We start from the raw sequence: 72,089 nt of genomic DNA, 5'->3' as shown, positions 1-72,089 counted from the left end.
TTAAGAGTCAATCAAATGTGCCCTCATCTTCATACCTGTACCACCCATACCAATACACCTATCTTTCTGAGCAAGAACACTAACATTTGAAAATAACAGAAATTAATCTTTTCTCCATCCAAGAGGTATTTTGGTTTAATTCATCCTGACAATAAAAGAGAATCCAGTAAATAGTGTTTTCTACTCTGCTTGTTCAATTAAAACATGTTGAACTGTGAGTTTGTTTTCTTTTTATTATTGGGAGCAGGGTATTGGAATATTTGCCCTTGACATCTGTAAAACATTCCAAAATGTTTTTGTACTATCATGCAAAACCCATAAGCATAATAACTACTGATAAGAAATAAAACTATTAATGTTGCAATCAAAAGACACCACACATTTTCCAAAACCCAGCTGGAAACCTGTTTATTTTATAAACACTCTGCTTGTTAGCTAGATGTATCCAACACCCCAGCATGAAGTATCAAAGCAGAAACAGTCTTTGTCATTAGAATCAGACACTTCCTTAGCAGAAACATCAACCTTGCATCTTTGTTCCATAAACAGGCAGCTTCAAAAAGTGAGTGCAACATTACTGATTCTGATGATAGAAAACCATTGTGTTTACCATCCACTGTATCTTTATTGAAGAGTTAGTTTACTGCTTAACAGACATCTTTCTACCATATTTATTTTTACAGTGGTAAACAGAGGGCCAATTTTCTGCATCACCTTATAACCAAAATAGTTCAAGTAGAAAAACAGCATTTTGCATTTATTCATTTTTTTTAGTTGAAATGATACATTTATCTCAATCCTTTTTGTACTGGTTATTTCACAGTCTGCTGACTTTGCTAACATTCCTGGTACTTGTGCATGAAAGCCAGGTCCTGCAGAGTTCCTGAATAGGGATTTTGCCTCAAAACATACAGCTTACTAGCTCAATTATTCAAGTTTTATCCATCAAAACCTCAAAATATATCCTAACCAGGTTGTTTGGACCATATGCTTGGACATTTTTGGCCCATAAAAAATTCTGACGATGTCGTCTCCCTGCAGTAGCAGTTTACAAAACCTTTGTACAAAACCTTTGTACGGGATAGACATTGCTCGTCTTGTTATCAGCTATTCAGACATCACCCAAATATCATTCCTAAAGTGCAAGATAGCTATAAGTTATGCATCACATCACTTCTGAGCTTAATGGCTGTGTGTGTGCTACATATGACCTACAGAGTTTGTGCTAAAACTGCAGCAAATTCATGTCTTTACATTCAGCGAGTCAATGACAAAGAGCAATCACCCAGAAAGTCGCACAAGAAATCATTTGATTGGGAACTGTAATAAGCTGTGACAATCCACAAATTCCCAAACTACCAGAAAGCATATGAATGCAGAGGAGAAAAAAAACCCAGAAACAGTGCAATGCCGTCTCCCATTTCTGTCTCCTCTTACCTCAAAGGCATAGTTTTCCACTAGGGGTATGTCCTGTTCATCAATCAGAGTGTATTTTGTCTGAAAAAGAGAGGAAGCGGAACAGAATCAACAACCTGCGTAGGAACCAAATCATCAGAATGTACTATAAATTGAAAACACGTGGCACAGCAGATCCACACAGTTAAGTAGCCAAACACTTACAACGCAACACACGTAAGATGCCACTAGTTCTCATCATGCAGTCTATTTTAACTTATCTAGCTAGCTCGTCTACGTCGTCGTGAACAAAACCGATTGTTGTTTTGGCCTTGGACACCTTCACAACGTGAGATTTAAACACAGAACCGTATACATGAGGAGAAACGCCATCAATTACTGCACCTAGGTAACCTAATTGCAGTTACATTAACAGTAAGGATAGCTAGTTAGCTACCACTACCCACTTGTCCGATTTTGGCTCATTTTGCGACCGCCCTCTTGCGTTACTTTCGCGGCAATCGCAAACGCTACCTACCTAGCCAGCAACGGATCATTACCTAGCTCACTGACCAACGTTGCCCTACATAACGTTATCTAGTTAGGTAGCCTGTTTTACCTCACGCAATCCTATTTATCGTATTCTAACTACCACGCTCAAATTGCGAAGAGGCGGTAGACTGTTATAGACTGATATAGAAAACACTATAAGCAAATATGCTTTTGTAGGATCTAGCTGTTTATTCTTATTCACATTCACCCCCTGCCTGTCGCCAACAATGTCTGCCGAGGAGAGAGCTAGCTAGCTAAGTAGTCAAGACAACATGCCGGGTTCTGTCACGTTGCGAGAGGTTCCTGGTTTGACGGCTTATGCAAGGTTTTGATCGTATTTAGTCCCAGAGAAAACGTTTGGCACATCTTACTCCATCTCGTACTAACTGCCCGATTATGTGGCAATATGGATGTTTCACTCGTTCTTAAAAACAGTCGCGCCGGTGAAAGGCTAGCCAGCTACATCGCTTTCTGGCTAGCTGCACTTCAGCTCGAACCCGGTGTCTTGCTAGCTAGGCTTCGCTAGCTAATTGGTAGCTAGCTATCCATTAGTTGTAGATAACTAACGAGCTTCCGAGAGCTGACTACGATCGTACAGATGGAAGCTTGCTCATCCAAAATTAAGATATTTTAATGTTTTGTTCAGGTTTTTTTTTCCGCTGACCCCCCTCACACACACACTTCATGCGCACATGGCAGCACCAGGATCCAACTCACCTTCCCGGCCACACGGCCCAGACGAACAATTCCTAGCTTGAAATCCGACATTTGGAGGATTTCTGGGGAATGGCGAGCGGCAAGGGAAAGCAAATAACACGATCAGAAACTCGCGTCTCGTCAGGGCGACCCCCTAAATCCTATCCCTCTCTCTGCTCCCGGTTTCTCTCCTCTTGGCTTGGCCGTAGCCAGACTCCCTCCCGCTACAGCTGCCGTGACATAACGCGGGACTAGCCCTAGCGGCCAAGTTAGAGGAGGGGCCCTGAGGGTAAAAAAAAAAAAAACCGAAGAGGCCTCAGCCAATCAACACGGAATATGCGTAAAGGATGGTCCAATCAGTGACGCCGCATCCCGACTCTGACTGTTTTTGAGAGTTGACCACCGAAGACCACGTTCCAAACAGTTCAACAGGAAGTGATGTGACATTGACCACGACGTCAAAATAATTTTTTAGGTAAGCCGTTAGTGCCATTCTGCACCGGGGTGATTATTTCATTTATCTAACAACTTTTATTTTTATCGTTGGGTTCTCTTGTTCTTAACGCCATTTACACACGTCATGTGTGTGTACACACAATGTGACCACTGTTATAGAAAGGAAGGGAGATCTTGTTCGAAATTACAAATTAGGTTTTGTTGTGCATGTCAAACATTCTGAACCATGTGCTGTAAACCAAGGAACAGGCTGGCCATATCATTAAGTAGTTTTTCTTTAGCGTGAGCACAGGAGAAAACTACAAATCTGATCGCATCATGAAAAGCTTGCTGTGCGTGTATCTGTATTCATAGATTCTTAAAGGGACTCGAAGAGATATAGGTAACAGAATTACAACGCAGAACAACTGTAAAGTGGTCACAGACACACCTTTCTTTTTATTCCCCAGCTGGAACAAACACACTTCCAGAAACGTGTTCGTAAAAGCGAGCTAACAGCGGATACTATTCAATGAACGGAGCAGTCAAACCTAATTTCTTGCACACTCATATTAAATGAACCAACATAAGCATCTGGAGACACTGCAGTGACCTAAAATCTTACCCATTACCACTGGAATGCAGTAATCCTGGGTGGAGTGTTCAGACCAGTCACGTACAAGCAATGAAGTTGTGGAAGTTATTGGCAGAGTTCAGTCTACTAAGGACTGAGATGGTGCTTCATTTAAAATAGATTAAAGGTGCACTCCAGTGAAAATTGTGCATATTAATTTGGCCCACTGTTTGGGTATTTGGATATGCCATTGTAAATAGGCATAGTTAGTATTCCTTTATTATGAAAAAATACATAAAATGAAATCTATCTCAGAGGGCAGTTGAAATGAAATGAAAATGGTTAGGCATTGAGGATGCTCTCAAAGTGAGAAGGACCTCCCTTTGAGGGGATGGCACACCCCTATTTATATTGTATACAAACAGGGCAACATGACAACGTGCTGCTGTTGTTGTAGAACACTAATGATAGGTAGATAAGAAAATGTTTGAAATAAGCATGTCATGCTTCACCGTTGTGTTGGCTAAGGAGCCATTAGATGGGAAATTAGAAGGGATAATTACCACAGTGTTAATGAAAAGAAATACTGCCTGCTGATTCCTCCTCCCAGGTGCACAAACCAATAAACTACAGTATTATTACAGAGAATATAATACATCAAACCAAATTTCACTGGTAAAGGGAAAACACTCATCAGTGGTTTTGTGCCTACTTGCCTGTTTTTGTCTGTCACTTGCACATTCTGTTTCTTTCACTTTGGTCCTTCTGAGTCTTCTGAATCAGAAAACACCCTCATACCTGCCTTCATCGTCGACATCATCATCATCATCATCCTTTGATTGCATCCAAGATCGAAGTCACTTGAAGTCTCCAGGCATCCCTGTTCACCATCAGTCTTGCCAGATCTTCCGTTGACAGCTGAAGGTCTCTGGCAATGGTATTGGTGTAATTGAGAGGTCTCCTACTCCTGTTAGGGCAGGGGAGCCTCAATAATAGATGGTCTGAGACAACTTATTCTTTAGCACACAAGCAGTGTCCAGCAAATTCAGCTCTGTATTGTGCTATGAGTGATACAATGACCTGGTGTCCCTCCTCTTCGTAAATTGTCATATATTCAGTCTTCTTCGCATTAAGAAAAAGACCTACTTTGGCTTCTGCATCTACAAGAGGTGTTAAAAGATCCCATGCTGCTTGGAGTTGATCAGCTGTAAGTGCTATATCATCAGCAAAATTAAGATCTGTGAGGTGCTTACTCTTGTGTCTTCGGGACTTACGAGGTTCGATAGTGAGACCTTTGGTGTGGCTAGGGTCCATGGACTGTCTTAAGTTGTAATTGACAGCAATAACAAAGAGATGGGTTGCCAATGTATGTCAGTGTAAAGAGCATTTAGTGGAGCTTTAGTTTCTTCAAGCTTTCTTTTGGAGGCCCTTGTTGATTTTGCATTATTTTTGGCTGCGTATCTTTTCAGTTCATTCCTGGCTCCAGTAACTTTGGCACAGGTCGCAAAGTTGGTGTTCCTCCTTCGTGTTGGGGGTAATCCCAGTGCAATCTCTCTGTAAGCAGTGATTAGGGTGTCATAAATGGTACTGCAGATATTTTGGTCTTCAAGTTCATCACAAAGAAGGGTATATCTGTTTTCTACTGCAACTTTGTATTCCTCACTGAGTTTTCGGTCTGAAATAACTCTCTTCCAATCAAGTCTTCTCATATCTCTGGAAGGGGCTTTGCTGTGCCTGTAGCTGATCTGATGTTTACAGGAAACAATTCTGTGGTCTGAGTCAGCACTTTCAAATGAATTACATGCTTGAGAGTTCTTGATGCTGTTGATCCATTTTTTCTTTGCCAGTATGTAGTCTAGCTGTACAAGGCCACCATGTGGGTAACGATGCCTCCGTGATTTACTTGGGCGATTCTGAAACCTTGTGTTTGTAGAGACAAGGTTAAACTGGTCCATGAAATCTTTCATGGGCTTTCCATTTCTAATAGTTTCTCTGTTGTAGGTGAATAGTGCATCTGTTGGACCAAGTTGAGCATTGAAATCACCAGCAAGTAAAATTTGTGGGCAGGTATTGATGAAACAGAAGGATCATTATAGAAACAAGCAATTTCTTCCTCTTTAGAAGTATTAGTTGGACTGTAGCAACATAGAACTGATGTTTCAGGATTGCCTACGAGTATTAACTTGATGATACGTTGACTGCACTTGACAATGCTGTGGCACAACTTAAGGGCCCTTGTTGACAGTAGAACACCAAGTTGTGGCATTTTTACTATTTTCCCGTGTTGATGATGTTGTCAAAGTAAAACAATTGAAACTTTCTTGTAAGACAGCGTTGTCCAAACCTCTCCTGGAGGGCTGCTTGTCCTGCATGTTTTAGATCTCTCCCTGCTCCAACACAGCTGATTCAAATGATCAGTCTGTTATTAGGCAGCTTCAGGAGTTCATAAGGAGTTGATCATTCGAATGGACAAGCGGCCCTCCAAGAGAGGTTTGGACAACGCTGTTGTAAGAGATCTTCACTATGAAACCAGCGATGTTCTTAGATGCAACTGTCTGATCCACTACTTAACCCATAGCTGGGGTAGGGATTGGTATAGGGCCAAGGCATGTCCACACACCTTTGGGCCATGTGCCAAATACCTATTGTGGGGTCCCTACTCCTCCGCCATACCTTAACTAATGAAAATTTAAATGTCTTAAGGACCCTTTGATTTCTGACTCCATAGCCTCAAAGGCTAATGTTTTAAGTTGGAAGCATCTACTTTTTTCTTGCCTTTGCTCAGTGGGTGTCTCAGATGTGTGATCATTTCTTCTGAGGTGTGGATTAGTGCTACCATGGAGTGCAGTAATACTTAAATACTCCCAGAAATCCACCAGATAACAGGTAATTTTGATATAAATACAATTGCCTGTAATACCAGAACATTTTTGAATCAATTATCAGAAAAATAGAGATGTACTGAATTGGCCTTTTACAGTACTATAATAATAATCAGGGGCATTGAAAGGAAGGGGACAGGGAGGAAGGAATGTCCCATGAATTTGGAACTTAGTGAAACATAAATATAAAACATAACAAACATAAAAAAGTAAAAAAAAATTTGACTTGCTTTTTAAATTTTTTGAAATACCAAACATAAATCATTTTTTTTTGTATTTTTCACTATTAATATCTTTTGATTAATGTAAATAATTATTTGCATATATACTTGCATATATCCTTGCAATACTTTAAGCAAAGGTAAAAAAAAAAAAATAGCTGATCTTTACAGCATTTGTTTATGAATTTGACAAATGGCATTGTCTTACAAACAATGCAAAATCATGAACTTTTTAAATATGCAAATCTGCCAAGATTTTCATTTGTGTTACATGTAAAATTAATTTCATCTATGTGTAACATGAGGTAATTTCATAACAGCCAAAAAGGCATTGGAATCAATTATCATAGAGTAGCATAGTATATGGTCATTGACAGTTTTAAAAAGAAGCCTTTTGCCATTTTTTTTGTACTTTGAAGAAAGTCAGATTTGTTAATTCCTTTGGACTCTGTAGTTAGCAAGCTAGTTTGCATTGGGAGTAGTTCAAGCTAGTTTGGCAACATGTGTGAGTTTATACTGACATATCCCCACTATTGCTAGAGGAGACAGTACCATTGCAGACATTTTATTTATGTCCAGAGAGGGTAGATCTGAGCAGGAGTAATTATTAATTATTAATTATTATGACGGAGCTTTTTGTCATGTCCCTTTAAATTTATCTCAGTTTTGTTTGTAAATACAGACCAGTGTGTTTTGTTGACTGGAAAAAGTAACATTTATTTTTAGGGTTTCTTTTTTTCATCTTGTGGGAAGATGTGTGAGGGATACGGCCACATACACACTCCTTACACACACACTTTTTGTTTTGGTTTTTATTTGGCATAAAAAGGTAAACCTCTGACCAGAAAAGGAAGAGAGAAAACTTTGAACTCTTGAGCAGTTGGTGACTATGAATTGGATGCAGTCTATATGGGGAGAATAGTAAGCAGTAGTTTGTGTGGGCATTTATAATGATTTACTGTCATTCACAAACACTTTTTTTTTTTAGCCGGGGAGCAAGTATACAATGATTTGTCTGAGGTCTAGCACAACCAAAGCACTGGTTGTCGTACTGGATGGGATGGCAGGGACTCACAAGACAGGATTCTGGGAGTCACTTGTCACCCATTGTTTCTGTAAAACAGTGGTTTGGACTGTTGCCACTGTGACAACGTTTTTAAATAAAAAATAACCTAAACTGAACATTCCACTGCTGTGGCTTAGGTGACTGTGGAACCCAGAGGACAGAGCTGACCTGTTAGGCAATCCCAGGTGTCATTGAGTTCACCATGTGGATTGGGAGGTCTGCCTCATGCCATTTGGCATTTATTTGCTTGTTTTTTCCCTGTACTCACACAACAAACATTTAAGTTACACTTTTCCTCTTAAAGCCATTGACATCATTTGTATTTGAGCCAAAGTGTAGCTGGTTGTAACAAAGTTATTCAGCTCCTTAAGCCTCTTTTATTGCTGTTATGTTTCTGTGGTAATTTGCCTTTCACAGGGTTCTGTGGTAATTTGCCTTTCACATGCAGAGACCAATGCATGTTCAGATAAAGATACAGTTGTTACTGAATTGCAGGTCAGAACAGATATTTTCCTTTAAGAAAGGAATGAAAAAAACTGTTTCAGATTTTGAAATGGGTCAGATGATTCATGTGAGGCTGAAAAGATTTAACCACCCTCACCTTGTGGAACACTTCTGATTCTCATTTGTGCTCTGAATTAACCATATAATTATGTATAAGCACCAGAATACAATCATCCACTTCCCCCTTCCTCTTTAAAAGACCCATACAGCAAGTCATACTCGTAATTGAGCACATAAAAGCATAATCGTTAAAGTTTTCATTTTCAAGGTGATTCAACAGCATAACATACTAACAATGGAAGTCTCTCTCACTCCCTCTCTCTCTCTCTCTCTCTTTCTCTCTGTCTCTCTCAGCAGTCAGTCTAATACTCTAGACCTATTCTCTAAGGATGACTGCATTATATGGGGGTTTATCAGTCTCTCCAGTAATACTTGGCTCCACTCCTGTGTGGCATATCGGGATTACGTGTAATTATAGTTTCCCTTACAGTTAGTATCCATCTTGTATCTCCAATGAACATAACTATAATAATCCAGTATATTTTACAGTTGGAGTTAGGGCTGTACCTTGACTCTCCAGTAGGGTGAGACACAGACCTGTATGCTGCTATGGTGATGACAAAAGAAAATCTGTCCAAATTAAATTAAATTCAATTCAATTCAATTCATTTTTATTTGTATAGCGCTTTTTACAACACAAGTTGTCACAAAGCAGCTTTACATTGTTCCCAGGCCTGAGACCCCCTGAGAGCAAGCCAACAAGGCAACAGTGGCAAGGAAAAACTCCCTATCAGGAAGAAACCTTGAGCAGAACCGGGCTCATGGGGGGGCCCATCTGCTTCTGGCCGGCACTGGGCAGATAGAGTTAGACACAAAATTATGCAATGTACATTTGTTATTGACAAACAATAGCAGTTAACAGTAGAGTGATTATAAGAATGTCTCCTAGGATGTCCGGGTCTTGGAATGCAGTTGGCTTTGATGGGCAGGGCAGCGAGGTAGCAGGACTGGAAAACGAGATGAGACGCTTGGGCTACAGCTCCGGACAGGAGCCCGGAGCAGGGAATAGGAAGCAAACAGAAAACAGTGGTTAGTGGATGATAAGAATGGCAGGGATGTAGAACAGAGAGGCAGGAGAGGAGGGGCAGAGAAAAAGGTGTGCAACAAGGAAAGACCCCGGCAGGCTAACATTATGGCAGCATAACCTAGGGGACGGGAGGCAAGGGACCGGCATGGTCATGAGGGCGACCCTAAGACAGTCAACACCAAATCACGGCACAGGGTCCATGAAAGCAATGACCACTTAGTCCACCAGAGACTCTATGATCCACGCCAGCACCAGGCCATGTCCCTCAGCTGAAGGATTTACTATATAGATATGTTTTGAGCCTAGACTTAAAGGTGGAGAGAGAGTCTGTTCCCCGAATCTCAGAGGGTAAACTGTTCCACAGGAGAGGGGCTTGATAGGAAAAGGCTCTACCGCCTACAGTAGTTTTGCCCACTCTTGGAATGGTGAGAAGCCCGGCATTTTGGGAGCGAAGGGCTCTCTGCGGAAGATATGGATGAAGAAGGTCCTTAAGATAGGGGGGGGCAAGCCCATTTAAAGCCTTAAATGTGAGTAAGAGTATTTTAAAAATGATCCGGTATTTAATAGGTAGCCAATGGAGAGAGGCCAGAACTGGGGTGATGTGCTCAAAGCGTTTAGTTTTAGTTAAGATTCGAGCAGCTGCATTTTGCACCAGCTGAAGGGGTTTTAATGAGACGTTTGCACATCCTGACAAGAGGGCATTACAGTAGTCTAATCTGGATGTTACAAAGGCATGGATTAGTTTTTCAGCGTCGTTAATTGATACGATTTTCCTGATTTTAGCAATATTTCTCAGATGGAAGAAGGCAGTCCTAGAGGTGTTAGTTATGTGAGTTTCAAAGGAGAGCTCAGGATCAATAACAACACCAAGGTCTTTGATGGCTGCACTCGGGGCAAGGGAGACACCATCAAGGTCCAATGTAAAATGAGTGAGTTTGCTCCTGATTGAATTTTGGCCTATGACCAATATTTCGGTTTTGTCCGGGTTGAGGAGGAGAAAGTTTCGGGCCATCCAATTCTTTACATCTGTTAGGCAGGCCTCCACGTTTGAAATATTCAGAGGGACATCGGGTTTGACTGATATGTATAACTGAGTGTCATCCGCGTAACAGTGGAAATTAATGTCATGTTTACGGATGATATCGCCAAGAGGCAACATGTATAACGAGAAGAGCAGAGGTCCAAGCACAGATCCTTGAGGTATACCATATTTTACTCTGGAACGAGCGGAGGATTCATTGTTGATGGAGACAAACTGATATCGTTCTGATAGATAAGATCTAAACCAAGATAGGGCATGTCCACTTATGCCAACCAGGTTTTCGAGGCGGTCAAGGAGGATACAATGATCGATGGTATCAAAGGCTGCACTTAGGTCTAGTAGCACAAGAAGAGAGATACAGCCATTGTCACAGGAGAGTAGAAGGTCGTTGAGCACTTTCAGGAGAGCGGTTTCCGTACTGTGGTGAGGTCTAAATCCGGACTGGAAAACTTCCAAAATGTTGTTAGAGTGTAAAAAGGCACAGAGTTGCTTTGATACTGCTTTTTCCAGAATTTTGGAGAGGAATGGAAGGTTCGAGATGGGCCTATAGTTTGACAGGTCATTGGGATCAAGATTAGGCTTTTTCAGAATAGGCTTGATAACTGCTACTTTAAAGGGCTGAGGTACGTGTCCAGACATAAGAGAGGCATTGATAAGATTTAATAGTGGTGTGCCAATTGCAGGCAATAGCTGTTTTAGGAAGCCAGTTGGTATGGGGTCAAGTTGGCTGGTAGAGTTATTAGATGAATTGAGAAGAGAAGAAAAGTCGCCAAATTCAATGGGTATAAAAGAGTCGAAGCGCGAGGCGGGCCTAATAGACATGTCTACATAATCTGGAACGGGACTGGCCAGGCAGGAACCAGAAGTTGATGAGAATTTTTGTATTGTGTCTCTTATCTTTAAGATTTTGCTGTCAAAGAAGTTCATGAAGTCACTGCTACTATAGATTGCTGGTATGGTAGGGTTAACTGATGCAGGACTCTTGGTTAATCTGGCAATAGTGCTAAGCAGGTACCTAGGATTGTCCTTGTTTCTCTCAATAAGAGTAGAGAAATATTTGGATCTGGTAGCTGTGAGGGCATGCTTGTAATTTAGGAGACTTTCCTTCCACGCCAGGAGAAAAACCTGTAGTTTGGTGGAGCGCCATTTTCTTTCGAGTTTTCGTGTGGCTTGTTTGAGAGCACGAGTATGGTCGTTATACCAAGGTGCTAGCTTCTTGTCTGTGATTTTCTTCCTTTTGAGGGGAGCAACGGCATCTAGAGTTTTACGCAAAGTAGAGTCGATTCTGTCCGCGAGTAGATTAATTTCAGTTGAGCTGGGGTTTGAACATAAACTAGAGGAGATTTCGTTGTGCAGGTAGTATGATGTAGGGAGCTCGTCGATAAAGGCATTTGCTGTAAGAGAGCAAAACGTGCGCCTGGAAGAAAATCTAGGCTCCGAGTATGTGAAGCACGTTAGTGGTAAATTGAAAGAGATGAGATAGTGGTCGGATAACACAGGATTGTGTGGCATGATTTCCACCTGGTTAATGTCTGCTCCATATGTGAGGACCAAATCAAGAGTATGGTTGCGGTAATGTGTGGGTTTGTCCACAGCTTGATAGAGTCCAATGGATTCGATGATGGACAAAAATGCTGTTCTGAACGGGTCATGTTCATTATCCATATGGACATTAAAGTCGCCTACTATTACAGCTTTTTCTATATTGACAACCAGGTCAGATAGAAAATTGGCAAATTCCGATAAGAAAACACTGTAAGGGCCAGGTGGCCTGTAAACTATAACAAGGGTAAATAGCTGAAATGCAGTCTTGTCAGGATGTGCAAAGCTAAGTACTAATAGTTCAAATGAATGGAAGTTATAGCCAGGTTTAAGGGTGGCACAGAGTTTGGAGCTGTGTACAGCAGCAACGCCGCCACCTCTACCAGTAGGTCGAGGGACCTGGTGATTACAATAACTGGGAGGAGTTGATTCGTTGAGAGCAACAAAGTCATTAGGTTTAAGCCATGTTTCAGTCAGGCATAAGATATCAAAATGGTGATCAGTAATCAATTCGTTTATTAATAAAGCTTTAGGTTGTAGCGATCTGATATTTATTAACCCAATCTTAAGGACCATTTGTCTAGAGGTAGTACTTTCAGGTTTGGCAGACTTAATTTTTATCAAATTATCAGCACAAATGCCCCTACTGGATGTTTTTAAGAAGTTTGGGACGGAGGGTCGTGGAACAGACACTGTCTCTATGGGATTTTTAAGTGGTGGTTCCAGGGAAAAAGCAGACAACTGTGTAGGACAGGAAGTCTGCTGCCTGGCCTTGGCCCTGATAAGTCAAGGTTTGGTGGAATTCAGACTATGATCTATGTTACTAGAGATGATAGCTGCACCCTCCCTCGAGGGGTGGATGCCATCTCGTTTTAAAAGACCAGGCCTCCCCCAAAACTTGTGCCAATTATCTATAAAACCCACGTTGTTAGAGGGGCACCATTCAGACAACCAACGATTAAGTGACGTTAATCTGCTATAGATCTCGTCACCGCGCCGCATGGGGATGGGGCCAGAGAAAAATGGCAATAACAATTTTTGATGGAATTTACTTGAGTACATTACTTGCTTTTACTATTGTATTTAGATGTCTATATCCATATATAGTTATTTTATGTCACCCAATGTGCACTTTCTGAGTGTTCTTTGGCTGACATACTGCTTCTTTCTCACTACACTAACACCCCCTGCTAAAAATTGAACCCCAGAACCGTTTTTTTTTTTTTTTTGCCCACCACCACCCCTCCTCATTTGAGGACCTCTTTATTAAGCTCAAGAAGAAAGTCAACAGGATCAATGATATTACTGAATTACAGCAAGTAGATGAAGGTGAAGACACAAAAAGAGGAAAAAAAGGATAATAACAGAATAAAATAAAGAAAAAGAAAACCGAAAAAAATAAAATAAAAATAGATACAATATTTATCAATAGTCTTTTGTCTCACCACTAACAAGTGAATGTCCTCCACCTATCCTCCACCCATAACCAATGGTCAGTATTTCAACCTCTTCTCTAGTTACCCCCAACCCCACCCCATCCTACCTGCCCCCCTCCCCATTATTTTTCTTTCCCCTTACCCTTTTTATTATTATTATTATATCTATATCTATATATATATTTACAAAACAAATACATTTTGTTTACATACATTTTAAGGACAAAAGAAATGAAAAAAGGAAAGAAATACATTAATCATTTCTTTTTGGTTTCTTTCTTCCATTATGCCCTAGTCCTCTCCCCTTCACTTCACAGACCATCATTATCAAACCCCCCTTACAGGGACAACTCAACCATATTTCCTATAGCTGTTCACTTCTTTGCTACTTGACATATTTGGTTATCTATGCGATCCACTCATGACGCCTTTTCCATTTTGTGCTAATAATTTACACATTTCTTTCTATTATATATATTTTTTACAGTAAGTACATTTATCCAAATCACATATCAATATTCACACATATCTTCATATGTCTATGTTATTCTTTATTCCCAGCCTACTGCCACTCTCAGTGCCTTCCATCTGTCCTTATATACAATTAGCCTACTGTTTTTTTGTGCCATGTAACCCTCAATTGTGCTGCGATGTTTTATAAAGAGTCTGAATCTCTCTGTCCTCAAAGCCTCCACAGATTTTGACTTAAAAATAAAGATTTTCCCCAAAAGTATTATAATGTTAACTATTATTTGGGTGCCATTTCTTACATCACCCAACAGCACGGTGGGCAAGTCTAGTGAAAACTGACTACAGTATGGAGACAACCACCGCTGAACCCCTGTCCAGAACCGTGCCACAAAGTGGCAGTACCAAAATAAATGATCCACTGACTCAACCTCTTCTTGACAGAATCTACACAAGGGTGACTCTTCAATTCCCCAAGTATGAAGCATCTTTTTAGTGGCCAAAAATTTATATATTAGTTTAAACTGAAAGAATCTTATAGATGAGTCAATTGTTGCTTTGTAAATTAAATTAAACACCTGATTCCATGGAATCGAACAGTCTAGCATATACTCCCAAGAGTGTAAAATATTATATGGAGCAGCTATTAGATTTTTTTATTTTAGATGAAACTGATATAATATTCTATTTATGCTCGTCTTTTTAGTCCAATTAAAAATTTTCAATTTTCTTCTTTTCCATTTTTGTGGTATGGCTGCAATTAGTTGATTAAAATTTTGTAAAGGGCAAACCTTACCATAAACATTGGTGAACTCTTCATAGGATATTAGTTTACCTTCCTTATTTATTATATCATTTATAAAAATAATTCCAGTGTCAAACAAGTTTTTCCAAAAAATAAACTTTCTCCCTAGCAGGATATTGGAAATAAGCCATATGATTTGTTATAAGATTTGTTCTGTTTTCTGGAGGGTGGAATTGGAATTACAGCCAGCGTTGTATGGCTTCTTTCAAAAAGGGGGATACGTTGCAGAGAACATCATCATTAAGCTGTGAGAACTGGGGGTGTTTTATCTGTAGAAAGGGAAACAGTCCCTTTCTGAACATTGGGTGGACATTCTCTAATAGTCTTCTGGAGAACCATTTTGGCTTTAAGTGAGAGGTTCAAGGCCCTTAGATTTAACAATTTTAGGCCACCTGATCCATATTCATTGTATAGATACATACGTTTAACTTTATCCGGTTTACCATTCCATATAAATTTGAAGATTTTTCGCTCATATAGTTTGAAGAATGATTCACTTGGTGTAGGTAATGTCATGAACCCCAGAACCTGTATTTGATTGACTATATGAGAAATTTAGAAAATATACCTTGGTCGTGAACACTCTCACAAAGGGTCTCTGCTTTCTGTACAAGTCCTACAAACTACTGGATTTGAAAATTACTTTTCTGACTACCCATTTCTACCTGTTTTGTGTTGTTCTACAAAACTCTTCTTCAAATGTTTTTTTTTTTTCAAATGGTCTACTAAATTAATCTCCTTTTGTTGTCTGTCTTCATAACTGACGTGTTTGATATCTGGAGCCAGTCTTTATCAGTTTTATTTGCTATTCTCTGGACTTTTTCAAGAGCTTCCATGACCTTCTTATAGTGTGGGGTCCACAACTGGACATGGTACTCAAAATGTTGTCTGACAAATGCATTGTATGATATCAATATAGTTTCCTTTTATGTGAAATCAGTAGCTGAAACTTGAAACAAGAAATATCTCTCAACACCAGAAGTTTTTTTTTCAACCCAATGCTTGGAGACTTACTGCTTACATATTATCATTCCAGTTCAAGTGAAATTTTGACTGAGCAGTTAAACAAATAACTTGAATGAATTTTTCCCAACAAATTTAGGTAAACTCTGGTAATAAATTAATAATATGTAAAGTAAGTTAAGTAAGTCATTACATACAAATCATTACATAAGTCATTACATACTATCCATCCTTTGCTTATATTGTTTCCATACAATTAAATATTCAAGTAGTGAATTGTATTTGACCCTAAAACAATTAATTATTATGGTTAATTAATTGACACAGTCATCATATATCTGGCAGATATTAACACTTACATTTACATTTCTTCATTTAGCAGACAAAACAGGTTTAAAAATATGTAAGAGTCTTTTCTGCTTGTATTGGCAAAGAAATACCTCAAATTAAAAATTTCTTTCATATGGAATTACTGCAGACACTGGGTAAAACATGGCAGAAATGCATTCGATGTACTGCTCAATCAAATAGTTTGAATGACAATCAGCATATAGTGTTCCCTGAACCTTTCCTGTCATACTCTTTTATTTTGGTTCTCAGAAATGTAGAATATCCATTTTTATTACATCTTCTGAACCTGAGAGTATTCTTGCCCCACGGAAGTTGAAGGGGTAGTTTTTGATTGTCTTTGTCACCTTCTTCAGGACCTGATCAGACTGTGTAATTCTGTGTTCTGTAAAGAGACATAGTGACCATTTATAATACTGCTGTTTCAGGTTCTGGCTGCACTTGGTTTTTTTCCTAGGATTTTTCACAGTGTACATCCCAATAATGCATGTAAACTTTTTTTTTTCACAGCATATTTCACAAACATAACCCTATTTGGATATTAAAGTATGAATTACAAAACACCTAGAAGAGACAGACACTATTAAGTTTCAATTTCCTTTATCATTGCTCGTCATTTGGAAAAAATGACTACTATGATGACTTTTGAACAGCAGCTACAGTTCCTAGGAGCACATACTTTTGTTCAAAATCAACCTGCACTGAAAGTACTGTAAGTTTATCTTTATTTCATGTTTAGTTATCTGAAATGAAAAAGTGAACTACGCCCTGGCTAATCTTTTCATAGAACTGAATCATATGATAGTGAATTGAACCTTACAATGAGCAAACACAGGTGATATAACTAATGGGCTTGCTCTGGGGTACAAATGCATCTCCCTTTCTATGATATCAATGGATTACTGAAGGGTTTGCTTTGTCATTCAATGAAATGTGAATTAATAATTGCAGTGAGCAGATAACTGTAGATTCAGTCATCAAAAAAGGCAGCACAGTATTTCAAATACTTTCCATTTCACTTTTTTCATGCCTACTGTTTCCTACAATCACTTTTTATCTGAAGTCAACAAAACATAAAACAAGCAGAAGCTGCGTGTAGTATGTAGTAGACAGAAAGTTTCTGAAATATACCTCAAGAACATCACAGAAGTTGTTCAAGAACATTGCAGAAGGACTTGTCCGTCCAATTCATTAAAATTTTGCTGTGATTCCAAATGCTGCATATTGCTTAGATGGGTATGAAGAGGTGGAGACCAACAAAGGTAATCAGGTTAGTGCCACATTTTTGTCTGTTTGCTATAACATTGTTATTTTCATACATATAAATAGTCTAAGGAGATTAATAGATGAAAAAAGCACAAGGACTAAATCTTTTCAGCACACCCTCACCACATGTATGAATTGTTCTTTCAGAACAGTTGATACAGAGGGCTGCTGACATGTTTGGAGGGCCAAGATTGTCTTGTGAAATGATAAGAACTGTACATCTTTCCGGGAACATCTAACACAGTCATCAAATATGGTCTGTCATACAAGGGAATCAGTGAGACACTGCAGGCAATTAAAAAATTACACAACAGGGATTAACCCCATGCCCTCTCTTTCTAGGAATCTCCTTTCCCAAGCCAAAGTTCACCTGTAATACTGAATTTATAACAACAACAATTGTAGCATGATACACCAGAAATGCACAGGTAACACACAATTTTGGGGCAACCTGTGGGCTGGTCTGTTATCCTACTTAATAGCCTCTTATCCTGATTATTTCTAAATCACTGTGTAAAGTCCTGATGCTTGTTCAGGTATAGTCTGACAGAAATGTTATATGTGTGGCCTTATTATACACAATTATGCATCTTTGTAAGTTGTACTGTGTGTGAGTGTGTGCCAAATCAATAAATACAAATAACTAAATGTAATTGAGGAAGTGTACAAACTGGAAATCACATCAAGCTAGGCAAAGGATTCCACAAGACAATGAAGAACAGGTGGCAGTTTGGAGTACCTCATTGATAACATTCGACTTATTTCTTTTTGAAACCTCTGAAAATGTTATATTGTATATGTTACAATTGTATCTAAAACATAAGTGTTCAAAAAAGGCAAGTTTGCATTCTCTCTGTCCCTAAAAGCTGTGATATTGAAACAATTATGTTTTCACAACACAATAACTCCTTCAGGTCCACATATAAATTACATTGTACTTGTACTAGAAAAATGCTACATAAGAACAGTACATCTTTGTGGGATCATCTAAACCTAACACAGTAATCAAACATGGCCTATCATACAAGGGAATCAATGAGACACTGCAGGCAATTAAAAAATTACACAACAGGGATGAACCCCATGTCCTTTGTTTCTAGGAACAACCTTAACCAAGCCAAAGTTCACCTGTAATTATTAATTTATGACGGCCACAATTGTAGAATGATACTTGCACACCGGAAATGCACAGGTAGCACAGTTTCAGGGCGTGCCTGTGGGTTGGTCTGTAATCCTACTCAATGGCCTCTTATCCTGGTCTGGCAGTTTCTATATTTAATAAAGCCACTTCGTTTGGCTTTATTATCTTTGTAAGTGGTACTGTGTGAAAGTGTGTGCCAAATGAATAAAGACAAATAACTGTAAATGTCACACGAAAAATGTAAAAACTTAAAATCACATCAAGCTAGGTGAATGATTCCACAAAGCAATGTAGAACTCTACCTCACATGTAAGTCACTTTGGATAAAAGCATCTGCCAAATGATTAAATGTAAAGGTAAATGTAAATGTAGAACAGGAGGCAGTGTAAAGTACCTCATTGATGACAATGGACTGATTTTACCTGAAACCTGTGAAAATTGCCCTTTAGTGTAGAAGGCATTTCTGATGTTCAGAAACAATGCATTAATTCTGTTTCTAAAATCGGCATGATTGAGGTACTTCCACTGCATGTAAGTCACTGGCAGAGGGATTAAGAGACTCACTTCAAAAAGCTGCATACCAGCTGTGGTCCCCAGGTACACAGGTTTGTCCCTTTGTTTCTCTGTTGGGATGGCTGCCTTGGCAGAATCCAAGCACTTGACCAAGCTTTGCCCAGCACTAGAGGGGTCAGAGGCATAGCTGGAGATCCCGGGTCCTGAGGAGAGAGATATTTGTGACATGGGTTTACAGTTAGAGTGCGAGTTTCAATGTAAAACCCCATTTACACCAAACCTGGTTTAGTACAATACAAGTACTTTTGCATTATTTATTTTGGTGTGAGAAGGCATAAAACCCACTATTTCACCTACCATTTTCTGTTTTGAGACATAGTCATGAAGGAATTTAAATTCTATTTTCAGTGCAGTGAATGGAGATGAAAAATGGTGCTATATGCATGCTATATGGTCTGTTACAGGCTATATAACAAGTGGCAATTTCTTTGCCTTAGAAATTTAAGACTGATCGTGTTTTATAGGATGTTCCCCAGCTCTCTGTTCTTGGTGCCACACTGTTTGTTATGGTAATTTTAGGGTTTCAATAAATCTGCTGCAACATGCCCATGCTTCTCATTGATGATTAGCCTCCATGATACAAACGTATATAAGAATTTATATACATTCTGTACATAAGAATACATGAATATACATAAGAATATATACATATATACATACATGTATATATGTTCATTCATACATGCACTTATAGCAAGCATCACTAAAAAGGAATAGACTGCAAACCCACTCCTTTTTTAAACCTCCTTGGTCAGAAGTTGGGTGAAGAGAAAGAAGAAGAATCCTCTCAGTAGAAATCAGAGAGACTGGCAGCAGCCCAGAGTAAAGCAGGGTCAATGGGCTGGTGAGAAAAGATGTGAACTGATGTGAAATTGGTGAAGCTTTACAGTAAGCACAATATGAGCTGTTTTGTGAGCAGAGCTGAGTAGCACTGACCGTTGACATCACAGACTAGAACTTGAGAGACCACTGAAACTGGGGTAAAGTATCTCAAAGGTACAACAACAGTACTCCACTGAGGTTTCATCACCTCAGGTTCGGAGTCCAATACTGGAATTACTTCAGTATGTAGACTGGCTTTAAGATTAGATGTTAATAAAGATTGTTTGTTTACATGATTCATCAATATTTTTTGACATTTTAAAGTCCATGATGATGGCAAACCCTCATGTTTACAGGACTGTTTTGTTTGTGGAAGTTTGGAATGAGTGGAATCTCTCAATTTCATACTGTGTGCTTGCATTATATTATATTATTTTATATTATATTATATATGTTACAATTGTATCTAAAATGTAAGTGTTCAAAATGAGCAAGTTTGCATTCCCTCAGTCACTGAAAGCTGTGATATTAAAACAATTCCAACTCTTCCAACAAAATAACTCCTTCGGGTCCACATAAAAAAAAATGCTACTGTTTATTGCCTACTCTTCTTTTCAGTCAGCAAACTTGGCACCACTGCCCAGCCTTAATATGAGGAGCAGTTAAATGATTTTACAACAAGTGTTTCCCTCTCATCTCGTAGACATTGTTTGATAAATGTCAATTAGTGCAGAGGTACCATTTAATTACTCACTGCTATGAAACTGCTATTACACCGAATGATCAAAAAACATTTTTTTGAAATGCATATATGGTATGGTATATATATATATGGTACGCATACAAGATTATTCATTTAACTTAAACAATGAAAACTGAACAGGCACTGTTCAGAAGCTATGGCCATTTTGGTAGACCTCTGTCACAGCCAACAAGAATTATGAAACATTCAAGTTTAGGAACAGGAAATATGTTCTATAGTAGCAGATAGTAGGACATATGTATATTTTAGCATGATATGAATTTATGTCAGGAACTCCCATTCATATTCTATGGTGAATTGGTGTGTCGTACAGCATTTGGTATTTCAAAAATAGTCATTTATTCACATTGATCAATTATGAAATTTTATTTTGGCAGTTCAGAACATGGAAAAGGTATATTAAAGTATTTTATTTTAATAGTGTATACTGAGATACTTCAAGTGAGGAACCACATGTGGAAGTTTTGTGAATTAGTCAGGTGTGGCTCCTCGCATTTAAAAAAGCTTTTAAACAGAACAGAGAGACCTGGAGCATTATGTCAAAATTATTTATCCAAAAAAGTATATGATAAAAAAATCACAGTCTTCCAATTAGCACCCACTTCACTGCAGCACTGTAATGAAGACACTGTACTGTGTTCATTGTGCCATGGGTCTTGCAATATGACAAAATAGCAGCTGCATTCACTTGTATTGGAGGACTGCCCTCATCTTGTTGCAGCACTCCTGCACAAGTGTACAGGTAGTTGTGGTGAGATAAGGTTCATCAGCAATTCCAAAAACCAGAGTTGTGTAAAGGGGAAATGCATTAAAAATGTATACATGCCAAATTAAAAGCATGTGTCTGGCATGTATTAGGAGAATTTAAATTAAGTCCATTTCATGAATGTGACATCTTCACAAGTGCACAGCAAGAGTTTCCCACTTAGTCTTTGAACCTGCAGTCTTCTGGTGGCGAGTCTTTTTATTTATGCTACGCATGTCAAAGTCAGTGTTACACACTGATCATATCCAGGGTTGAAAATTTTCTATATGACACCTAGCAGCCAAAGATGGGGTATAAATGTATGCAGCTAACTAGACTAATTAAGACTAGAATACACATCAGCCTTTCAGCAGTTGAATTTAGCACCTTTACTATAACCAGGTCTTCCTACTGTCTCCTATGTATTTCTATGAAAGGAGAGGGAGGGCTTCAATTGAAAGTCTTCAGTATTTTTGAGTATGTTGATATTTTGAAAGGGCAATGCCTATGTGAACTGGTATTCTCTGTGAGTAAAGTGCAGAAGTGAACACATAGGCAAGACACTGCAGAAGGAAAACAATCAGGAAAATGGTCTGCTGGGGTGGAAACAAGAACTTAGACATAGCAGCAAAGCAGTGGAACAGAATGCCACACCGTTTATTTCCCATAGATTAACATCCCCTTACTAAAAACGGAATCCAGAACCTGTATTTGATTTTTAACGTACGAAAGCCAAAATGCTGAATATGCACCACAAAGGCATTTATAGTGCACTTGATTTGTGGTAAGTGAGTTCTTGGGCACTACAACAGTACGAGAGACATTAGGGTGTTTTATTTCTTTTATTCCAGCCTCTGTGCTAAGTGGAGGGGGACAGAGTCAAAAACATGCAGCCTCAGACATAATATGCAATTCAATGTTAATTTGTTTATTTTTGTTTGAAATTATTATTTTGCAAGATTTGTCTGCTTGAATAACAGTGTCATGTAGGAGGGTATTTTTAGATGGAGGTGCTAGGTAAAGCATTAAGCAAAAAAATATAGCATAAAGAGGTACTGTATAATAAATAATACTCTGCATTCCATTGGTTTAGCTTGGCACTCCTGGTTGCTTTATTTGCTTTGATGGACAGCCTTAACCGTCTACAAATAATGACACCGTCACAGAACTTTCAGATATCACTAATCTATTGCAGTCAGATGGCAAGAGTATAGCGATATGAACATGACTTTTATCCTTATTGGATAATTTCCTTTTGGACTGAAGCCAGTGTATTACATCGACAACAATGTCACTCCAACATTGCTTATTTTCAGTATACAGGCACATTCAGTACAAGGTTATTCAAAATAAATACATCCATCTGTGTATATGATCACAATGTACATCTTTACATAACATGTTCACAGTCTTTCAGGGAATGGAAAAAAATCACCTACATCTTCAAAGATATAATCACCGCTAAAAAATACACAGTTTGTGCATTGTGTATTACTCTGCCACAAGTTCTAGATATTATAATACAAAGGATACACAAAGGATACAATGCACACACTACAATCTACCTCCAAGCCCAGAATGTTACACTTCTAGCTCCACACATTGCACCCAGACCTACAGTACAAAGAAACATTCTTAAACAAACAAAACCCATACAGAAAGTATTGCATGCCACTGAATGTCATCACATCCTAATGGAAATATAGTAATGACCTCATCCATCGGTAGTACTACAAAGCAAATCTATGAGCACAAGAAAAAAATTTTAATGACAAGAACAGACCATTCAACTTGAATAGGCTCAGCATTGTGGAGTGTATCTAGCCCTGTGTCAACCTTGGTCAAGAACACTCTGACAAAGGGTCTTTGCTTCCTGTACAAATGTAAACGACTCCATGGATTGATAAATCTCTTTTCTGATTACCAGTTTCCACCTATTTTGTTTTGTTCAACAAAACTCTTCTTCAAATGGTTTCTGCAATCTACTTTATTAATCCCTTTTAATTTTTTATAGGCCCAAGTTAAATCTTATGGAGTCTCCTTTCATTGTCTGCCTTCATAACTGATGTGTTTGATATCTGGAGCCAGTCTTTATGAATTTTGTTTGCTATTCTCTGGACTTTTTCAAGAGCTTCTATGACCTTCTTATAGTGTGGGGTCCAAAATTGGACATGGTACTCAAAATAATGTCTGACAAAGGCATTGTCTGACAACATTATAGTCTCTTTTTATGTGATGTCAATACCTGAAACCTCACAAATTTCCCTCAACACCAGCTAGCCAGCTTTTTTCTGAGAGGTTAATCAAATTATTTGAATGTATTTTCCTAACAAATTTAGGTAAACTCTGGTAATAAAGTAATAATTCATCAGTTAAGTAAGTAAATATAAATTACTATCCAGCTTTTGCTTATATTATTTGCATTCACTTAAATATTCAAGTAATTAATTGTATTTGACCCTAAAACAATTAATTTAACAACTTATTATGGTTCATTATTTGACGCAGTCAGCATATATCGGGCGGATATTAACAAAATAAGCAGAAAAATAAATAAAGTTTTCTGCTTGTGTTAGCAAAGAAATGCCTCCAATAAACAATTTCTTTCATATGGAATTACTGCAGACACCTTGCAAAACATGGCAGAATTGCATTCGATGTACTGCTCAATCAAATAGTTTGAATGTCAATCAGCATATAGTGTTACCTGATTGTTCCCTGTCATAGTCTTTTTTGTTTCAGTTCTCAGGAATCTAGAATACCCATTTTTATTACATCTTCTTCAATTCCAGCAATCTGTCTCTCATAGACTGATAAATCTATGTAGATGGATGACCAGCATCCTATTTGCTGCTCTTAGTAGTCTGGATTCCATGCACATAGAACAGATACAACCACCAGACAGAGGAAGAGGGCAAAGACAATGAAGAAGACCCCAGCCGCCCACTGCCCGTGCTGTACTCCGGTCACAGTCACAGGGTGCTCAGATGGGAGCAGGTTAGTCAGATTCAGCATGTAGCCCAGTGTCCAGCCGATATCCGTGTCTGCTGCCTGATAGAGACACACATGAGATAAGTGAGATATTGTTGCTTTTAGGTCAGCTGTTCAATGCCAGTGCTTTTAGGTTTTGAGGATAAGACCCATAGTATTCTCACCGTCCTCTGGAAGTAAATGTTGCTCCAGCTCTGGTTAAACTTGTAGCCGTCCAATAGTATAGTCATAAAGTAGTTGGCTGAGCCACAGTAGTCCTGAAGGTACTTCTCCTTCTCTTTTGGATGCTCTGCTTTCACCTGTATGAATTAGCAATCCATCATTATTACATTACTTATTTGGTTGGCAGATGTCCTTATCCAGGGCAATGTATGGAGCAGTGAAGAGCCACGCTCAAGGGTTACAAGATTATTTCCTTAATGGCTATACTGTTCTGTCATTCATAGTCAATGGCAATGGTCATCATTGTCATTATTGTCACCATAATCATAATCATCATCAATATCATTCCTGATAGTTCAACATCACAGTGCACTGAACATTGTAGAATAAGAACATGACACTTGTCCACGTTAAATGAGAACAGTAAATCTTACCGTTGCCCAGTCCTTCTTGCAAAACGAATCTATGGTGCTGAGCACCTGTGGCAGCGGGGCCTGAGGGGCCAGGCCAAGGAAATTGAAGGTGTAGAAGTACGCTGAGAAAGCCTGAGGGCAGAGGGAGGAGGAAGGATGATGACATGGAAGTAGTGATGTAGAGATAAGTACCCCATTTTGTTGAAATGTTCAACCACAATATATATTCAGCTTTAAAATTCATATTTAAATTTACAAATCTAAAAAATCTTCATATATAATTTATTAATGTTAAAATATTTTAGCTGCTTTAGAATGATGTAGAATTAATTTCTGTTATATGTAATGGAAAGAAGATGGAGAGTTGTTAACCCTTACCTTTACCTTATGTTAACAGATATTACTTTTATCTAAGTATAAGGATGTACAGCTAACATGGTTAACGAGACTTACAAAGAAGTGTCCATTGACAGGAGGTTGGTAGACACCGTTAAAGGCACAGTCAGGTGGGAAAGAGCAGCCACTGAAGTTGAAAATACTCTTCACCAGGGTGAGACATTTCATGGGGTCACTGCTTCCAGAAAAGGTGACCTTGCTGGTAGGATCAAATGTCCCCAACGTCTCTACACAAGGAGAGCTGTAGATGTCACCCAGGGTCAGTGTCAAGTTGTAGCCTTGGTGGTAGCAGGGGTGTTCAATTGGCTGGGTTGAGTTGGTCTGTGAAGATAATAGCCATGAATGACTTTCAAGTGGCAAGAGTGTGCTTCTGAGACCAAGGGCTCAAGGACATCTGTGTGATTTGCAGTAGTGTTGAAATGCAAACATTTCATCAATGAAAAGACAAGCAACAACCAAAAGTTTCTTATCATAGATCACTATGCCAGTAACAAGTTTGCCTTTGTAATGATGATTTGGCCTTTCTTATGATTAGCCCATTTACCTTGTACAGTTTGGCTAGCAGCTGCCCCATGGCCTGATCCTTTCCATAGCACAGGTAGCTGTGAGTGTAGACACTGTAGTCAAACCCATATAGGCGGAGCTGAGCTGCTGAGGCCGGATCCTTCATTGGGTCTTTTGGGGTGAAGGCAATCTGGGTGGAGGATCCTCCCATGTCCAGCGCCCCAAGTATCTTCCCTCCCTTGGGCTGCAGCCACTTACCTTCGAAGGAGTACTGCCACACAACAAAGTATAGAGAGACACACTCTAATGCTTCATCTGCCTATCCCCCCTGACCAGTTAGTCTTTCATTTAACTAAATTACAAAATTATTTATTCTCTCCTTTTCTCTGTTGGTTTCATTCATTTGTTGGTTTCATTCATCTCCAGCAAGGTCAAGACCAAGAATGTGACCTGAGGCTTAGAACAAGTTCTGATACCAAGTGCCCCCACCCAAAAAATATATAAAGTCCAAAACAAAAAACAACATCAACTCTCGCAGACCATAATAGGCAGACTACACTGCTGCTTTGCTGTCTTTGTCCTCACACCCTCATACATTGCTCTTTACTTCTTTTCTGTTCATATACCCACTGGCCTGTCCTAAATGCTGCAGAACAACCATATAGAAAACACATAATCAGAATAATGAACCATTACGCTACTTTTTACTCAATTCTGCAGTTCTGTACCATCAGCATAGGGGGCTTTGTCTCCTTGACATCTTTCTCAAATTCCCACACACCTTGATGAACCCCTCCAGCAAGTAGTTGATGGTAATCCAGCCGTAAGCCCCCTCTTCTGAGCCTGAGAGTATTCTTGCCCCACGGAAGTTGAAGGGGTAGTTTTTGATTGTCTTTGTCACCTCCATCAGGACCTGGTCAGACTGTGTTGGATTTTGTACTCTGTAATGAGATAGAGTGACCATTTACATTGACATTTGCCTGCTGATTCAGGTTCTGACTTATTGGTGTATTTTTATTTATTTTTATTTTTTCCTAGGACTTGTTTTTGCAAAGATTTTTTTACATTTTACATCCCAATAGTGCATATAATTTTTTTTTCACAGCATATTTCACAAAAATAACCTCATCAGAATATTAAATTATGAATTGCAAAACACCTAAATGAGACAAACAGATGCTGTTCAGCTTCAATTTGTTTTACCATTGCTTGTCAGTTGGAAAAATAAGAGCTTTTTGTGATTATTTTTGAACAGAGGCTACAGTTGCTAGGAGTGCATACTTTTGTTCAGAACCAACCTGCACTGAAAGTACTGTAAGTTTATCTTTATTTCATGTTTAGTTAATTGAAATGAAAACGTGAACCACATCCTGGCTGATTTGTTCATAGATCTGAATCATGTGATAGTGAATTGAGCCTTACAATGAGCAATCACAGGTTATATACCTAGTGGACTTGTTATGGAGTGCAAATGCATCTCCCTTTCTGTGATCAGGTTAGGGCCACATTTTTGTCTGTTTGATTCAATATGGTTATTTTCATACATTTAAATAGTCTCCAGAACCAAGGAGCTTAATAGTTGAAAAAAGCACAAGGACTAAATCTTTTCAGCACACCCTGAATTGTGAATTGTTCCTTCAGAACGGTTGATGACATGTTTGGAGGGCACAGATTGTCTTATGAAATGAATAAGAACAGTCCATCTTTGTGGGAACATCTAAACCTAACACAGTGATCAAATATGGCCTATCATACAAGGCAATTAATGATACACTGCAGGCAATTAAAAAATTCTGCACGTCTGTGAGTTGGTCTGTAATCCTACTCAATGACCTCCTATCCTCACTTCTAAATCACTGTGTGAAGTCCTGATGCTTGTTCTGATATTGTCTGGCAGTTTCTATATTCAATAAAGCCAATACATTTGGCTATATTATCTTTGTAAGTTGAACTGTGTGAAAGTGTGCGCCAAATGAATAAATACAAATAACTGTAAATGTCACTCGTAAAGTGTAAAAACTTAAAATGACATAAAGCTAGGTGAATGATTCCACAAGGCAATGTAGAACAAGTGTACCTCATTGATGAAAATGGACAGATTTTTTTCTGAAACCTGTGAAAATTGCCCTTTAGTGTAAAAGGCATTTCTGATGTTGAGAAACATTGTATTAATTCTGTTTCTAAAATCAGCATGATTGAGGTACTTCCACTGCATGTAATTTACTGGCAGAGGGATTAAGAGACTCACTTCAGAAGCCGCATACCAGCTGTGGCCCCTAGGTACACGGGTGTGTCCTTTTGTTTCTCTATTGGGATGGCTGCCTTGGCAGAATCCAAGCATTTCACCAAGCTTTTCCCAGCACCAGGGGGGTCAGAGGCATAGCTGGAGATCCCGGGTCCTGAGGAGGGAGACATTTGTGACATGGGATTATAGTCTGGGTGCGAGTGTGAATATAAAACCCCATTTACACCGAATTTAGTTTCAGTATTTTAAATTGCTATGGTAGCAAGCACAGTCATCGGGGGATTATTGTGAGTACCAGTGTGGCATATTGTGCCAATCTAGCCATTCTCTTGTATAGAGTTCAAGTGCAACAGTGTGTGCAAAGTCCGTGAGAAGGTGGTGCGTTTTGTCGCATTTTATTTTACAGTTTTGTTTTGAAACTGAAATTCTTGTGCACCACTATCTCTTCACCTAGGCTATCTTTTCCTCAGACCCGTAGAAATACTAGCTAGCCAGCTAAGGCTTTGCAACTCTTCACCACTGCTGGACCAAAACACCGTCAATCCACTGACCACCGTCGGATTGTGAGAAGATGGGTTGATTTGCTTTTATGTGCGGAGTTTTTATCATGCTTTTCTAGCATTTTTAAAATATGTGTTCTATATAAGTAAATGTTCTGTATAAGTCTATATAAGTCTGTAAGTGTTCACACACATACATACATACATGTATATATATTCATTCATACATGCACTTATAGCAAGTCTCACTGAAAAGGAACACATTGCAAACTCACTCCTTTTATAAACCTCCTTGGTCAGAAGTTGGGTGAAGAGAAAGTAGAAGAATGTCCACAGTAGAAAGTAGGAATGTAACAATATACAAATAAAAAAATGCTGATTTATTATTTAATAAAGGGCATTTTTTCAAGTCATCATTTTTATTCGTTTTTTAATATCGCAATAAATATCGTATCATGGACTTTTTATCGTGGTGTAATCATACTGTGAGTTTGTGGTATCGTTACATCCCTACTAGAAAGCAGAAAGACTGGCAGCAGCCCAGATCAATGCAGGGACCATGAAGTGGTGAGGAAAGATGTGAACTGATGTGAAATTGGTGAAGCTTTACAGTAAGTGTAGTATGAGCTGTTTTGTGAGCAGAGCTGAGTAGCACTGACCATCAACATCACAGACCAGAACCTGAGACACTACCCCTGTGTTGTTCTGTTTGTTTCCAGGCCACTGATACACAAAGAGGGCAGTGTGAGTGGACCCAGCATCAAACACCATTCCAAACTGAAAAAGTAAGACAGAGTAAAAACAATCATTGGCCATGCTGCACAACAGTTACAAAAAAATGTCACCAGAGGAATATCCAGAAGGCTTCAGAAATGAGTACATCCAATTTGAACTCAGGGTGGAAAAAAATATTTTCATGCACTATTTTCATTAATCCTTTGATTTTTTTGTAGACCATTATCAGAGTATGTACTACAATTATATACATACTTCATAGATCTTCAGCATTTAGAGGAGTGTGAAGGAGAGTAAAATAAAGCATATATGTAGTCACCTGAGAGCTTGGAGGCAGCTCCACACTGTGATGTTCAACCAGAGTGAGTATGAGAGCAATGAGACTCATACATCCCACGGCTGCCACCAGTGCACCCACCAGTGTCTGTTTCACTGCTTTCTTCCCCATTATACTCACACGGACAACTGTAGATGGAGCTGTAACAATACAAAAAAGTTATGTATCCATAAATCGTGTCACATTCTTTTCATTAAGTACTGCTTCCAAGGCAGTTTCCTTAAATTTGCTGAAAATTTCTCATTAATGTATAGAGCGTCCTATAAAGCATCCACTGATGACAGTATACAAATATAAATTAATAATATATATATATATATATATATATATATATATATATATATATATATATATAATTAATAATATAATATAATATAATATAATATATATTGTTTATAAATATAATATATAAATAATATAATATATAAATATAAATATATATTGTTTATAAATATAATATATAATTAACTTAATTTTATCTTGAGTGCATAATTTTTTTAGCATGTGAAGATATTTTTTGTTTTTGTTCTTTTCTTATGAAATTCCAGAATGCCGGGCTAATTACAAATTGTTCTGTTTTGTTACTCATTTACATGCATTGGTATGTATTGAAACTGGGGTAAAGTATCTCAAAGGTACTTCAACAGTACTCACATTGAGTACTCAGATGGCTGTCCAGTACAGGAATTACTACAGTATGTAGCTTGGCTTTAAGATGGGATGTTAATAAAGATTGGCTGTTTGATGATATGACTCATCAATATTTTATTATGTCTAAAGTCCATGACAGTGGCACACCCTTACTGTTATAGTATTGTTTTGTTTGTGGAAGTTCTGAATGAGTGTGATCTCTCCATTTCATACTGTGTGATTGCATTATAATGGAATAATTCTTGGATAATTTTTGTTGTAAAATCATTTAGTTGGTACTCATATCAAGGCTAGATAGTGGTGCCAGATAGTGGCTAAGTAGTTTGATACATAGATACATATATATTGTTATATAATCTTTTATATTATTATAGTATAGTCTATTATATGGAATCATATATATATATATATATATATATATATATATATATATATATATATATATATATATATATATATGCATCACCTCTGACCCTGAAAGGTGTGATAATAGTTATAAGTTAATGTGATTAAGTTAATGTGAAAACCATTTGTAAACCTCTTACTGTGAGCACAAATAAAGAGTGGTACCTAAGTAAGTGCAAATTTTATTCAGGTACACACATACACACACACACACACACACACACACACACACACATATATATATATATATATATACATATATATATATATATATATATATATATATATATATATATATATATATATATGCTACTAGTGGATGTATATCCAAGTTGTTGCCCCAGAACACAATATGCAACTCATGTCTCTCAGCACAGTGTCAACTTGAGATGGATCAATATTTGGTCACATTCAATAGTTGGGACATTAGGGCTGTGTGTTTAATTCAGTCTATATGAACTTAGAGGGTGGGAGCTTCAGCCTGCCACAGCATACAGTACAAGACATATAACTGTATCATCACAATACACCCATTCATTCAAGCACACATTCAAAAGTACACAGATAATATAAACATAAACATGTACTGTAAGGTCTGTAATGTGAAGAAACAGTGATGGCACTTGATTGTAACATTCAGGGTCCTGTGTCCTATTCAAGACACTGCTATTTTCTTTGGTCTATGGCAGTGTTTCTCAGTCCTACTCCTGGAGCCCCCCTGTCCTGCATATCCTGTATCTATCCTTACCCCAAACACACCTGATTGAAATTAGTGCTCTTTCTCTTGATGAAATCAGGTGTGCTCAGCTAATCAAAAGTGCCACTGATGAGTTCAGTCAGGTAGGTAGAGCACAGAAAGATGGAAAACATGCGGAGCAGGGGGGCCCCAGGAGCTGGACTGAGAATCAGTGGTCTGATGATAGGTGGAGAATACCCCCCCCCACCCCCCCCCCCACAAGCCCAGCAATATCATTTCCAGTAGCAACTCCCATTAGGACTCCCCTCCAAGTACTAAACAATTACAGTCCTGCTTATCTTCACCCATTCAGTAGAATAAGATTCCATGGCTTCTGGTATGGTATTTCTGGAGGTCCAAAAGCACCACTAACCCACAGCAGGCTGTGTTTCATTAGTTGTTTTAGGCTAATGTTTTCTGTTGTATTTCCCCACTATTAAAACTAGGATATAATAAAAACAGCAAAATATGGATTACTACCACCTAGGTATGTGCATATGTGCAGTGAGTATTGTGTATTGAGTACAGTGATTACTGTGCCTTCAGTATTGTGGATTCAGTGCCATTTATAAGCTTACAGAGCATGATCAGTAAAATAGACCAAAGGATTGCCACCTCGAGAGGGCCAATTCTAGAATGAAGGTAAGGAGGCTGCATAGAAATGTTTTTTTGTTCTTGTTAAATTTTGAGCGTGACCCTCAAAAGCTGTGTTTAAGGAAATATATTGCAGGAGCTGGGAAATTTGGTTAGTACTTACACAAAGTGATTTACTTGGTTATTTTCAACTAGGTCTGCCAATAATACAATAAAATGCCTGAGCAGCTGGAAAGGTCTTTCTTTTTTGCCAGTAATTAAAAGGAAAATATTTGTGTTCAGTCAAAGCAATACAAATGAAGTTTCTGCAGGTGCATATGGCTACGCAATAAGAAGAATGGAAAGGAAAATGCTGTCCATACTGCAACAGAAATTCAGACTCCAAGGTCAATAAAAAATACCAATTTCATCTTTCAGCTGAAATGTAAAAGTGTTTAAATCAAAAATTGTGACAGCAAACGTTTCAGCAGAAGCTGTCATCAGTGTCATTCCGTTAATGAGCAAAGCCACAGGACCTCAACTAGAGACAGGCACACATTCTACATGCTACAGCAAAAAGTATGAGACCTTATTAATATTTGGTACAAATATTCCAAAGACAATGTCTGTATCTATTCCTTCATTAGCATATTGTTAATCTCTATTTTTTACTGTGTGCGTCTCCCATTTTAAATCCTGTGACCTTGTCCACCAGTGTGTACTCTGGGTTGCTGTTGTTCCCCTTCTGTGGCCTCTTTTAACACTGATGTATGTAACATTATGCCTCAATAATCTTACTATTTTGCCCATTGTTGATTAGTAGATTTGCACTGCAAACTGCCCCACCAAGTCAAAATCCTCCATTAGCAGATTATGTTGGTCTCTATGCATGTTGCCTGAGCAATGACATTAACACAACTTTGTGCTGAAGTGTTTGCCGCCACACTTTTCACCTAAGCACATTTTGTGCTTTTCCATGTAAATTGATGAAACTAAATATTTTCAATAGACCTTTGTTGCTGCATGCAGACAGCTTCGCTTTCTATTCTTACCCTTTTCTCATAAACGTTTACCAGCTCTCGGTACGAACATATTGTCCCATACACCATTCTAGTTTTTGACTGACAAAGGGTGTTTCACAAGGGCCTTATCTGCACAGGCATTGTCCAGAATATATCCTCCATCGTAGCCAAATTCATACAGTTTGAGAAATCAGACCACAACATTATCACTCAGCACCTAATACAACATCAGATGGACTGATGTTAGCACTTATTTATGTTCATGGTTTAAATAGTTTATAAATACACAGTATGATGATAAGGATATAGTGATATTATGGTGCATAATTTAAGGTACATAATTGAGTGTATGTCATCTGCCAAGTTACAGGTTGGCAGGGCTTGTGCCATACAGCCCTGAGAGACAGGGCCATTTTGGGACTTCCTAGAGAAATAATTACAAAGAAACTGAGGTCTGACTCATTGCAGACATTTACTACTGCACCCTCTAACCTCATTTAAAAATACTGAATATACCAACTTGTTGCAGGGAGTAGCTATATGTGTGTAATTATTCTTCATTTTGTGTAGAATAAAACAGCATCATTACCTTCTATTGTTTTCTCTTGAGGTAATTGATCAATTCACAACTGGCAAGAGCTTATTAAACAAATGAAACTACAAAAATCAATTATTTCAGGTTGGCAACCAAACTAACAGGAATACCAGTGCATATTATGAAGAGAAAAACAGGTGATGATGTTTACTCAAGGTGCCTGTGTCAGTGACATGGAGAATTACATTATGCAGGAGTTAAATTCTGATGCACATTAAATAATCTTGATGATCAAAGCGCCAATGGGAAGTTAATTTTGGACCACATTTGCCCCCTGGGAGGCTAGTTCAATAGCACTGTTGTAAGCCAAAGAACAACTTTAAAAGGTTTTTTTGAGAATTGTATCACTTTTAAGTCATAGCAACATTATTATTATTGCACAACAAAGGATTATAAATTACTTCAAATGAACTGCCCGGAAAATGCTGGAATACACACAGCAGAGGACTTCCGCTGTCTATTAATGTTACTAAAGTATTCATTAAGAAGGTTGAGTAAATGAACCATTTATTTATTTTTGAAATGGGTGGCTGTTTTATGGATAGCTTTTTAATTAAACATCGACATTATATATAGCTCTGTGGTGTCTTGAGTCTGTTCAAACAGAGTAACAATGTTTTCTCTCCTTTTCTCTCTCATATACTTCCCTTTAGTCATTTTCCAAGACAAATATAATTTTTTATTCATCAGACATCGTCTGTGATTTTTGGCCACTTCTAAGATTTTTTTTGGAATCAATAACATTCAGTGTTTGCCTTTAACCTGTCTTTCCAGTCCAGTTCCACCAACAAAAGATTATTGTTTTACTCTGAATTGTGTCCAGTAAAAATGATAAACCAATATGATGTATGAGTGTGGCTGTGTTCATATGTCACCTCAGCAGAATTACGGCTCAGTGAGTTCTCTGATCTGTCTGTATCTTTCTTAAATGTGTTCTGATCACATATGGGATATCATTACAGCTGATTGGAGACAGAGTAGGTGACTTATGATGCAAAAGGTGTACATGTGATGCCCCATGTTTACAGCTGATCTTTAGTTGGAGCAGGTCGGGTAAAGAATACAGTGTGTATACACACTTTCTCCAGGTCTCCAGTCATCTCTTCACTTACAGTCATTCTTTTTCTCCAGTCCTGCCCTAGGTCTGATAGTTACTCTATCTTCTCCAGAAAATCACAACTGAGTCAGCTTTTATTGACTGGACTATTCTTGGAACTACTTACAGAGTAACATAAAAGTAAGCGCCAGGTCAGTATTTATACTGTTATGCTAACCAATAACCCTGGCCTTCTCCTAAGTTCTCTGTTATGTATTAACAGTCTGCACTTCTCATAACAGCACCCAAGCAAAAAGGACACACTCACCCTCCTGTGTATTTCCCTCTCTATCTTCCTCACCCTCTGGCCACCTCTCCTTCAGACACAAGGTAAGTCAGTACTGTACAGTTGTTTTTTTTTTGCTGTAAGAACTTACAGCCTTTACTACTGTGGTTCAGTGTTCAGTCGTACTCTGTCTCTGTGCCGCACTCTCTCTTATTCTGCCTTTTGCCCTCTCTGTTGGGCTGTCCGTCTACGTACTCACGCCCACACTGAGGCTACAGTAGCTATCCCTATTTACATTGACTCTCTCTCACTCGCTCTCTCTCTCTCTCTCTCTCTCTCTCTCTTTCTCTCTCTGTCTCACACAAACACACACACCTGCACGTACCTGCAAACCAAACAGAACCACATGAGTTTATTGGGAGCCGACTTGACATTAACAGAGTGACTTTTAGGCAGAAACGAGTCTGGGGATAGCAAACTTATCTGTACAATATTACTTGATGGACAGCACATTCTGCAAAAACAAAAGTCTCAACATCATATACATTTATGTTTGCTAATCTTGGCTGCTTTTGCCTGTTCTTTGCCTTTTTTCTGCTGAATAGATACACTGTAGTTTGTCATCTAAGCAGCATGTTGCCACCAGTGGTCAAATGACCTGGAAAGGCTTGGAAATCTTGGCATAATGGTTCCATAATTTCATAGTGCTGATACAAAATGGAGAGGGTACAAAACGCTGAGGGTGCATCCGTGCAGTCCCAGTGGTTGCCCTTGTTTGCTGTTGTTCTTGCAACCAAACTGTGCTGAGTACATCACCATCACAATGCCCAGAACACCTGTGCATAATGTCCGTATCCATCCACTCGTCAAGCTTGCCGTGAATTACTGATTAAAAGCGTACAAAAGCTGGCAACACACCCCAGTGCTCATATCACAAAGACAACAAGTAATCACCAGCCGTCACGGTCAATTACAAATTTCTTAATCAGACGCAGGGATTGTGTTAATGGGGGTAAGATTTAACTCAGCTGTCTAAAAAATCACGGATCAGGTCTCAGGTGAGTACCTAATGACTAAGCTATGTTTTATTCAATTGTCTCCTGTCACGCCAACAAACAGAATTACGCACATACAGAACATACCCACAGTCCTTTGTCCTTTAAAATGCTATGACATTTCACATTCATTATTGTATCAGCTTGGTTTACAGACAGGGCTAATACATTTAGAATGGAATCAAAAAGTTAAAAAAATAGATTTTTCATTACTGATACTCTGAAAACAGAACAAGTTCACCATCGTGAGATGGTGGCATATGCTACAATTATTTCAAAACCTTTACATTATATCAGCCACCTCTGCAATGATTCAGCAGGTACAGAATGGCTTGCATTCCAAGTAAAGCTGCTTCCTGTTTTCGGAGTATGTGCTGTGGGTTTAATCATCAAACTTGATTATTGCATTATGAGTCTTTATCAAAGCTTCCTGCTTTTTTAAACTTCCTTCATTTGTTTTTTTTTTGTTCTTTCTCTGTCAGAGTGTTTGAATATGTGGAAGTGGCCCTTGGCATACAGAATATCCAGTTGTCTTGCACCATCATATTCATCCATCAAGCAGACAGAAATGTATACAAAGTCTTGGTCAGAGCACATTTAGAGTACTGTGTCCACTTCTGGGCACCACACCACAAGAGAGACATATATAAGTTCTTGAAAAAGCTCAGAGAAGAGCAATATGACATGCCCCAAGGATCAAACCTATGAGTTATGAAGAGAGACTAAATATAATTTCTTTAGTCTCAGCAAAAGGAGACTTGTGGTATTTGATAAAGGTAATTAAATATCAGCAATGTCAGCAGAGCAGAGGACTTACTGTACAGATAAAAAGGTAAATGAAGCACAACACTAGGACGTATTTTTACACTCAGAGAGTTGTAAATATATGGAACAACTTTCCAGATGCATATTGGAGCAGATACTCTTTAGAACCCAGTTTACATTCGATGTCCTGTTCTTGTCATGTTTTGGCCCTGGTCAGATACTGCTGTCTCCCACAGCCCAGAGGATTTTAAGAACCTGGGACAGCGGCAGGTTTACCAACAGGCACATATATGACTGAGGGTAATTAAACCAAGTGGTGCTTGTTAATCTTGTCAGGCCAGCCATAAAGGCACAGTTTGGAGAGACCTATGAAATAAACCTGGTGTATACTGGTTCTCTGCTATTCTACTGTGAGAGGACCATTTGTTTCATTTGATTTTTGCTGTTTTGTTCTTGCGATCTGTTTTTCTCTTAAATCAGAGATTGCATTATTTAGGTGAGGAGGGAAGTGGATATTGGAATGTCCATATGATGGGAGATTTGTTCAGCCTAGCTCTAATCAATGTTTCACAAATGTATGGAAAGGTTTACAAGAATCATCACTGATGTATGACCACTGACTGCCCTGTGAAATCTGATATTCTATCTAGTGGAGCAATAGGATTGAAGTACAGCAAGAACATGAAATTCTAGTGTGAACTGGAAAGTAACCTGATACCACTGCAAGTGTTTGACCACCACTGGCGCAGGAGATGAGTGACAAACCAGAAAAAACATCTTCATGGGTTAGTTTAGATTACAGGCTGCACAAACCTCAAAACCAGAATAAAAGCAGTATTAAACTGATAACATGCAATTCTGCGCTGAGAGTTTTTTACCCTCAGCTTATACCAGGAATTAATCACTTGTATTTTTTGCTGCTGGTTTCAGGTACACAAAGTGCTTCATACCATTTTAATATGTCAAGGACACAAAAATCAGTTCTGAAGTCCAATATCTGACCCCCCAAGACTGATTCTGTGAAAGACTAAAATTGTGAAATCAATCAAAAAAAAAGGCTGTAGTGTCATGCTGAACCTCTGAATACATGAGCAGCTTTAATACAACAAAGCATGTGATAAATTATATCTATAGTGATTACTTATAAATATTGATGCATTTATACTCTTGTGAACAACTTATGTAATCTTCAGGTGTGAGGTCAGACTAGATTAGACTAGACTAGATAAAATGAAACAGTAACTATTTTAATGAAAAGACTACAGTGCTGAAAGGGTATTTTGATGTGAATGGCATTAAATGAAACTGTGAGCTTTTTAAAATACAACAGGCAATTCACTTTTGGAAAAAAGGACGGATCCCAAATCAGTCCCATAAATGCTGGCGTGTGTCACAGTGTCGGTGACACGTGTGCTGAAGCTCTGTGAGATCTGGAGATCTGTGCCGTGACTGTAAGCATTAGGAAAATTGCGTGTACTCACCTGGCCAACACTATCAAATCGCACTTTGTTCCCTGATTTTTCCGCTTGTGTTGTTCTCCCTGTTCTATCTTTCTGTGTTTGGATCTGAAGACAGAAAAGTACTACAGTGAGCAAGGCATCCTATTTTGATCTTCATGGCAATGACAGGTCTGTGCTTTGGATCTTCTGGCACTGACCCATGGTGTTGAGACGGCACAACTCTGGGAGGAGAGGAAACTGTAGCCGTGTCAGCAACATGAGCAAGAATAACACTGTTGTGAAAGTATTTTTTTTTAAACAACACAAAAACTTCTCTCCATAGACATCACCCCATACATCACCTTCACACATCCATTCCAGAAAACAGAGAAAAAACTAGACATTTCCATGAATATGCAACTTGGATAAAGAATCATGACCTGTGGCACCTCTGTCATTATTTTTCTTTTATAAACAAGACATTTTGACCAAGACATTTGAACCCATTTGTACCCATTCCACATGGGTTTAAACCTAGGAATCAAAGTATTTATCACCTCATCTGGATGCAGATATAACTTTGAAGGCATAGGCAAGTGTTAACAAAGAAACCTTGGATCAAACAAATGCTCCTTTTCTTATTCTTATTCCATGAGATATTGTGGTTTCTAGTGGAACACTGAGAACAATGTGTTTACTTTGCACTCAAGACTCTTGTAACTTCCATATTTCCTTATCAAAAAAGGCAATATCCCCAATGGGTCTGTGATCATGCAAGGAACACCTGATCCTAAACAGTCATATTAGCATTCTAAAGCTTAATATAAATTCACATAGAATATGATGACAATAGTTTATTTTGATCTGTATGTAAATTGCTTAACTTATCACCAGGAACACTGATTCTGTCTCATAATTCAAAGTCCTCTTTCCTGTGAAATCTAATCTGATCAAAAAATCTAATCTTGAGCCAAAGTAAGCAGAAAAACAGTGCAAAATTCAGCCAAGAATCTGAGGAACATACTAACCTTTTCCTGTTAAAGCAAACCCTACAGTGAACCAGGAAGCTTCCCACACACTGGGCCTTTTATTTACCTACCACCCAATTTCCAAGGAGAAAACCTATCATCAAACAGAGGCTGGTACCAACCTGCTCACAGTCTCTGTGAATTCTTTATCACTCATACTGACAGGCTTAGTAAATGAATTCTAGAGAAGCAGCTTTTTTTGAAAGGACGGTAGATCTCAGACTTCCAGTCACAACAAACTGAAATCCACTGGTCTACTGGTCTTATACAGAAGAGTAATATATTAAGATTTATCATTTTATAAATTTTAAAACATACAGTGCAAGTTATCAAAAAGAATGCAACAATAAAAGCAGGTACATTAAGACATCCATAATGTGTTTGACAGAGGAGGCAGGTGAATATGAGGGGGGCATGGATACACCAGGGAGCGGAGCACATGATGGTTTTGTTCATTAAATGTCCATCTAGCTCTGTTGGGAAGGTATTAGGAGGGCAAGCACCTATGGTGTGAAGCACTCTGTGGTTTTGATTCTGATTTTTAATTTTTTTTTTCTGAGCTAAATCCTAACACATTGTACAAGTAGCCTAGCTGGTTGCAGGCTTTTTCCTAGTTTCTTTTATAGAGGAGAGAAAATACAAAGAGAAGAGCAACAGAAATCACAAGTAAACCTGCTGTATATTTAAACAGTGCCTGTCACAATTCCTTAGAAAAGATTCAGGAGTGTAAACAGCTTAAAATCTATAGCATACATATTCTGTAGTGTCTGATCTACGAAGGCTTTGTAAACAGCGATAGTGAATCACCTCTGTACAAACAGCAGCTAGCAGCATGTCAAATACTGCACTTGTATTCGAAAGATACTAAAATACAAAAATAAACCAATATGGACATCTCTAAAACAACAATTTACCTATTAAAACTTTATTTTAAAAATGCTTTACCATTGACAAGTTGGATACTCACAACTTGTCCAACATTCAAAGTCAACACACTAGACCAGCTCTAATGTTAGACTACAGGTAATCAAGACAACACGGGTAAAACAATCTAATTAAAATCAATGCTTAACGCACAGATAAAAACATTGCACCATGCCTGGTCAGAAAAAGAAGCATTAACAACCCACTGGAAGAAAGACATGGTCACCCCTGCACACAGCAAGAACAATGGTCTCACCCAGGTAAATGGATAGTTATGTTAGTGTACACAGCACCTAACACCTGCTGCCGCTGATTACCTGTGGGAGCAATTAACTAATACTTTACTTGTGGTCACTAACTGTCATGGTGGTGCAATGAATGTGTTTCATTGTCACTCCCATTTTCCTCTCCCCTGCTATAAAATTGCATTGTCACCCAACAAAGGTGTTGTGCAAGTCTAAAGGATTTTATTGATATTATTCTTATTTATCTTAGGTACCTCCCACCACCAGCTCCTCTACCTTTGGAAACCTTGGAAGTTTTGGGGGGTAAGAACACTGTGAATCTTGTTGATTGTCGTCAATCACTAAGATCTCCAATGGGTGGCTGGAAATGATATTACATTTACATTTACATGTATTCATTTGACAGACGCTTTTATCCAAAGCGGTTTACATAGGTTGCAATTCTTTACAATGTTATCCATTTATACAGTTGGATATTTACTGAGATATTTACTGAGGATATTACAGAGGTAAGTTCTAAGCACTGGTTATACTGCCTTTGACAGGATAAAATGTCAGCATTGCTTGCAACAATTCTCAATGTAAATGCCCATTCCAAGCCAATAGAATCACCAGTAGTTGCATTCTGTAGTTTGCGTCACCCTTTGGTGCACATGCAGGTGGTGGAAGTTCTTTAACACTTCCTGGTGGAGGCTACAGGGCAGGAAGTGTTGGTAGTGGGCCTCACCTTGGAGGGTCATCATCCATCTGTAGAGTAGGCTATCCCTCTCATGAATGTGGTCCCATTGGCGGTACAGATATTGTAACTCTGCTGAGAACTGCTCGCATTTCTCTCTGCTTGACATACTGTAGCTCTGGGCTGGTGTATGGTCGTCTTTGAGGCCCTGGACACTGCTGCCACTGGTTGATGTAACAGGCCACTATCTTCACAAATCCATGTAAAATCCTGTGATAATAACTGGCAAATTCAAGAAATGAACAAAGCTCAGTGATGTCCTTGGGCAGTCTCTAAAATGCAACTATTGATATTTTTTCTGGATCAGTGACACCCCCCTCCATGGACACTCTCTGACCTAGATACTATACTTCCAGTAGGAAAAAATGACACTTGATTAATTATGCCCTTACCCTTTTGTTGCAACTATCTAAGGACCATCTTCAATGCATGTTGCGGCACAGAACAGGAGAAGACCACTGCATCATTTAAATAGACTAGAGGCTCCAGTTAATAAAAATGCATTCCGTGGGCCACGCTGAAAGGTACCAGGGAGCTGAAAAGCCTACTACTATGCTAACTACTAACTAAATCTAAAGTGGAAAATCACTGAGCCCCTGACAAGGCATCCAAGGATTCCTTTTTCATCCTCACTAGGCTCTCTTCGTACTATGGTTTCAAGGTTTCCGCAACCATCTTCATCCAGTCCATAGTTAACCAACACACTCCGTGCCAACAGAGATAAACTATGGGAGGCTGAAAGAATGTGGAGGATATCCAATAACCCTGTTTGACCTGTCCACCAGTCAAACTCATCTCTTTCTTCTCATCTGCTCTCTCCTCTGCTAAGGTATATTTTTACCAGAACAAAATTAATCCTTTAAACCTTGAAAATATTCCCATCCTTCTTGTCCTTTCCCACCTGACCTCCACCTCTCTTTTTCTCACTGTAGATGATTTCATGGTGTACCTTACTGACAAAGTTGCTGCCATCTGCAAATTGCTTAGAGTCCAGTCATCCAGACTCCTGTTCTCTGATGTGTTCCCTCCCATTCCCTCCTTCTTTACGCTCTTTCCCCTTACAGATACTGGTACCTTAGACCTGCTGATGACTCACTGTCTGACCTGTTCCTTGGACTCAAACACTTTTTTTCTTCTATTCTCTATACAATCTCAGCTGACTTTCTCCCATTAATCTTCTTCTGATCTACACCTTCTTAACCACCAGTTGTGTTCACTCTAACCTCAAAAATGTTAAATGAAATGTAAAGTTGTACACTGATTTCAGAATAAACATTTGAAAGTTCCTGTGCTCAAAGTTCAAGGGTGTATGCAGCATCTAGATAATTTGTTAGGAGGCTTTCATATTATCATAGGGGCGATTTCAATGTGACTGTGAACCATGCTTTTCCACTGGAGTCACTGTCTAACCGCAGACGAATGAACCAATGTACTGAATGAGTTTACCTCTGATCTCATATTACTAGATCTTTGGTGTATAAACAACAACAGTATTCTTATTCCTCTGCTCATTCCCAGTCTTTTCCAGAGTAGATCACCTTTTTGTTGGTTTTCGGTTTTGGCTGCCTATTTTCAACCATTCACATCTGTAATGCAAATACATACCACTGATAGGCAAATCCTGGGACTCAATGAGGCACTTCAGTGTTTGTTTTCCAACCTCTCTGTTACATTACAATAAAGATGACACAATTCCTTGAATTTAATTCTTATGAATTCTCAAATGCTGTGGGAAGCAGCTAAACGTTTTACACAGGGTAGCTGTATTGCATTTCCTTCCAAGTTGAATTCCTCCAGAAATAAATGCTACAGAGCTTGAAAGTAAAATTAAATTGATGTACAAATGCAAAATCTCAGAGAAAAAGTCTCAAGGAGTACAACAGATATAGATATCAGATTGGAGCAGAAAGACAATGTTTTATTCATAATGTAGGCTTTATTTTCCTTACACCATATTAAACAACAATATCATTATCAAGGGCATAGATGAAACTGACTGATGGCATTTAGACTGAAATAAAATGAGTCTAAAGAATTTATACTAAGAAAGCATAAATTTGGGTTGCAACAATATGCTCGGTTCACCGTTCAGTTCAATACATGATACTGGGTTCGCAGTTCAATACTGTCACACATTTTGATCAAAGTTTGAATTATGGAATCTCTTGTTATAAAGATTTCTAAAATAAATGACAAAATTCAGCTTCTAAAAGCCCTCATTCAGCCTGTGCTCTCCAATGCATGGCTTAAAGTATCGCCAAACAAGATTGAACAAGTTTACCTGTTTTTTTGTGCCCTCTTCTGTTCAGAAAATGTAATTAAAACCTAAGAGAGTGATTTTTGGATGCATTCTGTTGAGATTAGTATCATAATTATAAGAAACAGACTGCAGGTGATTTCATGAACCATTTTCAGCTCCACAATGTATTGTTGCATTTTTGTATTTGTTACACCCCTAATATAAATACAGCATTAAATATTTCCAAGCCAACTCAATTGATGACAGTAACTTAGATATTTGGATAGCATGATTGAAAGGTGTTTATTTGGACTCAGCCTAATTAATCTTGCACCCAGATAAATGTGGGTGTGATAAATGTGTCAGATAGTTTCAGCACACGAAGGTTTGAGATGTCAAAGAATATCACCTGCATGCAACAATTTATAGTGTATATATTTATTATAGTACTCAGAATATAATTTATTTTTTGTGATTGTATTATACTATCATTATTCTCTGGCTGCTTATATGTTGTATACACATTTTTGTATTTCTATGGTAACTGCACATGTTATCGCAACAATAAAACATTGAATGTGACATGTGCGGGAGTTACACATGAGGATAAATTACACCAGAGGATACAACCAAGGGAGCATCATTTGGGTGGCAACCATTTATCGACTTCCAGGTCACAGAGGAGGTGAGGATGTAGGAAAGTTTCCCAAAGTTCCAAAGTTTCCCAAGAGAATCAGCAGGATCCCATTCTGTGGGAAGAAACTGCACAGAATGTCCAAGGCATCTAGAAAGTTCCCTAAGGGACCTGGTGGCCAATAGAGAAGAATAGTCAACAATGCAGTTGGGTGAATGACGGTTACAGCGTGAAATTCAAATGAGGAGATAGAGATGTTTGAGGAGTAACTGAGAATTTCCATGCAGGCTAGATAAGCACCTGTGCCATGACCTGTCCTCTACGGTCGCAGTTAATCGCCACATCCCGCGACAGCATCATTGAAAATGAATTCATTGAAAGTGAATCCTTCTTCGACATACATAGACGTCAACATACGATTCTTCAAGGGCAAATATGTAATCATTACGTTTCAAAATAATTTGACATTTCTCGGAAACATTTAAATAAAAATAAATAAAAATTGGTTCATTGCGAGCACACTGTGATCCCTAAACATCCCTATCCCGGAACCATGAAAATACAGTATTTGTTTCCTAGGGGAAGATGAGTTTGTGGCGTACACTTAAATGGCGATTTCCCTGTGCCATGGGGAGTTTATGAAATGTACCGGTCAAGTTTAACAAAAGCTGTAGGATTTATTTTAAAACCTGTAAGATATCGATTAGCAAGACGAGTTAATATATAGTGATTTGTTATTATGGGTACCCCGGCTGGTAGACTGTATCGTCGACTGGAGGGCTTGTTTGCGGTTTACAAACCACCTGGGGTTCATTGGAAACTGGTCAGGGACACCGTAGAAACGAACCTCCTCAAAGGTAGGCTGCTGCGTCTACATTTTTTAAACCTGGCTACTCTGTCTAGCAAGCCCAATAGAGCTAGCTAGTCAAATAACAGGCGGCCAGTGTCACCTTGCGAGTCCGTGAGGGACACTCTTTTCCGGGGCTCCTTACTCCAATGGAAGCCAGTAACGACTGTGGACCTTATTTCATTGGAAGGTTAACGTTACATTAAATAGTTTTGATGTATATCGAAGTACACAGGCGTGTTCCTCGTGATTTTAGTAAGGTAAGATTCACAGATCGCCAAGACTGAGAATCCTTTCCCTTCTTACCACAGGTATAAATTCTGCAGCCCCGCCAGCGCCACAGCTTCAGGTTCAGTTCCTCCCAGAAAGTACCGAAAGTTCTAGTGGGTCGACAGAACTGAAGCTGACAGCGACTTGCCTCCCTGCCTTGGCAGAACACCCACGAGGTCAGCATGGTGCTTTATTTATGCTATATTCTGATCCTTCTGTCGCACTTATCTCTTGCCAGTGTTACAAATATGTCTCATTCTTTCATGATCTCATTTCAATTTTTTTCTTTCATACCTCTCCCCTCTACGTTCTTATTCTCTCTGTCTGTCCACCACGGCAATACACTGTACACTGTACATTATAAATGTAATGGTATTTGTCTCGTGTTCTGTTTTTATATTCCTCATTGAAATTGAACGGGGGTTATGAGAAAGCATGTGGATATGCCCCCAAGACCTATAATATTGTACCTTCCCCTCTCCTTCTTTCTGATTCAGTGACGGGACCACGTTTTCGGAAGCTGCGAGTGGGAGTAGGACATCGCCTGGATGCGTTCTCTTCGGGATTATTAGGTGTGCTACCAGACACGCTTTTGGAAGCAGTCGTAGTAAGGCGGTGTGCTAGTGTCTCGAGGTCCAGTGTGAGCTTGTTTGTTAACTTAAATTTGTCTTTCAGTGCTAGCTGTTGGGCAGGGGAACAAGTTGCTGACTGATCTATACAACTCACACGTGACAAGGGTAATTATTACATTGACTTTATTGTTGCTGTGTGTGTTTGTGTATGTGTGCATGCATCAGAGATGTAATTACTATGCTGTCTTTTTGCAGGATTACACAGTGGAAGGAGAGTTTGGAATGGCCACTGATGACTTCTCCAACACTGGACGGCTTATTGAAAGAACCACATATGGTGAGGTCACTATTGTCGTTGTTAGAATTTACTTGCAAGCTGAGTTAAAACCAGACTCACAGCTGCTACCTTTTAGATTGAATAACATGCCTAAATTGTTGAAGGCTAATATGAGCAAAAATAGATACAGCAGTACTTTTTGAAATGTTTGAAAGAAATGTGTACCATAACAGTCACTTTGTGTTACCTTGTAATTGAGTTTATAAAGAGGACTCTGACTGATTTGTCATCCAGCAATGTGTCTATATGTGTCACTTTGTTCACTAAATATCACTAGTAATTGAACTTACATTTTTGGCAAGCTATAAAAACTGAACTCACCAATATTGCCACTAATTCTCTTTTGTGGAATTGAGAAGTAAAAAGAATAAAAACAATTGTTCTTAAAGCAACCTGATTTGTGAATCACAAATAACATTCTGATGTTGAAGAAGAAAATGTCTTCCTTGTTGGCAGCAGATGTGTTTCTATACATTTGAGTAAATGTTAAGTCATGTGTTTCCTAGTTCCCTATAGTTAGTTAGTTCCCTATTTGATGACTGAATTTGATTTGTGCATCTGTCAAAATGAGCTTTTTATTCTCCAGATCACATCACACAAGACAAACTGGAGAGAGTCCTGGCCATGATCCAGGGAGCTAATCAGAAAGCCCTACTTGCGTAAGCCCACCAAATTTTCCAGTCTGCATCTCTTCTTATGAAGATGAGATACACGTCCACTTTCCAAACGTTTTTTCATCTGTTATTGGCATGTGTCATAATGTTTGTGTGTTTCTGTGTTTGTGCTTGTGTGTGTGTAATGTTGAAAGACTTTTTTATTGTTGATGTTATTAGCAAGTTGTCAAGTCATAGATATTCCTAGTAATGAGACAAAATTTGAGTGGTGCATCTGCAGTAGTTGACATGTAATAATATATAAGTGTTTTCATATGTACACTAGAGGGCAGCATTAGGCTGTCTCTTTACTTTCTAGTCAGAATGGTAGTACTTCTTTCCAACAGCGTGGGGAAGTGAGGTATGTATGGCCTTGATGCAATTTGCAGTTTTTCTTTAGTCTGTGTCTACTCTCTCTTTGACTGCCTCATCCCCCCTTCCTCTCTCTGCACCCTCTTTTTCTTCTCTGCCTGGCTGCCCTAAATCTCTGTCCTGATGGGTCTCTCATTAACTCTACGTCTCCCTCTGCAGGTATTCCAACGTTGACATGTCCTCTCAGGAGGCATATGAGCTGGCAGCTAAGGGGTCTTTGTACCCCCAGGGGAAATCTCCACCTATTGTGACTGGTCTGCGCTGTCTGCACTTTGAGCCACCCCACTTCAGCCTGGGTAAGACATAAAGATGGCCCCACTACCTCTGTAATCTCTGCCTAGGAACTGACTGAGATAGTCTGAAGCAGGCAGGGACCCACTGACCATCTGTCTGAAGACACAGACACTCGGGCTGTGATTTGAGGGCAGGAGACTGGAATTGTCAAGCAAAGCAAGTGACCAAAAGGCATATCTGCTGACTGACCTTAGAATGTACTTCCTAAGGAAGCTGACTGACATATTATAAAATAACATGAGTGACTCAGCTAAAGCAATTACCGTCAAAATTGCTGTATAGAGGTAGGCAGAAGTAGAATTAATATATTCAGTATTTAATAATTTTTATTAACAGTTTTATTAGTATAATATTTGCATTTAAAATATACAGATTATGGCCCCTGAGTGGTTCACCCAATCATCATTCACTTCACTGTGATGTACTGTGGGACTGTGGGACATCATGCAAGTGTATCACAGAATTACATTTGTCTCACTTAAGCACTCCCGCCAAGAGATGAGCATATAGTAGTACAATTTGTGATTCCAAACTGGGCTGCAAAAAGCTAAAGAAAACTAAAATTAAAGAAAAATAAACAGATAAACAAAAAGAATTGTGCTGTTGTCTGGCATCAAATTTATAAGAACCAAGGGTCAAGTTGGATTTTTGAGAAGTTGTGAATTTTTTAGGATTCCACAGATGTGAATACTCAAGAAAAATGACCATAGTGCCTTCCTCTTATCTCTCTGATCTCGCAGAGATCCAGTGCCTGCACGAGACCCAGCGGTTCCTGTGCAGACTAGTCCACGAGGTGGGGCTGGAGCTGCGCAGCACGTCCGTCTGCACGGGGGTCCGACGAACCCGGGACGGGCCCTTCACTCTGCAGATGGCCCTGACGCGGAACCACTGGACCCTCCTCGATATCGTGCAGGCCGTCCAGCAGTCGCGCTCTGCCTGGAGGCAGAGTACTTCCAGAGCCTTCCTGCCACAGGACACCAGGAGCAGGGGAGGGGAGCAGGAGAGGCATGGCGTCGATGAGGGAGCCAGAGTCGCCGTGTCAGACTGACTGTTGCACTCCCGCTCACCCCCCTCCTGTCTGCGTTCCATCTGCCGTTCAGAAGTTTTACTGCTGGAAACCAGTCGCACCGATTACTTCAACTCTCTTGAGGAAACCAGGGATTGAGAAAGAGGACAGAGTGATCCAGCACTCGGCAAATGTAAATTACACTTTTGTGCAATAAGTGCATTTGCCTCTAATTCCCCTTTTATAAATTCATACATTCATTCACTCTTGTGTAACCTGTTTCAAATTAGCATGGAATCCAGGAGGGGTAACTCCAGAAAGGCACCTGCCATTGTGAAATAACCTTTTCATTAAGTGGGGATATTCAGAATGACTGCACTGATTTTATTTGTCAGTTTTCATAAACCCCTCCATCCATTCTGAAATTTACAGTACAACCTTTATATACGAGGTGCTTTGGTTTCACCATATTGGCACAAATTAAAGAACCATCTTGATTAAAAGGTGACTCCAGTTACCCTTTTGAAAGAAGGCAATTCAAAAAATAGAGACATGCACATGCATTAAACCACAATGTGACTTAAACAGTCGAAGAGAATTAAATGTTTTTCTCAGTCACTGTAGAAGGTGTTAGTAGTCTGGTATACTTATATACTTAATTCAGTTCAATTCAGAAATTTAATATGCCCCTAAAAACTGTTATCATGTGATTGAACTGGACTTTATCTTATATCATATTTTCCATTTAAAGTGTTTATTTGTTAAAGTTCAAAGTTCAAAGTTTATTGTCATATGCACAGTAAAGAAACAAGTTCCCTGTACAATGAAATTCTTCCTTTGCCTTCCACTTATGAATGCCGTTAAGAGTAAAACACAAGAAAACACAAGAATTTAAGAAAGAAAATATATAAAAAGGGTCCGAGAGTGTAAGAAAAAATAAATAAAGAATATATACATTAAATGTGCAAAAAGGACATCAGTGCAGTGTAGGATGTGCAATGTTGATGCAATGTCAGTTCCATTCCGTTGCTCAGTTGGTTGCGGTGTGGGTGTGTATGTGTGAATGTATGCATGGGCTAGGCTGGGGAGGTGTGTATTTGTGTATTTTACCCATTCAAGAGTCTGATGGCTGTTGGGTAGAAGCTGTTCCTTAGTCTGGATGTTCTGCATTTCACACTTCTGTACCTCTTGCCAGAGGGTAGAGGTGTGAAGAGTTCGCACTGGGGGTGGGTGTAGTCCCTGACAATGGAGCAGGCTCTTTTGTGGACTCTTTGATGATAGATGTCCTGCAGAGAGGGTAGCGGTGTCTTAACAATCCTTTCAGCAGTCTTTACCATTCTCTGCAGATGCTTACGGTCCATTTCAGTGGTACTTCCAAACCACACCGTGATGCAGCTGGTCAAGATGCTTTCAATGATGCAGCTGTAGAAGTTGCTGAGGATCTATGGTGACATGCCAAATTTCCTCAGCCTCCTCAGGAAATACAGCCGCTGTTGTGCCTTTTTGACCAGCTGGGTGATGATAAGTGTCCAAGTGAGGTCATCACATATGTAGACACCCAGGAGTTTGAAACTGCTCACCCTCTCCACCTCAAGCCTATGGATGATCAGTGGCTGATGAGTTTACTTCTCCTTTCTCATGTCCACTATCATTTCCCTGGTCTTGTCTGTGTTGAAGGTGAGATTGTTCTCCTCACACCATGTCACCAGATTTGCCACCTCATCCCTGTATGCTGTCTCGTCACTGCCAGTAATGAGTCCGATGACAGTGGTGACATCAGCAAATTTCAGGATGGCGTTGTCCTTGTGAGAGGTGATACAGTCGTGTGTAAACAGTGTGTAGAGCATGGGGCTGAGGACGCATCCTTGTGGGGTGCCGGTGTTCATCACAATGCTACTACATGTTGTATTTCCTATTCTGACAGCCTGTGGCCTGCCAGTGAGGAAATCTAACATCCAGTCACAGAGTGTGGGGCTGAGACCAAGGTGCAGCAGTCTGCTGGTGAGCTTGTAGGGGATGAGTGTATTAAAAGCAGAGCTGTAGTCAATGAAGAGCATCCTGACATGGGCATCTTTGTTTTCCAGATGGGAAAGTGCTATGTGAATGGCTGCAGAGATGGTGTCCGAGGTAGATCTGTTAGAGCAGTAGGCGTACTGCAGGGGGTCCAGTGTTCCAGGTATGCTGCTCTGGATGTGGGCCAGAACCACTCTCTCCACTTTGTGATGATTGGAGTGAGTGCAACTGGCCTGTAGTCATTCAGGCAAGTCACTGGGCTCCTCTTGGGAACTGGGATGATGGTGGTGGTTTTGAAACACGTGGGGACTGTGGCTTGTGAGAGGGACAGGTTGAAGATGGGGACCAGAACACCAGCCAGCTCTGTGGCACATTCTTTGAGAGCCCTCCCAGGTATGTTATCTGGGCCTACTGCCTTGCGGGGGTTTATTCTTCTCAGGACTCTGTGTACATCAGTTGCTGAGACAGTTAGTGGGGGGGATTACATGGTCTGGGTGTTGGAGCACCTCTTCTGAGTATTGCTGCTGGAGATCTCAAAGCGGGTGTAAAATTGGTTTAGTTGTTCCGGCAGGGTGGGGGGGGAGTTGGTGATCTCTTTGGTGGTGCCACATCCGTCCAGCATCAGCAGTAGAGTAGAAGCCGTCCATCCTTTCTCTGTACTGCTTTTTAGCCTCCCTGATGGTTTTCCTCAGTCTGTACTTTGCTGCCTTGTACTCCTCCTCGTCACCTGATCTGAATGCGAGAGATCAAGCATGCAGCATGTGGCGTACCTGACTGTTAATCCAAGGCTTCTGGTTTGGAAACTTCTTGATTTGTATGGTGGGTACAATGTGGTCAACACAGGTGCTGATGTACCCAGTCGCATACTCATTTATGTCAATAGAAGAATCCTTGTGTGGCTGCAGCTCTAAACACATCCCAGTCTCTCTGTGCAAAACAGTCCTGTAAGATACTCTCAGTCTCTGGAGACCAGCGTTTAACCTGTTTAACCGCTGGGTTCGTTAGCTTGAGTCTTTGTCTGTAAGCCGGGTACAAGAACAGGGAGATGTGGTCTGAGAGTCCAAAGTGGGGGCGGGGGGCAGCTTTGTGTGCCTCACGAATGTTGCTGTAAACATGATCCAACGTGTTCTGATCTCGTGTGGGAAGCTTTACGTGTTGGAAATATTTCAGAAGCACAGTCCGTAGATTGCAGTGGTTGAAGTCGAAGTCTCCTGCGATGATGAAAACAGCGTCAGGGTGAGCTGTTTCCAGCGCGCTGATAGCGTCATGGAATTTACCGAGTGCTGCTGATGAGTTAGCTCGCGGAGGGATGTAAACGGCAGCCAAAAAAACAGCACTGAATTACCTCGGTAGATAGTAGGGTCGGCATTTCAACAACAGCATCTCTACGTCTGGTGAACAGTGTTTGTGGATAGTTTGTACATCTCCACACCACAAGTTGTTTATGTATACACACACGCCACCTCCTTTAGCCTTACCGGAGGCGTCAGTGCGGTCTCCTTGGTGAACAGAAGTTTGTTCTCCGGTGATCGCACGTTAGCTAGCAGGAGGCTGGGTAGCGGTGGTCGGCTAGCACGAGCTTTAAGCCTGGCATGTAGTCCCCCCCTCTTGCCCCTCTTGCGTCTCCTCGGGTCGCCAACTTCACCTGAGTGCGGTGCCGGCCCGCTTCAGTAGTAGAGTTTACTTATGCTGTAAAAGAGGAGTAGAGCATCCCAGCTTCTACCACCAGCTTTCTGCCACAAATTAATAGACTGTCTTCCAGGATTCAAAGAAGCAGTCATTAAGGCCAAAGGTGGGCTGACATGCTATAAATTTCTTGGAATAAAGACAGGTTTTATTCATCTTACAATTATAATGGTTCATAACTGATGGAATCGTGTCTTGACTCTCTTTGTTTAACTGTGTACAGCAGCCTGGGACACCCTTTGGACACTCTTGAGTGAAGTGTGCTTTATGAATTCGAATTTGGACCATCAGGGTAGGAAGTTAAGCAAAGTTGATCAAGAAGATATGATTTTGAATCGTAACTCTGAATTGATTAAGCACTGCTCATTTTGCTGTGTGCTGTGCACCTTAGTTTGACCATTGAATGTAATGCTGACGTTGCTGATGATTCTGATGGGGATAAAACACAGGGTTTTACCTGGCAGACAGGCCAGACAGAACATCAGTGCCATTGCCAGACTGTAGAGACAGGTCATTGCATGTGCCTTTGATCCACTTTACTTACACCTGGCTTGGTATAGTGACAACATCAACACAGACTGCTTACACAGCAAACACCAAAGGACAAATACACACTCTTCATCCGTGTTTGGTGCAGGTGCTGATATTTTGTGTTCTTCCTGTCAACGCCACACCCCAGTCACTGATCAAGCATTTAGCTGGTATTGGAAACAAAGGGCAGATTCACGTAGTAAACTGGTGGGGACCCCGAGGCATGAGTAGGGGGTTATGCGTGTACTTGTGTGGTGTCTTTTTTTTTTTTGTTGCCTCTTCAGAATTCCGGTCCTTACCCAAAATGTATTATGTATATATGGTAGTGGTGAAATCGTCACCAGATTTTTAAACCTTGTGAATAAATAGTTCATAACAGAATACAACTCTTTGTACGGAAGAGAGTCTTTGATGAAAACATTTAGATGGGAAGTAAATTTTTTACAATAATGTATAATGTTTTGCCCTTAAAGATTTTGGAGGTTCTGAACTTTTAATCAGTATTGTTCTTTCATCCTTGCGTTTCAGTTAACATTTAAATATTAATGTAATTTTCACATCAACAGAATAGTTAATGCTAGATGAAACCTAAACTTGGTTTTTATTATCGTAATAAGGCTTGTTTTACATTTGAGGCTCGGAAGAAGCTTGTTCAATCCACATTTCTTCGTATAATTGATTATGGAGACATAATATATATGCATGCAGCCTCTGTGCTGCAAAGGCTGGATTAAGTCTATCATGCATCCCTGCGCTTTGTTGCAAATGCCAAGTCACTCACCCATCATTGCACCTTATACGAATTAGTGGGCTGGACATCGCTGTCCTTGCGCAGACAGCTACACTGGTATGTATTCATATATAAAGGCCTTTACCTTTACCTCTATAGTCTTCTCTCTTTCACCACTAATAGTTATTTATCAAGGTCTGCTAGGTGGTTACTACTTTGAGTCCCCAGGGCTGTTACAGGATTAGGCAAGACTGCTTTTTTTATTGTGCATGTGCACCAGAGGCATGAAATAGTCTACAAAGTATGCGACATTTAGATGTATTAGTGCCCCTCGGTGAGTTTCACAATGCTGTGTAGGAGGAGTGTAAATGTTTCCTGTAGTCTGGATCAGTTAATTGATGATATGTTGCTGTATATTTTAATGCTGTAATGTCTTACTTGTAATGCACTGTCATGTAACTGTTTTAATGTTCCCTGCTGTTCTCTTGGTCAGGTCACCCTTGCAAAAGAGACTTTGTATCTCAACAGGTTTTTTCCTGGTTAAATAAAGGATAAATAAGAATAAATTAAAAAATAATTATAAGCTATAACTGAGAAATACCTTAGACCTCATAAATCTAGATCTTTACAGAGAGACAGAGAGGCAGAAGCATATCCCCACTCTGCCAAATTTAGCCATTCCAGATGTTTCCATCATGACTCTGGCAAATTAGTCCTCATCCTGTCTCACAGCCTCAGCAAGACCAGGTGACTGGATGGGGATTTTCCCCCAGCACAGCTACCACCTGTGCAGAGCTACCATATATGATACAGGGACAATAGCAGGAGAGGGGAAGAAGAGGAAGGAAGAAAGGAGAGGAAAAAGAAGGAAGAAAGAGCACACAAAGATGGAGCAGTGAGAAAGATCCTCAGTATGTTTCAAACCTCAAACCTTTAAACCAGTTTTTAATGTCCCTTATGGTTTAGAAGTTTCCCAACCAAATGTATACAGTATAAAAGGTTTAATGTTGCCTTTTCCATGCTGACCAAATATGTAAAATTATGTAGAGTGTGAGCAGGCATACATGGAAAATTCAAATGTTCCTTATAAAGAACAGCAGCTCAACATTTAAAAGTCAGTGATAGTCTCATGTAGAGCGATAATATTTGTATTTGTTTGGAAGAAACAGACTGATAAACATGGATCAAACCCATCTAATTGGAAGAAGAAGGCAAAAGACATGTCAGTATATATACAGTATAATATATTGTTGGTGACTTCTAGGGGAGTGGTTAATTTGGTATGCTGTGCTACATAAACTCCTTCACACAGAATCTCATGAATGTCGAAGCAAATGAAATGAAATATTAGTGCAATTTCATATGCAAATCAAGGCCACTGTCCTAGGCAAATTCCTAGCCAAACAAGTAGCCATTGATTTTGATAACCTGGCTCATGTAGTCTTCCCTTAGTTAATTTAGACGGGTGGGTGTAGCAGAGTTCTGCAGTATGAGTCAGTGCATTAATTTCCTCTAAAAATGGATACAAGTCTGTAGTCAACTGTAGTCAAAACAGGATAAAGCTGTGCAAGGGGATGACTGAAGCAGCTGTTATGGACAGCTGACCAAACATTGCCATGTGAACAGAAAGGACTTCGACTATCCACAGCACTTCCCAAAGGAAGTGGTACTGTCTACATAGAAAAGGGTTATCCTTCGCTTTGAGGACTAATTATTGGTATAAACAAACCACTGAAAGGTACAGCTATAAGTTCTATGTAGTAGTAGTTATAGTATTTACAAGAGTATTTAAAAGTATTAGTTATCTTATTGTTTCATGAATTTTTAGCTATTTATCTTGTTTTAAGAGGGGAGAAGGTGTAGGCTATCCAGTCATTTATGTGTCATGTCTCTTTATTTTTAATTGGACTATAGAAATAAGTCATTTAAATTATTACATGGAACATAATCAGTTAGACACCTTCATTACCCTTACAAGTTTTCAGTGGGAAAACTTGTTAAAAATACAGATGACATTTCAAAGACAAGACTTTTACACTGGTACATGTTGTCATTCACAGGAATATATAGATGGTAATATTTTACCTATGCTCAGGTTAGTCATAATTAAATGGCAACTACCCAAAATCATTTTTCAAGAAGTGAAAATTGAATTATGGCGATCTGTAACTGCTAGTGTCAAAGGAAATGTTGATATCCACACCATCCCCTACGGATATCTGTAAATCAGTTCTGACTAGTCAAAATGTTAATGTCTTGTTAAAATTGGTTTTACAGATATCTTAAATAATCACTCGGAGCAATCATTTTGAATGGACCAAATATAATTGCGCCTAGTAAACTGGAGTGGATAAATGTTAAAACGGCTTGCCATAGTCTTTGCATACTTCATTTTGAGGCGACACGTTAGTCCTGTTAAGATCAAATCTGGCAAAGCAGGAACTCAGTAAGCAGCTGCATAGTGCCTCTACATTCATTTGGTGACCAATGACAAACATTTAAGGACAACTTCATTTTGTATGGTGCAAATTAGCTACGCTTGATGATTCTATTTTTAGAGTCTCTGGGGATATCATAACATCCTACTTTCGTTAAGTCATAGTGTTCGTTATGAATAGCTGTTTTACTATTAATTTTATATTCCCTCTCCCCTTTTGGTTTTTGTAGGTATTTTTTGTTTTAGTTTGCAATGGTGCTTTTGTTTCTCTTTCAATGACAACATATAATCATAATTCAGTTGTGAAATAAATAATACAATTGTGAAAAGGCTATGTAAATTTACAACTGTGCGTGAAATGTTTCAAAGGATAACACTTTCTGTTACTAGTAGCCTACGTAATAGACAACAAATTACTCTTCTGATGATCAAGTCATGTTTTAAGTAAATCTTTTTTTGTTTTGTTATACGTTCCATTATAAATGCCTTTTAATGCATGTACTGTATTCGGCTCTGTGACAGAAAGTTTCAGTCAGCAACGTAGCATACTGTCACTACAGTACTGAGCATGTAAGGACTGTGTGCTGGAAAGCCTCAGGGCAGAGTTCAGTACTCAGCTCAGAGTTATGAGTATTAGTGTGAATTCCTTGTATTTTAAGATTTTCCAATTGATTTAAAACTAGTTTTTAATTGAAATAGAGTATACGCGTCTGACGAAAACACTCCTTAATTTTAGTACGTGTTTGTACGCCCAATGGGTGGCGTCAGTTGTTACAAGGCAGTCGTTTTTGACAGTGACATTCGCGAGCAGCATTTTCTGGTGAGTACTTATTGCTTTTTTATGATTTCAACTGTAGTTGCCTGGTGAAATTTAAAGATTGAATGTGCTGTCTCCGTTAAGCCAGAAACACAATGTCTGCAGAAATGTGTTGAGGAACAGATTGTACAGGGGCTTGGAGTTTATTATGGACGACTTCTACAAGTTCCCTTGGACTTGAAAGTAGAAAAATCTTGGAAATTGCACTGCAGTTTGGTTGACAACATGAATACTGTCTTCATAAAAGACGAAGGAATAATGTCTCGAAAATGGTGGTGGTTCTCACCCAACCAACAGTTCCTGAAACAACTATGAGCTTCCATTTTAGTGACTCCGTAATGCTGTTTTGGGGGCATGTAAATGTATTTTCTGTTAGGGTAAATGTTTTTTATAAGAAAATACGGTAATATGTTATAGCACTGACTGTCAGTAGACGATATTCAGTGCGTAGTACTTTAAGAAACTGTCTGACAGTTCGTATAATGTTTCGCAATGCCACATCTGAGGTCATATGGAGGTGCGTGCTCGCAGGAGTGCTTTTAACAGTGTTCACGAAACAAATACTAATACTAAAAGCGTAATGGAGATGGTAGTAGTACAAGTATATTTAATCATGTCTTACACATCACCGCCCCTGAACTTTTACGGCAACGTGTAACTAAGAGCCTGGCATCAGTTCAGTGCCACAGAATGAAATTGAGTTACGCCATACAAAGCACTATGTAGCAACACTTGCTAAGGGCACTGTGCGTAATATAATATAATTGATTGTTTGAATTTTGAGTTGCATGTTTGGAGATTACAACTAAATACAACAAATTTGATTTTAAATTAGATATTTTTCAAAAGTGTAATATTTCACTTGTAGTAAGTCATTCATACCAGTGTGGAACTACTACAACCGTCAGAGTGTTATTAAGTAATTTTTTTTGTTTTTAGTGAATATTTTTCTTTCTTTTTTTTTTTTTTTTTTGCAAACCTTCACTAAAAATCAGCAAAATGACTTTTGTGTAATATTTCACTTGTGGTAAGTCAGTAATCACACTGTGGAATCACTACAACTTTTAAAGTGTTAACAAGTCATTTTCTTGATTTTTAGTGAATATTTCTTCTAAACAGATTTTGAAATATATTCTCTGAAAATTAACCAAACGACTTTTACATAACATATCACTTGTAGTAAGTCATTCATCTTAATATGTATCTACTACAACTTTCATACTGAAAAAGACATTCTGTTGATTGTTAATGCTTTTTTTTTTTTTCAAAATTGATTTAGTACTATATCCCTACAACAGGACTTCTGTCACATTTCACTTTAGTTAGAAAATTTAATTTACCTGATTTTTATTGAGCTTTTAAAATGAAATATACTGTATTTTATAATGGTACTTTTATTTACCTTTCTCTTTTAAGAAATAAACCATGCCATTTGCTACTACAACCAGCAGTTGAAGGAGAATATAACCGAATTATTGCTGATAAATGCTTAGACCCCTTTCTTCATTCAGTGCAGTATGTGCACTTTTTTGACAGTCCCTGACGAAACAGCAATTGAAGCAATGACTAGTTTTTGTGTTCAGACAACACTGTGCAGCGAAAACAAATGTCGAAAATTTCAGCCATTATGCCATGTTGTATCTCCTCCTGAAACAGATACCAGATACAGCACAGTGGATGAGTGAAAAGAATATGGTGCCAGAGTCTGGAAAACAAACGGCAAGCTGTCAAAAGCTAGGCGTTGAGTCCTTTAAACCCCTCCAAGCTAACCCCTGAAACTCTACTGAAAGCCATAGTGGCGTCCGCTGATCAGTCCTATTTTCTTTAATCACAAAAGAAATGGGCAATTCATCCCCTCACCTGTTTTAAAACTTCTATCATTGACATTCACTACTCTTTCCCATGCCTCTGCTGCATAATGACATGCATAGGCATGCCAAAGATAAAAACATGAAAAGGAACCAGCAAAAAGTATGTGAATGTACAGTACATGGGTGTGTGAGAGATGCGTTACCCCGATCCTAACATTTGACACTGCAGGTTGAGATTGGTTTTGTGAATCTGGTAAGAGTCACTTCTTTGCCCCCTCTGATCCTGTGTTGACAGGAAGACCGCATGACATATTGATGGAAGGACATGGCTCACCCCTCCCTGCCCCCCTCTCTGGACTCCTCCCAGCCAGGGATTCCTCAGGCGGTACTGACAGTCCCAATGGAGCTTAAGTACCTGTGCCAGGAGTGCCAGGGGGTACTAAGGAAGCCCTTTCAGGCCCAGTGTGGACACCGCTTCTGTGTGTACTGCCTCAAACAGCTCACCAGGTACCGCTCTCCTCCTCACTCTGACTCTTCGGCCTTTCCACATGTGAACTCAGTGGCCATGTCTAGCCACTCCGAGTCCTGTCACAGCTTGTAAACAGGACTTATGTCATAGGTCCTCTGAACACCTGACTACCTGGGAAGCCTGTGTTTTTTCAGCAGTTTCTGGAGCACTTCCAAGCAACAGCAGCCCGTTATCACCAATAGGCCAGTTTTCTCACCCACAAGTGAGATATGAATATCCTGGCACAGGTCCGTTATGGTGGGAAATGCAGCTTCCTGCAGCTGCTAATCTGACATCAGATACCCTGACAGGATTTGTGGAGTGTATTTTCCCATGTCTCAATCCAAAAACCAAATTAGAGTGAATGTTCTGGACTGCTGAAATTGATTGTGAAGGAACTGAAACTGAGTTGTATTACCAGTGTGGGTTATCAGTTTACGGTTGGTTAAAAAATCCCATATAATGTCCCTTTCTGGCCCAACTTTTTATTGTATGAAGGATGACAAAACAGAAGCACAAGGTTACATTTTGCTGTGTCTGTAAGAAGGAAAACTTTCGAAGGCATTTTCAAACAAGAGACATGACTGTTATATTATGGCAAGGTCTATGATTACACAGACTCCACTCTGTTATGTTAGTCAAGGTCAATGATTGCATGTACTTCACTGTTTGGTAAGTATGAAGACGAGTAAACAGCTTGCTGCTCTACAGGATGACCTCCTACACAACCTGATTGCCGCTCTGTGATCAATATTTGGTTCCTATATTATTATGTTTGAAAATACTATTATGGTATTACTGTATGTTTCTATAGCTCACTTCCTAATATAGAAGCCTGATGGAACTAACTTACATGAAGTACACACATTATAAATTTAGCCCTTATTTAGCTTACTTGCTGTTACAAATATGCAAAAAGTATATTACCTCTCGATGAAATTCAGCACATGAGTATCAAGCAGGCTGGAAAGTTTCACCTATTCCAGTACAGTGTCAGGTTTTGTGACATCTATCAACCAATGAAAAATAACATTCAATAATATAATGTGTCAACAAGAAGACCACTGGCTTAGCAAGAGGGGTATAGAATACAGTTAAAATGTCATGAGCACCAACCTGAAAATGAATTCACAAATGCCTTGATAGAAAAAGAAGATGAGAAATTATTTCAGCTATGGCAAAGCTGAAACATGAGGGTTTATTTAATGCATGCATAAACAGCAAGCCCCCCACTACATACAACAGAAATATGATTAGAGGAAAGAAACAGAAATAGGAGAGCAGATTGAGAGAAGCTGTCAGCATATAAGTGTTTCTTAGGTTTATGTTAAGCGCTTCATAACTTTGTAGGGAAACATTACTGACTAGTGCAATGTAGGACTTAGATCTGAGCTGTGTCTACTGCTGCTGAACACAATTGAATTTGTTCAGCTGGGGTAGGGTGGGTTACATTGGCCAGGGTCCCCTCATTCTCCAATTATGGCACCCTCTAAAGGCTCCTAAGGTAACTGCAACTTATTCTGGTAACATCTGTATATGCAGCTATCCTCCAGCTGCTGTTCACTCTGCTGTGGTGTTGGGTTTCTTTGTATTGACTTACCCACCTTTATATTAGTGATATCTGATTTGCAGAAGTTATTGAAGTTTGCAAGACATGGATGCTTTTGTAGCCCAACTGTTTTTATCACACTTGAACATTTACTTGTAATCTTGCTTGTATATGTAAATTTTGTGTCAATATGAGTTACTGTAAGGAACAGAAACACCATAAACGTGATCAATGCTCAGTCAAAGTGAAACAGATATTTTTGCAAGTGAAATTCCTTCCATATCCTTGCTTACTGGCTGCTGCAGAGAGTTTATCCTTCCAGTAAGATGGTAGAGGCAGGGTCAAGGCAAGGTGAAACTATGGAAAGCTTTTCAGACAATTGCCTTTCGACCTGCCATGTAGCTGCGGTATTCATGGAAGGTGGAGTGCTACAGTGAGAATCAACAGGAACAAGCTTACAAGAATGTATGTAACATTAGCTTTGAGTGTGAAATGGGTGAATTCAGCTCCATGGTCAGTTCAAGGTTAGTTTCCCATAAGTGCGGATCTGGGATCAGATTTCCTAACCCCAACTTTAACCATTAGAAGGTGAAAATAAAAACTGATGCTGAAGGGGCAACATCTTGTGATCTCTGAGGCCCCGTGTGTCATTGTTTTATTTTTTCATATTTATTTTTCACATGGCATTCCCAGTGATGAGCATCACCCTGGATATGATACACCTAGCTAAGTCCCTGAGATATGGATTTATGTGGTTTTATCTGCATGCTGAACTTGCAAATCAAAGAGATCAAGGCAAAGCAGAATTAAGAGGAAATCTTGGATTACTTCGTGAAGTTTTGCCAATCCCATCTGTTTGGAATCATCAATGAAAATGAAGTATAAGCTGCCAGATGTGGATCTTGGATTGAAGTGTGGGCGAATAGAAGCTCCTATGACCAGAGGGTTTCACGAATTGTATAACCTCAGACTTGATGAAACAGCAGTTACACACTCACAAGCAGGAATGCTTTGTTTGCAAAACATGGGTTATGTGGCCCCTCACAACACCACAGTATTCACGATAACATTAAAACGTTTAACTGAAAGTAGAATGGAGTTATTTTTTCAACATGTATTCTGCTAATGCTCTTTTGAGACATTCAGCATATATAATGAATTATCTACTTTCACATATAAGCATGCAATCTATGGAGCAGGATCTCCAAACTCAAGTGCCTGTTCTTTTTTTCCTTGGCCAGATTGGGACCCCAGCCCTGTGGAGCATGTCAACAGGAGGGGATTTTCGAGGAGCCTCAGTCCATCTTGAATACTAATGATGTAAGTTTAAAAATTAAAAATTTAAAAATTTAATTTTGATGGCTTATGGCAGGTCCATGTTTTGGATGGGTTTGAGATGGTGGATTAATATATGCAACAGTGGGTTGTCATGAAGAACACTGTATGGCTTGGGAATTGCAGATCACATGAAAAGGCATTGGTGCCTGGGTAAAGGATCTGTCTTTTAAAAAGGTAATTAGATTAAACATGTTCTGTTATGCTTATGTCCAATAAAAGACACTCCCCAGCATTGGCAGAGGGTTAATTAACAAGAGGACAGTAGTGGTGGTAATGTAGTTAAATGCAAATGCAGGTTTGTGGCACTGATGTGACACCCTTTATATCCAAACTATTTTTGATACTTAAGCAGTGCAAACACACTTATATGTATGTACAACCTGTTTTGTTTGTTAGCAGGGATGTGTGAAGTACATAATTCAAATTTATTTTAAAAACAATTAAAATTCCAAAATGAGTCAAATGGAAGCAAACTGAAAATATGTTTATTGCTCAACTTCATGTACTCTTTATACATTAAGGCAATATATACTGTAAATATATATATGTCACAGTTCACTTGTCTTATACTCCTCCCCTCATCTTTGTGATGCACTTTAACCAAGCTCAACATGTACCATTAATCAGGAACTTTATAACATTAAAATGAAAAGGAAGATTAATAGGTGAGTTCATTGGAATTATTTGCATTTATGTACAATTAGCACAAACACTGTGAGAATGCTACGTAGTTATATAGACAAAATTTTCATAGCTAAATAATTCTGATAGGGGAAACTCAGTCTGATACTGTACTGGTCTTCACTCTTCTTACTGTATTAGCTGGCTACCAACAACATATAATTCCTTAGTGATGCAATTCATAATGACTCTCAGATAAATGCAACTATTTTTTTATAAATATTTTTCCTCTTTTAGCATTAATTTTTGTGTATATTATACTTTTTCTCAGTCATTCAATGTAGCCTTGTAATGATGACCCAGATCTGTGACTCATGCCGCACACATTTGTGCTCAGATGCATAAACATACTCATGTTACAGGAAAGGCTGGCAAGGAAATGCATATTGTGATTAGCTGGCAAGAGTTTGCAGTTCACTTTGCATATCAGGTCTTGCTGTAATAGCAAATTCTGATGTAATAGCATTACGCCAACCCCTCCAGTACACTTTGAGGTTGCTAAAATTTCTCTTAACCTCCACTCGGTAAGAGGAACTAAGGAGGAGTTTCGGGAAAGTAGAGGTAACTTCAGCACCCTTCGCTCTGTAGAGCCAATCATGTGAATAGGAAGGAGGTTTTAACTATTTGATATCGATCTCATGTCATTTCACTTAGCAAATGTGTTGAGTTCTCAAACTGCAAGTGCAGACAGGTCTGGCATAAATTTTAAAAAGTGAATTTTGAAAGCGAAAAAAGTGAAAACTGAATTTTGTAATAATTATTGTGACTCCTTGTAGCCATTCATATGATATAGTTGCAATGCTGACCGTAGCAACATCTGCTAGTTGGAACATGTAGCTAGATGGAAATCCAAAGTGCTGCTTGATTCCTGATTTAACAATTCAGGATACAATATCCAATATCTCAATTTAAGGTTATGTTAAATGTATTGAAATGCATCATATCGTATCATATCACATCAAAGCTAAATCTTTGATATATTCTGATATATTGTATAAATGCCTAGGTATTAATATTGTATCACATCGTTATTAAGCACTCCTCCTGTTTACACTCCTAAACGTTAGTGTCCTCTTGTTTGAATTGCATGTTTGCCTGTACATGAGTCTTCCGTAATAGCTAACAAAACATTAAACACAAAACAAGAGCTGCAGCAAAAGAAAAAAACACAATAATCTGGATTTATTTATCTCATGTTGTTACTTTAGTGGTATCTGTGTGTGGAAGTCTCTCCTGTGCAATGAATAAATCCTTACTTTCTCAAAATCACTCCCTGTCAGATGTTATGTTATTATCCCTTGGTTACACTTGACACTGTGTGGTTGTGTTAACACAACCTTTTGGCGGCAGTATTTTAGGATCATTCAAATAACACTGCACTGAGTGTTTGTGCCTCAGAGGAAATGGTCACTCCCCTCTCAAACCTACTCAGCTCAAGTGCTGAACAAGCAAGGTGGAAAAATAGAATCTTCGGCATTACCATATTTTTTTTCCGGTTTGCACTGTCCCAAAATAAAGACATAGTGCTTGTGCTCTGGGTTTGGTGGTTGCTTTGTGAAGAAGGTGTTTAGCTTCGTGTGACTCATGACTACCTTCTGAATGATCCTTGATTGATCCCTGATTGATTTCCATAATACACCATTATCAAGTAACAGATTACACAAGGAAATAACTTTTCTTTCATTACCTAATGACAGGGTGTCCTGTTTATCTGTTCATCTTATTCAAATGAAAACACAAAGCTCCATTGAAACAACAAACTCAATAAATTAAATTAAAGAAATAGTTAATGCAGTTAATATGTATGCAGTATTATCTTTTGTTTCCTGGACCGCCGAGAAAGTTCTTGTTTCCAACCAAATAAGAAATAAGAAATCTCCACTAGTTTCTGTAGTTAAGCCCCTCATTATTCTTTTAAGGTGGCATTAATAAATTTAAGGCACTAAGGCACATGATAAACCTAAAAAAACAACAGAGAATTCACAACTGACAGATCTGATTCATGCAGTCATTTATGTTCTTTGAATTCCCCAACAGGCTTTTCCAGACAATGCTGCTCGAAGAGAAATTGAAAATCTCCCTGCTAGCTGTCCCAGTGAAGGCTGCACTTGGAAAGGAATTATTAAGGACTATGAGGTAGAGTTGTGGGAGGCTACTGTGTGTTAGCATGTGTGTGTTTTTCTATGTATGCCTGTGTCTGTGTTTGTACAGATAATTGATGTAATTACTTACTTGGTGCTTGTACTTATAAAAGCAGTTATATCTGTTACACCAGCCCTTCAGATGAATAGGTAATGCTAGGTAAAGCTGTTTTGACATTCTGATGTTTTTGTTTTAGAATCTGGCATTGCTCCAAAGCATAGTGCAACTGAAACTGTAGGCAGTGGTTAAATGTGGTCTTAACAAGAAAAACAGGCGGGGGTTTTAAAGTGTTGGAAAGTCCCAGATCAGTTATAATGATACCGGCCTCATAACTATGTGCATGACAGTTCCATTCCCTGGTGGGGCACTACAACCTTGGGTAACTTCCTTAACATGAATTGCCTCAGTACTATTCCGGCTGTGGGAATAGAAAAAGTGAACTATGTCAGTTGCTTAGCAAATGTAATCTAATGATCAACATTAGCACAGTCCAATCCTGCATTTTACCTTGGACAGGATCGACTGGGTTTCTGAGTGCAATTTGAATAATTACGAAAATTCTCATATTATCAGCAAACAACAAAAGACAAACAACAGGCATACATATGTCACTAAAACAGTGTCTGCATCATGTGAATATATCTGCTTTTGTTTGTGGTAAAGAATAGGTACGTGAGAGGGAGAGACACCTATAGGATACTTGCATGGTTAGACCTTGAGCACATGCATGCATTTGTAGAACCGTCCTCATAGTGTGTTTGAATTTGACATAGGTATTCAAATCTTGTCTACCCAAAAAGTGTATATATGCATGCAGTACTAGCAAGCTTTTAAACGCAGGATGTGATAGACACAGACAGTTGTAAAGGGATGAAGAGAGCTAGCTGTTTCTGTCGTAATATATGAAGAACAGGCAGAGGTTCCTGGAAATGCAGTCAACAATTCATATCTCTTCTATAGCTGCCTAGAGTGTTTTGGGGCAATACTATTATCAAGTGTTCTGTAAGATTGTTAAGATTTGATTTTATGATTTTAGATTATGTGTGGTGAGACATGTGTTACTAGAACATTGGTTTTGAACTAAAATTGTGCATTCCCCCATCCATGTTTACAAAGGAGAATTGTGTAAGACTTCAACACTGTATGTAGCTTTACTCCGCTTTCATCAATTCCATTTCATAATATTCTGATAGAACAAGTCCATTTTACCTCATATGTGATGTCACTGACTGACAAATATCATGCATTTGGTCTCTCCATCTAAACAAGCTAACATGTCATTTCACACAACACATGTGTCCATACATTCAACCAGGCTTTTATATCCTCAGGTGCAGCACGAGGGAAAGTGTGAGTTTGAGCATGTGCAGTGCGAGGCATGCCGTACCTTGATCCTGCGCAGTGAGCAGGAGAGACACGCTGAAAGGGAGTGTGAGGAGAGGACCCTCAACTGCAAGTACTGTAAAGTCACCTTCAGCTTCAAAGACATCAAGGTAAATTCAATTTGCTGTAAATTTTCCCTCCTCCCAATGCTCTTATTCCTCACTGAAACATTGCAGCATGGTCAAAGCAGTGAGACCACTCTCTGTTAGAGAAGCTTGGGTCAGAATGCGTCTAATCAATAACATGCCCTTATATTTTTTTTTTTTGGTACTGAACTGCAGCTGTTTGATAACAGTTTTCCATTAACTTGCAAATAATCAACAAATTAATTATTACTGTCGTAACTGATGAATGTCAGTGGCTATTTTGTATATTGTGACTATCATTATATTGGTTATTGGTAGTGAGTATTACAGCAGTGCAATAAATGAAGTGTTCTTTAGCTAGGTAAGGTTGTCTCCTGTTTACAAACCATGAATGTTGCATGTACAAGTATAAAATGTTTCTGCAATAAGTGGATGAGTCTATACCGTAGTCTAATCCCCAATACACCCCTACCCCCCTCCTTGTATGGTCTTTCCCATTCCGCCCCCATGATGAAATTTGCCCCCAGGCACATGATGAAATTTGCCTTAAGTTCCCTCTACAATGCAGTGGATGTGGGAAAAAGAAGATCCCACGGGAAAAGGTCAGTTTGAGCCCTTATTTTGTTGTGGTATTTTTAGCATAGATTATAGATCATAATTAACTTTTCAATGTAATGACAGTTTAGTTCGGACTCTGTCCCTTTAGCAGCAATCAGGATCACTCCAGCAGCATTATGCGAATCAGACTATACACGGATATGAAGACAAAGTTATTTAAATGTCAAAGAGTCACATTTTCTCCATCCAAATCTATAAGTACAATAACTTCCAGACATTGTTTGACAGTGATCCCATTCTTTTGCAGTGGAATATTTCTGAGTTTTAGTTTTACAAAATGTATAATACTTCAGCACCACTCCAGTGTATCAACATTATTTCCCAGATACAAGAAAGAATAAATATTTTAGTGAAATGGTCTATACAGGATGAGTTGCAGAGTGATGAGACAGTGATGACATTGCTAAATATAATTATGTTTAATTGAACAAATACACCAGACTGAAAATTCTATGATCTATGATTGGCTGGGACTGTGGGGTAGATTGATGCTTTTTTGATGGCTGTATACAGTTTCATTTCTGTAGATGTTCTGGCATGAACAGTTTCTAATGAGTGTGATAACAGAACTGAAACCGAACAGAAAGATTACCACGGTACAGAAGTACCACATTTAAAAACAAATACTGCAGTCATGGGTTGAGGTGATTTTTTATCTGTGTTGTCTGTGACGTTCTTTCTCTTTAATATCACATGTATCTAATTACACAATGTAATTACAGATTACATAAATGTAGGTAATTATAAAAGAAAGCCAATTTGCTTTTCATACATCATTAACTAGTGCAATTCAGAATGCTCATGGCTTTACCCAATTTTACAAATAGAATGATTGAGGTAAATTGTATTTAATCAATCATAAAAAATACACTTAGGACTGATACTTCAGATTCTGCAGACCAGTCCAGCATCCTAACCACTAGACCACATGTTGGGGTATAAAACATGGTTTCGTGAGTTGCCCTGACCTCTTACAAAGACGGTCCTTCATGCTTCCCTCATAGTTCCAAGATCATATCAAGTCCTGTGCGAAGTTCAAGAGTGCCTGTCCATTCAGCACGCTAGGCTGTGGGACAGTGGTGAGTACCTTTTCCTCAAATTTCAAAGCCAGTTTGGAGAGCACTGTGTTCAGTCTTATGAAAGACGTCAGCAGCAATGCTTGTACATCCAGTAAATAACCATAAGCAACAATCCAAATTAGAGTATACAAAATATTTTTGTCTTAATTCATTTACAATTCATCTATATGTATTCAGTGAATTTAGGTTTGTTTTTCTAATTTCTATTTTGTCCTGAACTTTGTAAAACAGAGTATCAAATTTCAAAGGCTTGGCAGAGGTTGATGGTAAGTACTGATCTAGGACAAAGTTATTTAGCTTATATTGGTTAACGTTAGAATTGTGGTTGGGGAATCTTGTCCTAGATCAGCACTTGCAAACAACTTCTGCCACAGGTGTTTTCAGCAGGGGGTAATGACTGTTGTACTGGTAACCAAAAGATTATGATTGCATCAAAAGCCTGGTCTATAAGGGATTTTCCATATTATTTAAATTTTAGAATTAATAGATGGGGTTATAGTTACAATGAAAACTGACATTTACCCTATATGTGGCAACTTTCCAGATATTTATCGGAAAGCCATTGTGATAATGAGTCAGATGAGATGCTGTCTATGAGGATAATGATGGGTGTCTAGGTTTTTTTTTTGCTGTTTTTTTTCACTTTCAGTTGACTGTTACCAGCTCAAAAGGATAATTCAAAAACAAAATCAATACTGAATCTGGAAAGTCCAAGAACCTTCTGGTGAATTTTTCTGTTAGAGTCTTGGACAGGCATGGACATATCGTATATGATGACGTCTAAACGCAGTGATAATGGAACCTCAAAGTTCAGCATGTTCTGTTGTGGCTTGGTTGCTTATGTCCATTGCAGTGGTGGCCTCATCTTACAGATAAACTGGCTAATTGATAGTCTTTCTTTAAAAATGCTTTCATTGAGATTTGAGAATACACTGGTCTTCCTTAACTTTCCACTGAAGTTTAATAATAATAGGACTTTATTGTCCACAAATGTGGAAATTTGTCTTTGGCTCCACAGGTAGTTGTTAAAAATACAGACACAATAAATACAATAAAACACAGTTAATAAATAGTACATATACACGAAACAGCCAGCAGTATAAATAAATATGGATTCCATATGAGTGGCCTAGTTAAAACAAACAAGCAAACCACCGACGTGAAGCACTGGGTCAGCGGCCGTACTGCACCCCGGAAGTATCTGGTAGTATCTTAAGTATCTTAAGAAGGCCTAACACTGTCGTCTGGTGTTAAACATTTCCATGGTTAAATGATATGTATTTCAGTCACATCCTCTGGTCAGAATTTCCACCTGTAACTTCAATCAGTCTATATTCATAGTCGTTATTTCTCCATCTCTGTGGAGAATGTAGGCTACTCGTGCAAAAGAAGACCATGACTCAAACCTGTGAAGTATGTAAAGTAACCGAAATAGCTGCCTACTCATGAGATTTGGGAAATACCCTCTTTTTGCAGACATTCTACCCAAAATAGCATCTCTTATTTTATAAACAGACTTCATGCATTATGGAACATTCCATAGCACTGCTTTTCAAGACCCATTCAGTGTTGTTTTACCTACCACATTGTATTTTCCATTGTAATTTATAGTAAGTCCATGGACACTGCCTCCAATAAGCACTCTACATATCAGGTGAAGTCTGGGCCACTGTCAGAGCACCTCCAGTTGGGGGCAACAAGAAAATCAGTACTGATGGAATGCGTACACTGTGAAAAACCAGTATTTGATCCATTTATGTCATTAATGTAATTTTTGTTCTATTTCAAAATATGTGGCATACATGTTGGTTCTATAAATTGTCAGCATCTGAAACCCAGTCATTTACATAGGTAATTTTGCCGCATATGTTACAATGTATGTATGAAATTACAAACAAAATCGACATGGAGGCCAGTGCAGTGATTGTCACTTTCATTATGTTCTGTGTGGCTGATATGTTAAACTGCACTGTGCTGCTATGTTGTAGCTGGAGAATGAGAAACAGAGTGACCATGCACAGTCCAGCATGCTGGACCACTTGCGCCTCCTGCTGGGCGAGCTGTGCATGCTCCGGCAACGAATAGAGAGCCCAGGAGAGTGGCAGGAGGACTCAGCGCTGGGGCTGTACCGAGCACCTGAAGACAGGAGTCCGCCGGCAAGTAGCGCAGGGCAGGTCGGCAACTTGGGGCAAAAGGTGGCAGCTCTGGAGAATATCGTGTGCGTGCTAAACAGAGAGGTGGAGCGGAACGCCTACACCGTGGAGGCCTTCTCACGCCAGCACCGCATCGACCAGGAGGCAATCGAGAACCTCAACAATAAGGTAATCCGTGAATTTTCATTCACTGGTGCATGAATCATACATTTATAAACACAAAAATGCACTCTTTCTCACACACACATGCAATCACATATTCTCTCTCACTCACACATACACACACACACGCTCAGACACATGCTCCCTGACATCCACGTCTTCTCTGTCACCAGTACACTCATTATCATTTTCATACACATGCACATAACTCTCCACGTAAACGCATGCCATATCCATACTTACACATTCAAATAACAGTCAAATACAAAGACATGCACATTTATATGCACAGAGCTACGTGCATTTCTTCATTTAGGTGTTTGGGTTTACAGACTTGCGTTCATGTAGATGTATATTGGTATTCTTGCAAACACACACACAGATTCTCATTCTTAGCATCTCAAATAAACATAGCGATATTCACTTCTAAATGCACACAAAAGCACATTCATACACATTCACTTGTATAGAGGCACAGCCGTGTTCATTTGTACATTCAAACAGACATCATGTTTTGCCAGGTAGTCAATTCATGCACACATGCCCAAATGCATGCAGACAGAACAGAGCAGCAAATGGCTGATAATCAGCGGAGTGACTGTGTGTGTCTGGCTGGCAGGTGCGGCAGCTGGAGCGCTCGCTGACCATGCGGGACCTTCAGCTGGCTGAGACGGAGCAGCTCGTGCGGGAGCTGGAGTACTGCACCTATGACGGTGTCCTTGTCTGGAAGATCACGAATTTCTCCCGCCGCAGGCAGGACGCCGTGGCCGGACGAGCGCCCGCCATGTTCTCCCCAGGTCAGGCTCTCTCATTCGGCCACCCGGTGGACCCACGCACACGGATTCCCAACAGCAGGGGAGCCCAGTGCTCCGCAAAGCAAATACATCACACATAGTGTTCAGCTAACAGCATGGTTTAATCATGCTGGACCCTGGACCTATAGTATTACAGCTTAGAAGATTTGAAGCTGAAGAATGTACGCTCATCAGAATGGAGAGTTGGGATTTAAATAGTTGGATTCAGGCAATTACACCTTCATAGAGGGATCAGTACTGATTCCTTTGGGGCGTTGGCCCTCCAAGACCACAGCTGGGCCTTTTCTAAATGATGTGAATCTAAAAACAACTATTTCCACCATACAGCATTCTACTCCAGCAAGTACGGCTATAAGATGTGCCTTCGGCTGTACCTGAATGGGGATGGGACAGGGCGTGGCACGCACCTCTCTCTCTTTTTTGTGGTGATGAGGGGCAAATGTGATGCCCTGCTCAAGTGGCCATTCAGCCAGAAGGTAAAGGGGATGCCTTCTGTCTTTCTGTTTGTTGGTCTGTCTTACTGTATGATGGTGTTACTATCCAACTGTCTCCCTCCCTCAAAATTGCCTCAAAGTCACAGAAGTTTTGAGAAAAAATGAATGTTTAGCATATGTTCTGAAGAGGTTTTGTGTTGCTGATGTGTTCTAAGGCCAACACACAGCCCCATTATAGTGTCTGAGCCCTTTTCATGTGCAACCATGTCTCCTTCCCTCCCTTCATCCCTCCCCTCATCCCCTCCCCAGGTGACTCTGATGCTGCTGGACCAGAACAACCGCGAGCACATCATCGACGCCTTCCGGCCAGACGTCACCTCCACCTCCTTTCAGAGGCCCATCAGTGAGATGAACATTGCCAGCGGCTGCCCACTCTTCTGCCCACTGGCTAAGCTGGGCACCAAGAGCTCCTATCTGAGGGAGGACACCATCTTCATCAAGGCCATTGTGGACCTCACTGGCCTGTAGAGAGGTGGTATGAATGGCAGCCTTTGGGTCTCTGGTAACACTAGGGACCTGCAAGCTGAGGTTGGTGCATCTAACTGACAGGTTAGGATGTGTGCCTCAATGCTGGTGCAGAGGGACAGGAGGGAATCCAGGGTTTGGACTCCCTGAGGCCTTAGTCGTCGCATTGTGCTACTGGTTTAGTGCATAGAAATGCATTGGTGTCATGCAGGTTAAGAGATCAGAGCTTCAGACCATTTTATATGTTCTAATTCAAGACTCT

The 72,089-nt window shown here is 39.3% G+C and overlaps 4 protein-coding genes across 4 annotated transcripts in view; 2 read left to right on the top strand and 2 right to left on the bottom strand.

The window, feature by feature from the left end:
- LOC118776885 (zinc finger MYND domain-containing protein 19-like) overlaps nucleotides 1-2,872 on the bottom strand; it is a 7,671-nt gene extending 4,799 nt beyond the window's left edge. The window contains exons 1-2 of the mRNA XM_036527505.1: nucleotides 2,665-2,872; nucleotides 1,438-1,497 (exon numbers count right to left, since the gene is read on the bottom strand). Of these exons, the coding sequence (XP_036383398.1) occupies nucleotides 1,438-1,497; nucleotides 2,665-2,715 (111 nt within the window). The 5' untranslated portion in view covers nucleotides 2,716-2,872. The remainder of the gene's footprint in view (nucleotides 1-1,437; nucleotides 1,498-2,664) is intronic.
- Nucleotides 2,873-23,825: 20,953 nt separating this feature from the next.
- On the bottom strand, nucleotides 23,826-35,090 carry entpd8 (ectonucleoside triphosphate diphosphohydrolase 8). The gene is made up of 10 exons (XM_036527322.1): nucleotides 34,956-35,090; nucleotides 29,592-29,749; nucleotides 29,197-29,314; nucleotides 28,041-28,191; nucleotides 26,574-26,733; nucleotides 25,833-26,063; nucleotides 25,346-25,609; nucleotides 24,914-25,024; nucleotides 24,482-24,616; nucleotides 23,826-24,377 (listed from the first exon to the last, which is right to left on the bottom strand). The coding sequence occupies exons 2-10, from the start codon at nucleotides 29,718-29,720 to the stop codon at nucleotides 24,183-24,185; spliced, it is 1,494 nt and encodes a 497-aa protein (XP_036383215.1). The 5' UTR covers nucleotides 29,721-29,749; nucleotides 34,956-35,090; the 3' UTR covers nucleotides 23,826-24,182.
- Nucleotides 35,091-44,583: 9,493 nt separating this feature from the next.
- trub2 (TruB pseudouridine (psi) synthase family member 2) lies at nucleotides 44,584-49,013 on the top strand. Its single transcript, XM_036527569.1, has 8 exons — nucleotides 44,584-44,835; nucleotides 45,137-45,271; nucleotides 45,593-45,667; nucleotides 45,771-45,832; nucleotides 45,923-46,004; nucleotides 46,591-46,663; nucleotides 47,189-47,325; nucleotides 48,064-49,013. Exons 1-8 carry the CDS (start codon nucleotides 44,718-44,720, stop codon nucleotides 48,369-48,371), a joined length of 990 nt encoding a protein of 329 aa, XP_036383462.1. The 5' UTR covers nucleotides 44,584-44,717; the 3' UTR covers nucleotides 48,372-49,013.
- A 7,378-nt stretch (nucleotides 49,014-56,391) lies between these two features.
- Nucleotides 56,392-71,830, top strand: LOC118776779 (TNF receptor-associated factor 2-like). The gene is made up of 11 exons (XM_036527324.1): nucleotides 56,392-56,546; nucleotides 58,650-58,861; nucleotides 61,653-61,731; nucleotides 64,468-64,566; nucleotides 65,904-66,065; nucleotides 66,569-66,643; nucleotides 67,664-67,738; nucleotides 69,727-70,059; nucleotides 70,673-70,850; nucleotides 71,196-71,344; nucleotides 71,612-71,830. The coding sequence occupies exons 2-11, from the start codon at nucleotides 58,680-58,682 to the stop codon at nucleotides 71,828-71,830; spliced, it is 1,551 nt and encodes a 516-aa protein (XP_036383217.1). The 5' UTR covers nucleotides 56,392-56,546; nucleotides 58,650-58,679.
- The last annotated feature ends 259 nt before the right edge of the window (nucleotides 71,831-72,089 follow it).

Source organism: Megalops cyprinoides, chromosome 4, assembly GCF_013368585.1.
Source record: "Megalops cyprinoides isolate fMegCyp1 chromosome 4, fMegCyp1.pri, whole genome shotgun sequence".
Taxonomy (NCBI): Eukaryota; Metazoa; Chordata; class Actinopteri; order Elopiformes; family Megalopidae; genus Megalops; species Megalops cyprinoides.
This window is presented reverse-complemented; position numbering and strand designations above follow the sequence as displayed.

Coding starts and splice junctions, on each gene's coding strand:
- LOC118776779 (XM_036527324.1), top strand. CDS start 58,680: ATGGCTCACCCCTCCCTGCCCCCCTCTCTGGACTCCTCCCAGCCAGGG. Junction 58,862..61,652: donor TGCCTCAAACAGCTCACCAG/GTACCGCTCTCC, acceptor TTCCTTGGCCAG/ATTGGGACCCCAGCCCTGTG. Junction 66,644..67,663: donor AGAAGATCCCACGGGAAAAG/GTCAGTTTGAGC, acceptor CTTCCCTCATAG/TTCCAAGATCATATCAAGTC.
- entpd8 (XM_036527322.1), bottom strand. CDS start 29,720: ATGGGGAAGAAAGCAGTGAAACAGACACTGGTGGGTGCACTGGTGGCA. Junction 25,610..25,832: donor TGCTAGCCAAACTGTACAAG/GTAAATGGGCTA, acceptor TTATCTTCACAG/ACCAACTCAACCCAGCCAAT. Junction 24,617..24,913: donor GCAAGAAGGACTGGGCAACG/GTAAGATTTACT, acceptor TAATTCATACAG/GTGAAAGCAGAGCATCCAAA.
- trub2 (XM_036527569.1), top strand. CDS start 44,718: ATGGGTACCCCGGCTGGTAGACTGTATCGTCGACTGGAGGGCTTGTTT. Junction 45,833..45,922: donor ACAACTCACACGTGACAAGG/GTAATTATTACA, acceptor GTCTTTTTGCAG/GATTACACAGTGGAAGGAGA. Junction 47,326..48,063: donor GCCACCCCACTTCAGCCTGG/GTAAGACATAAA, acceptor CTGATCTCGCAG/AGATCCAGTGCCTGCACGAG.